Below are 71,761 nucleotides of genomic sequence, written 5' to 3'. Positions count from 1 at the left end.
GAGTGACGCTGCCTCCGTGGTCTTTAGCACCGGTATCCGTCATCGCATCTTGTACAGACGCTTCATTTGACGCCATGGTGCAACCCTTTGGCGATTCTTGTGCGAAGAAACACCTACTGGTACCTAATAGTATCGTATCTGTGAACTATGGTAGCATGTTTTTGTGGGCGTTAAATTGTTCTCCCGTCCTTGCGCGTGTTCCCGAACACATGAAGATTGTTGTCTTCGATGACGTCACGTGCAGTCCATCGATGGTCGTCAGGGACGAGGATTCCACTAAAGGACGAGCCGCCTGCCCTTACGAACAGAAAATTCTACGCATTGTCAGCAATTCTTTGTCTTCACGTGAGCGGGACGCCTTAGTGCAACTGCTATCCAACTATGCTTCTGTTTTCGACTTCTCTCAAGAGGAGCACCGCACAACTACCCCATACTCGTGTGCCCGTCATCCCATTGACACACGATCGGCACATCCTCTTAGGGGAGAAGCCTTACCGAGTGTCTTCATCAGAAAGCAAGATTATTGCGGACCAGGTACAAGTGATACTGAGGAAAAATGGCATTCAAGAATCATCAAGCCCGTGGGCCGCATTTGAGATCCTTGTGAAGAAAGAAGTTGGCTCATGGAGATTTTGTATTGATTATAGGCAACTAAATGCGATTGCCAAGAAAGGTGTGTACCCCCTGCTGCGAATTGACGACGTAATAGACTGCCTACAATCTGCCTCCTACTTTTTGTTCCTCGATCTACGTTCAGGCTATTGGAAGATACCTGTGGACCAAGTCGACAAAGAGAAGAGCGCCTTTGTAACACCGGACGGTTTATTCGAATTTAACGTTATGCGTTCGGGTTCTGTAATGCGCCCGCCACGTTCGAGAGATTCATTGGACACAATTCTCCGCGGATTAAAGTGGGAAATATGTCTTTGCTACCAGGATGATGATGTTATTTTCGTCCGCACTTTTGAAGAGCATAACGAACGCCTCAGCCTGGTTCTGAAATGCATGGAGGAAGCAGATCTGATTCTCAACTCTGGAAAGGGAAGGTTTGGGGAGTGACAGACATTGGTCCTCGGTCATCTAGTCGACTAAGATGGCGTCAGACCTGACCATCGCAAGATTGAAGTGGTCAGTGCCTTCAAGCCTCCGCAGTCAGCGCGGGAACTGCGCAGTTTCATGGAACTCTGTTCTTATTTCCGTCGTTTTGTCCCGAAATTCGCCGACGTTGCGCATCCGTTGACGCGTACGTCTGTTGCAAAATGATGTAGCGTTCAACTGGGCACCAGAATGTGAGTCACCGTTACATCAACTTAAGTTCTTACTTACGTCAGACCCAATCCTGCGTCACTTTGATCCGTGTTCTCCTACCGAAATTCCTACTGACGCCAGTGGAATAGGCATCGGAGCAGTGCTTGTTCAACGGCGAAACGACGGCGAACACGTTGTTGCCTATGCCAATCGTTGCTTAAGCAATGCTGAGCGAAACTACACAGTCACTGAGCATGAATGCCTTGCAGCTGTTTTTGCTATTCAGAAATTTCGCTGCTAAATCTACGGTCGCCCATTCAGCATAGTCACTGATCACCATTCATTATGCTGGCTGGTCAGCCTTCATGATCCGTCTGGTCGTCTAGCGCAGGGGGCCTTACGACTGCAAGAGTATGGCTTTGTAATGAAATACAGAAGCGGCTGCGGTCATGCTGACGCCGATTGTCTTTCGCGCTTACCACTGCCAACGGCAAATTCTGAAGAAGACACTTTCGATTAATGTCTGGCCGCTATTGCACCTGAATTTCCGGACGCGACCATCTTCCAGGAGGATCAACGCAACGACGTCAGTCTGGAACCTCTTTTCGTCATGGCCATGAATGCGAAAACCAGTGGTGGTTTTTCTATACGTGACAACTTTTTGTATAAAATCAAACACTCTGTCACTGGCGCCCGTTTTCTTCTTGTCGTCCAGGATCCAGGAGAGTCTCCGTGGTGCTGTGCTACATGCCATGCATGATGATCCAACATCAGGTCATCTTGGATTCGCCCGTACGCTACAGTGTGTGCAAGAGCGCTTTTACTGGCCTCGCATGCGTCAAACAACAAAGCAATATGTGGCTAGTTGTGACCAATGCCAACGGCGAAAACGACCTTCAACCGCCTAGTCTATGGATCATCTTTGTGTAGAACATGTTACACGCTACACAGAGACCGCAGCAGTACCGTCATCTACCGCTGTTTGCGTCGCAGCTTTCTTGTTGCATTATGTCGTCCTACGCCATGGCCCACCTCGCGTGATCATAAGTACTCGCTTTCATCAATTCGTGGCCGACGCTGTTGAAGAGCTGCTTCGGCTATATGGAACACAATTTCATCACTCAATACCGTACCGTCCGCAAACAAACGGTCTTGTTGAACGCACGAATCGAACCTTGTGAACATGCTATGCATGTATGGGTTTTATAACTACAAGAACTGGGACGATGTGTTGCCATTCATAAGATACGCCTTCAACACTGCCAAGCGTTAGACAACGAATTACAGCCCTCTCTATCTGCTTTATGCTCGATCGCCACGGAGCTTCCTCGACACGATTCTGCCGTTTTCTCTGGACGTTGAGGATTCCGTCGCCAAGGCACATTGCCTCGCCGAGGAAACCTGCCGAATAGCACGCGTCCGCACATTGGCATCGCAAAACCGCTCGAAGGATGGGTACGATAGTTCCTATCAAGCCCTTTATTTTGAAAAAGGTGACCTAGTGCTACTATGGACCTCACAACGCAAGCGCGGCTCTTTGCAGCAAGCTCTTGTCCCATGATGTGGGCCGGTTTGTTGTTTTAGATCGCCTGAGCGACCTAACTTACGTGGTTGTATGGGTTTTCTGTACAGATAGACGTTCCAAGAACACCCAGCTTGTTCATGTTGCACGCCTTAAGCGCTACTACCCCGCCACAGAACAGCGACTCTCCCAGTGGGCTTCGTCTGCGAAAGGTGGATTGCAACGTGGTGAAGAGGAGTGGATAGAGGAAGAGGAGAACGACGAGCTCAATAGCATGCAAGACAACATGTTGGTGGCGAAATCGTGGCGACGTCTCATTCATCCTAGCTGGTCTGCATGTGTAAATAAACATCGCTCATCCGTAACAATATATAATGCCATGAACCACTTTAAGAAGGAACAGAAGGTCTGTTTTATTTGCGTCTTGATTCAGGGCCAAGACCGCACCTTTGAGGAACTCTGCTAGTGACCACCTAGCTAACACAGCTCTGCCCTTTAATGCCAACGAAGCATGATCTATTGCATAATTAATTAGACGCCAGAGCAGTGATGGAAGAAGGTATGCCCATCTGCGTGAACATTGTAGTGAAGACCTCTTTGCAAACTACATCAAATAATAATATTAATAATAATAACAATATTTAATAATAATACTCGATTCGTCGTAGTGGGTGAGTGGCATGGATGAGGGCGCATGCAAGAAGCAGAAGAAGAGAAGCTGTGCCCACGAGCGGTCAGAGCAAAGCTCGCTTGCTGAGAACGTCGTCTGAAAATACCTTCACCGCCGTTACCTAAGCAAAATGAAAGAAGACGCTGCGGCAGCCGACGCCTCGAAGTCTGCCGATCCGCCTCAAAGGTCCAAGTCGCCGGCCAAGCAGCCGCGGAAACGACGCGACGGCGAAGAGCAATCTGATGTGCCAAAGGAAACGACCAAGAAGAAAATGAAGTCGGCCACACGGAAGCGCTCCCAAGCAGGCGGTGGTTTCTCCGTTACGAGCCCGCCAGCTGCCGAGGGGCCACCGCATAAAACGACCGAGAGCTCGGCGGCGAAAAACCAGGAAAAGTCCAGGCCCGTGGACGGCACCCGACAAGGGGACCAGACGCAAGAGCTGGCACAAGGCTCGGACAGACCCTCAGCCAGCCAGGATAGCGTCCGTCTGAGTAACAACGAGCGAGTCGTCCCTGCTGTCTGCCAGGAAGTCGAACCGCTGTCGTCAACTGCCGCGAACCAGGGAAGCGATCCCTCGGCAAGGCGCGCGCCGCATCCGGGCATCTCCAATGATCATCCCGCGACTAACGTTACACCGAGCGGGCGAATGCACGGACCCCCTGCGGTCAGCTCCGCCAGTCGCCACACTGGGCACGACGCTGCGCCCGCCAAACCACTTCCGGCCGCTGATGGCCGCAAGTCGAGTCTTGACGCCGTCGTCAGGGAGAGAGCTCTGTCGCAGTTGATGAGCGAAGAGGCGTTCTCGGGCAAGGCAGACACGATTGTGGTCTCGGTCGCGTCTCCAGACCCAGCGTACAGGACAGGACCGACACAAGCAGAAAACCGGCAGCTCGTGGCTCACAAGGACGCCAGCACGGCCCCTTTATCCAGAAACAAGTCGCGCATCTCGGAGCGCAACAGCGACGCCACAGTACGCAGCGCTTATCAACGGTCGATGCTCCAGAAGCAGCACGGAGCCGTCGCTGAGCGGGCGTGGATGGACAGGCGACCTTCAAACGTATTCCATGTACGTCAAATAGCAATGCAGTGCATTTGTGGGGCATGCTGAAAAGCACTCTGCGAAAAGATTAACCGACAGTTTACATACACGGGCCTTCGAATTGCTTAATCTAATGGCACGCTAGCATGCCTCTGAGAACGCCTGCTAGCGAAACCTCACCAGCAATTGTGCTATAATGAGAACAAAACTCACTTAAGTGCGATATGTGATCGAGTACCGCAAGAGTCAGATTGCCTAAAGATGACATTTCGAAATACCTTAAAAAGATAGCTAATAGCACATTTTCATGTGCTTTCGTTTATCCGTTGTGTTAAATATTGTGTGCCAAAGTGAAAACTACGAGGCTGGCAGGCTTAAGGGCACATTCACACCGGCGACTTGAGGAGGTCGCGCGACCATTTGCGACTCGCAATCAAAAAGCGACCGAAGGCGACTGATGCTCACACCGGCAAGCCCGGCTGAGCGCGACCCGCAAGTCGCAATCCCGGAGATTATCGTTCTCAGCGAGAACTCTCGGAATCTACGCGGAATTTGAACGCGACGCCGGAGGAGGCCGGATGTAGACACACGAAAGATCACTTCCGGTGCGCCGCTGATTGGTTTATCAGTTTTGCGACCACGGTCGCGCGACTGAAAAATCGCGCAGAGAGCGACTGGCCCAAAATGGTCGCTTTTCAAGAAAGGCGACCGTTTGCGACCATTTGCGACTGGTCGCTTTGCGACCAACTTGGTCGCGCGACCACTGTCAGTCGCCGGTGTGAATGTGCCCTAACTGTTATTGCGTTAGCAATTATGTGGACAGTGGAGAAGCATTCCCGACGTCACCGTCGTTGCTGTCTGGTGTCCTACAATCGACAGCGCGTATTCGGGATCAGACCTTGTGGGTACGTTCAGTAGAGATGCCCAGTGGTCTACGTCAACTGCGCGCCATATTTAGTATAGTGTGTGTCAATTCTGCCACATTTCTTGTTAACTTATTTCGTTTTGTATTCAATGCGCTGCAGTTGTAGTATACTCTATCATCACAGTGCTTATTGCTGACAATCGATGTATAAGAGTCATTCATTAAGACGCTGCAATGGTAGTATAATCTATTATCACAGCGTTAACTTTAGACAGTCGTATAAAAGATAGAAGACATTGGTCGCGGGCTGCGGCGAAGACGAAAATGAACATTAAAACGACAAAGGTCACGAAAACCTGAATCCGATTGGTTTTATAAAATTAGCCAGAATGGGACATGCTTCGGTCTGATGTTTCCGAAGAGAAATATTGATTACTGAAATAGTAAAGTTTCCGCAACGCGATTACATTAAAGAATGGCTTATTTTGACGTGATCTGTAAACATTTAAAGACAAATGTCCCGAGGAAGGCGGAAACGTGATCAGAACGGCATCCATTCAAAAATCGCTAATTAAAAAAATCCTGCAGAATACATCTTACAAAAAATGTCGTCGTTAATGCGATTATCATTGAGCCAGTGCAGCGGCACACCGTTTTGCCGCCGCGGAGACCCCTTATGCATGGGGTGTGCATGCTGCCATATTCCTCTCTCAAGCTTCCCTCCTATAGTTACTGTATATGCTACCACAGGTAACTGTATATGCTGTATATACTGTATATACTGCCTACGGTAGTATATACTACCTATATACTACCTTACTACCTATATACTACTATATACTACTACCTATATACTACTACCTTACTACCTATATACTACCTTACTACCTTACTGTATATACTACCTACGGTAGTATATACAGTAACTCTATTCCCTCCGAACAAGCTGCGCCATCTAGCGTCGGCGTCGCGAAGTTGGCGCCCGAATAAATCAACCCTTTTCGCGGAGTAGTTTGTTAATGACGCTTGCGGAAGCACGCCACACGTTTCTTCAAGCGTCGCCTCAAGCGATAGCACGCAAATGCGAAACCATTATACCGCTTCTACCTTGCTATATCCCGATCAGCTGTCGGAAAGGCACCTGGATGATCGTTAACGCACTGAGCTCCATTCATTCTGCAATATGTGGAAGAGTAGAGATAAGACGTGTGCTGTAGTTATTGACTGCAGAAAATGGTAACTGGCATATTAAGGAATGGAATGAATCTGTGTGGCCAAGTTGACGGACCGCTGCTATGCAAGAATTGTCTGTGTTGCCGGCCCTTCACGATGTACGGATCTTCTCGGGGATAAAAGAAATTCAGTCATCCTCCAGCGTTGTATCGCTAACCTCCGAACAATAGAATTCAACCCCGAAACACCAGGGAAGAGTATCTCTCGCTACAGTGTGACAAAGGTAGTAGCACCGCTTCCTGGCAGAGTTCCTCGCACATTGTCTACACACATCCACAAGAACTCACACTAAACTTATGCGCACTCTATCGCGAACTTACGAAGAATAAGTTCGTGGGCGCGCTCTTCTATCAATGGCGGAAGCGTGTGTGACAGACTACAACGACAGCACACGAACGTTCGAAGCTGAACGTTTCGTAACGGTCCATTGAGTAAGCGAGGGACTAGCGATAATACTATCTATTTGCTACAAGTTATCAAAAAGTACGGAACATGTACGTTCCAAGGCTTCTGCGCGCAAAGAACGAATATGCCGCAGCTGAGTTCACACGCGAGGGATTAGGCAAAAAATAAACAATCAGATAATGGCAGCACCGAGGAACGTTGTTGAGTCAGACACATGACAAGCCGCTGCTTCAAGTGAGTGGCCAATAAAGAATGAATCGCAAATTATTCAGATCTTGATTTAATGCAGAAGTGGAAAGTTTGGGCAGCAGGGAATACATTGCTAGCCCCGCTTCTTTTACACGCAGAGTATATCCGCTGCTTTCGCCGTCTAGACAAGGCGCAATGAGTTCAGAAAGCGCTTACGTGTCCTCTGAAGCTGTGGCCATAGTTCCGTGTTGTCCACCCAGTCACCGTTTACAATATTATCTGAAACAGAGGTTTGCTGTGCACACTGGTGCACAGCACACTGTGCACAGTGGTGTGCACACTGTGCACATCACTGTCATACACATCCTTTGTAAACACGGAGGCAACAGAGGCAGCTGCGGCAAACAATGGGCGCATCACATCATGATCAAACGTGATGCGCCCGCGGGATCACTGGGAAAAGGGCTTATATTCAGCCAAGGTTTTCTGAGTATACGTGATGCGGGTTCGATTTCGCTCAGCACCACCGAATAAATGTTTAATGGATAGATTTTTTTTTTTCATTGTATGGTCGCACATACCCAGTGACCCAAATCGGGCCGATCGTTGGTTTTGAACTCTGTTCCCTCAACACAACAGCCCGATGGCGTATCAATTAAACCAGGTGGCCAAATAGGAGGGAAAATGGTTAGATATAAAGTTATCTGATAGTGCATGAAGTTCCCTAAGAATGCTGATCGCATTACCTATGATAACAGAATTGATATACTCAGAGCACAGCTGAGTTGAAATCGTATGTAGACGCAAGTACTCCCAACATTTTATCTCAATATAAACCCTTTTCACGGCATCTATACTCTCCTCCACCATAAGAGTGCATGTCCAGGGTAGATTATGGGCCTCGATATAAATCGTTCTACACTGCCTTGCATCTGTTGGTTAACATTCAGCCGGGTGAAATATGCGGCGATTCTAGCAATTATCACTGATCGAACTGTCGTTTTTTTTTTACTTTTTACCTTGTTTTCTTAGTGCTTATTGTAGATTGATAACTCATACGTTGTACATTTATAATTTAGCTTGCAACTCCTGTCTTTATTTTTACAATGTCTAGATATCGTTTTGCACGCAACACTGCTTTATCCGTGAATTTTATTCGTTGCTATTATGGCAGCGTAAACCACTTCGTTTGTGTGGGTTCACATCAGTGTCAGCTTGATACATATAGACCTTTCGCTTGCTACCGTTTGCACCAGACTTCACCGCCGGTCTACAGCATATATGTAATATTGCTCGATTTGAACGAATTCATACCATTACTTTACAGAGACACCGATTGAGCATGTCCTGCATTGCCACATTCACCGTTGCCTCCGCATGTTTCCTGGTACTCCTGCTGCTCGCCTTTTACACCTACCGCAAGAGATACGCGAACCAGCCATGCATGACACCCGCCTGCGTCGAGTTCGCCAAGAGCTTACAGACGTCGATGAACGCCTCCGTGCAGCCGTGCGAGAACTTTGGTCGCTTTGTCTGCGATGGGTGGCGCACTAGGCACGCACTGACGGTACGCGAGATGGCCTTCATCGAAGCGCTAGAGGACATCGGCGAATCATTGCTGAGCTTTGCCGTATCAGAGAAGCGGGACCAGCAGGACGCGAGGCAGAAGGCGGCCATGTTGTACCGCAGCTGCCATCTCGTCAGGACCGGAGAGCGCAACGAGCTGCAGAATGTGCGGGATGCATTGCGCAAAGAAGGCATCGTTTGGCCTCGCAGGTCACCGACGCCCGACGTTGTGCGCACGGTACTGCGCTCGTCGCTCGTGCTTCGCTGGGGCGCCCCGTTCGACGTGATCGTGCGATCGGAGGGCAGAGACCTGGTGGTCCAGATGGAAGTAAACGCAATGTTCTCCTATCTCCACGACAAGTTCCTCGAGTTGTTCGGCGGGATTCAGGAGCGCGAGGCTTACTTTGAAACCCTCAAGTTCGAGTTTAAGGCGAGCGACGACGACGTCTTGGACTTCGATACAGTGAACGACCTCGACACTGCCGCATTCCTCAGGCTCCCGCGGAAAGTGCAGCGTTCACGGTACGCGGTGGCGCTCGACAAGGCGCTGATATTTAGTGACGTCACCAACGCAACGGAGCAGGATTGGTGGGAAGCACTGGGCCCTTCTCAGCGCCCGCACAAGACCAGCCATCTCGTCGTCTCGACCCGATCGGAGTCGTTCGTCCGGAAAGTTTGGAAACTCTGGGCGACCATCGGCCAAGATGACATGCACGCCTTCGTCTCCTGGTCCGTGGTGCAGATCGCCGCGTTGTACGCCAACCAGCAGCTGCAGCTCAACTTCTACGGGAGCGAAGAAGAGGCTCAATTAAGACAAGGTGCGTCGTGCCTTGCCAAGGCCTTTCTCATCGCCGGCAGTCAGATATTTTCCCCCTACACCGACGTCGTGTTGGCAGCTAAACCGTGGCTCCGTGCGCACAATCTGATCAGCGCTGTGCGTAAAGCATTCCTACTACGCCTTCAACAGTGGAAGCATTTCGACGCGAGTGTGGTGGTGACGACGGAGCCGGTCTCGGGAGAGATGCCGCTGCTCGTAATTCTCAACGACACCGTGAAGGAAGCTGGTGATCACGTGGCCGACATGTCTAACTCTCTCGTTCGCAATATCGTAAAAGTGCCTGTCCCAAATTCACAAAGCGTGTCCCTCCGGTCCAAAGCCTACTCCGCGATCGAATCTGCCCAGTTGCTGGTATTGCTGGAAAACGATTTCGCTCTCATGCCATATGCCTTCACGTTTCCGTATTTTTACGGAAGCGCTTCCACGGCGCTCAACTACGCAGGTACAGGGGGCTTCGCCGCGTATGCGCTTGCCCAGCTCTTCTTCAAGGCGTACGGGGCATCGGTGTCTGGTAACGAAAATCTAGAGGCCGGCCTGCGCTGCCTCAAGAACGGCTCGTTGTACGCTCTCAGCGGAGCCATCGAAGAAGAAGTAATAATGTGGCGGGTGCTGGCAACCAAGGCGTCGCTCGATGCCTACGAACACGACCGGTCATCGCGCGACGTGGCCGTCAGTGGTCTCGATGCTTACACGGGCCCGCAATTGTTCTTCTTGGCGTCATGCTACTCACTGTGTCCAGGCAGCGACGAAGAAGCCGACGATGGCGCGCAGTGCAACGCCCACTTGCAGCATGTGGACGAGTTCGCCCAAGCGTTTGAGTGCGCTCCTGGGACGCCGATGAACCCTCTGACAAAGTGCAACACCATGTGACTATTCCGTGCCCTGCAGTTCTTTTCGCGCGTGCTGTAAAAACTAGTGATGCATCAATACCTTCATTCTGAAGCTCTGTCTTCGAGTCTACCTCCTTGCTCAGGCAACGTGCGAAATCCCGGCTCCCCTGCTACGACTTTTGATTCAGTGCATTTGTGTAGTCTTTATAACTTTTTACGCTTTCCTTATTGACAGTCATTTGCTATTTACAACGTTTGTTGCTGGTGCTCTCACACTATGGGGCTTTCCTCGACATATTTATCTAACGGCATGTATGGGTATCGTTTAAAGCGCTCATGTTTTGTAGGATAGCAGTGTTGCTCATCGAAAGCCTAGTGTTACTTCCCAGTGCCGTTCTCGCGCAATTTCGGCACCTTTAGTGTCGCTGGCGTGTGGCTCGGACAAGCGTTTTCATTTTCGAACACAAAGCTTCTGTGCTGCACATTTCATGACCATGTAATGTTGCGCTTCCTGTGAGCACTTTATATATCTTGAGACGTGTTTGTTGAACATCCAATAGCTGATGCTGTGTGGGAGGATTGCTGGTGTTCTTTAACGTGAAATTACTGCCACTCTAGCGGAAAACCATTGGCGGAATATAACCATTTCCCCTCCGATTCGGGCCACTGAATACAGCGTAGGGCTGTAGGGCTGAGGGAACAGAGATAGTAACTAACGAACAGCCCAATTTGAGTCGCTGGGTATGTGCGACTATTCGATGGAAAGAAAGATATCCACTAAATATTCATTCGTGTCTGAATAAAAGTCGCATGCCTGCATGGCACAAGCATCACAGTCACAGCGTTGTGTAAGCTGGAGGAGCGCCTCAATAGGAGCTCCATTTTCAGCAGCACGCACTAGAGGGTCCTTGCGGCGAAGTTTCTGTGTGTCCTTTTCACGAGAACGATCTCTAAGGTACGCCCTGCGTCGACGGCGAGCTGCGGCTTGTGCTGTTCTCTGCACAGCGGTCTGCCGAGCCCGACGTTGCCTGGTTGCAGCCGCGCGCGTAGCTCCACGGTTCGCTTCTTCAGCAGCGGTTTGTACCTCGCGAGGAGGCGCCATAACGCGTACCGAAGGGTAAACACGGGTATCCAGACTATGTGGCGCACATGTCACATCCCTAAATGGACATGTGGCACCTCCCGATGCTGTTGGTGGTAATGATGGTTTATTGGCATCCCCTTCGAAACAGGGTGATGACAGTCAGCTAGCCTGCTCGAGTCAATCAGGTCACGCTACATGCAGCATGCAATTGCATATGCAACTGCTACGTGTTGGGAAACCTGGTGAAAAGATAACGCAACCGCAATGCAAAGTTTGCGCGTTTTGACGGTACGTGGCGCGCATGTCGCATCGCGCGATAAATGACACGATGCGATGCTAATGATGGTGATGATGATTTAACAGCATTCCTTCCGAAACGAGACGGTGACAAACAGCTACCTAGGCTGCTTGATTTAATCAGCTATGCTATACATGTATTTCATTATAGCATTTTTGTATACATCTCCTTAGTCTCTTTTACTTCTTCAAGACTTCTCTATTTACCTTGTACCGTGCATATTAAGCCCCACGGTGAACTAGGCCTGGAATTCTTTTTTTTTTTTTTTTTTACCGCTACCTGTCCAACTGCTACATGGCTTGTCACCTGGTGTAATATTTTGCAACTGCAATGAAAAGTGTGCATGTATCGACGCTGCTCGGCTCGCATCTTATACAACGTTTCTCCTCGCGCTCTCGGTCGCGAGGGCATCTTTCCGCCACAAGCTATAGTAAGCGCTGACGTGGCTGAGTGTTACAGTAACTGACTCTCGCGTAGCGAGACAGGGTTCGATCCCGGCATGAACTGGTAGCTGAGGCCAACGGAGTCCTGGACTAAGCGAAATGACCCTGCTGAGCCCAGCTGGGAACAGAAGCATCAAGACTGAAGATTCCGGCGGGCAGCCGTGGCATAGACATTTGCAAATGGAGCCCCCCCTCCCCCCCCCCCCCATATCGCCAACCGAAACGGTATTGCAACGAGCCTGTAACAGCTTACACTGTTAAACATTGCGGAAACAGGCTGTTGTTCTGAACGGTATAGCTTCACAATATGCACCGGTTACGTCGGGAGTTCCCCAAGGCTCAGCGTTGGGACCACTGTTGTTTTTGTTGTATATTAATGGTATTTAAATTGGTATACAGTCTTCATTCAGGGTGTTTGCCGACGATCGTGTTGCTCATAGAGGGTTAGATGCCATTTGTGAATTACAAATCCTGCAAGCTGATTTAAATACTATAGCAGACTGGTGCGTGCGTTCTGATATGTGATTAACTATAGATAAAGCTGTTCACGGCACCTTCACAAGAAACCGCGATAATCATCTATATAGGTATACAATTCATGATTTTACTCTGAACATAAGCAAGGAATTTAAATACCTATGCGTCTTTTTTACTTTTGACTTACGATGGAACAATCTTTGTTAAGTATATTGTAAATAAGGCAGCATCAGTTTTGGTATTCTTTTGGCGGAATTTTAGTAATGTACAGAGTAACATAGAAAGGCAGATGTACTTCAGTTATGTAGGCTCAATACTTGAATAAGGATGTGTTTGTTGGCGCCCACATACATCTGAGCTTGTAAATAAATTAGAAAAAATCCAGAATATGGTGGTTAGATTTGTTCTTGGTAACTACAGCCGGCAGCTTAGCACGACAGAAAGCAAACATAAACTTAAATGGCAAGAGCTGAAGGACCATAAAAGGCATGACTGATTAAAATTTCCCCACGATATTTATTATTCTAAAGCAGGCATAAACCGTAAACAATATGTGCAGGCTCCACACAATGTATAAAAGCGACTGGACCACTGTTTGAAGGTCAGGGAATTTTCTTGTAGGGGTGACGTCTTGCGTTATTCCTGTTTTGTTAGAACTGTTCGAGATTAGAAGTTTTATATCGAGCATTGCATGTATCACATCAAATGTTACTTTTTTTTTTCACGCACTGAAATAATTGTTCATGTACCTAGTTAATTCTATAACCTCCCTGCAGTACTGCCCTACGGGGCGATGCAGGTAAGCAATAAATAAAATAAATAAATAAATGCAGTATGCATTCAGCAACAGAAAGCTGGATCGCCAATTTTTCAGAATGGTCTACAATTTTTCTCATTCATACTGTTCCTTTGAATGTAATATTTAATGAAGTTCATAAATTAATAATACTTAGTTATCTAATAATGTGAAATAGAAAATATATTCTGATTTGCTCCAACTGACGGTGAACAACATTACACTGGTTCTGTCCCGTTACGTGGCACTCCAGTGTTATTAAATTTTTGGCACAAGTTACGTGGAACGCCCTGTATATGGATGTATATGGATAGCTTGGGTCTCTGGATATGTGCTGACTGCAGTGCGGCCTATAGTAAGCAACCTGGGTCACTGGCCACATATATGCCACTGGGTATGAGTCCGAACAGGCAACTTCGGCACTACGTATGTGCAACTGGGTGCGTTCAACTGTGTATGTTCCCATTCTCAACCGACCCTCTTAGAAAAGTTTACAACTTTTGGCGCTCATCTTCTCCCGCAGCAATAGTCATCTGCCTTGCTTGCGTTTCCTTCCTTGAAAACTCAGCGCTCGCAGCGTTCCTGTCGAGATTGCTCTGTCATGCTGACAATGCGCAAGCCGTTCGTGACTTGGAAGTACCTGGGCTCGCAGCGTTGAGGAAAGGAAATGCGGGCAAGGCAGACGACGATTATTGTTGTGGGGCAAGATACGACCCAAAGGGTGTAAACGTTTTTAACAATGAATGCCCCAGAAAGGACGTGGCACTGTGACACAGGAAGTACGAAGCCGAAAATGTATTTATTTATTTATTTATTTATTTATTTATTTATTTGTTTATTTATTTATTTATTTATTTACATGTACCTTACAGGCTTTCGAGAAGGCATAGTGTAAGGGGGGATACATAATGTGCCGCACTTCTCCGCGCATACGCCTCTCGCCAACATTGTTTCCTCGGCAAGCATCATGCGTGGCCTTCGTCTGAAGGAAAACAATATCCTCAGGCTCATCAATGCCTTCGTACTATGCCACTTCACGTACACAATTTTTATGCACAACTGGCTCAGAGCAGAGCGAGACGAGCTCAACGCTCTCATCCGCAAAGTAGTCAAGAGGGCTCTCGGGCTACTCATCAGGACCCATACCGAGGATCTTCTCAAGCTGGGGGTGCATAACACCGCCGAGGAGATTGCCGAAGCCCAGGAACGCGCGCAACTCACTCGCCTGAGCACCACAGCGGCAGGTAAACACATCCTCTAAGAGTTGGGTTACCACCCTGCAGAATTCCCGATGGTCAGTACCCTGATCCCTAGGTGCATTCGAGACAAGTTCGAAGTGGCCCCTGTGCCCCGAAACGTCCACCCGTCTACAACGAGGGCAGACGCAAGGCCAGAGCAGCAGTCATCCTCAAACAGATCAAGCAACGAGACATTAGAGCAAGCTTCGTCGACGCCGCGGAGTACAGCGATGGGAAGACGTTTGTCATCGTTGTGGTCGACTCCAGCGGCAAGATTTCTAATAGCGCCTCCATTCGCACTTCAGAACCCGGAGTCGCCGAGCAAGCCGCCATCGCCCTCGCCCTGCTAGACGGTCGTGGGTCCGAGACCTACAGCGATTCAAAAACGGCAGTTAGGGCTTTTCAAAAGGGTTGCATCGCCAAGCCAGCTGCTCGTCTTCTTAGCAGCTCGAGTCCATGTCGCGCGGCTTTCTGCTTATTGTGTACGCGCCGTGCGAAGTAAAGAGTACTTGATTTCAGATCGCTAAGTATTACGGGTGAAGTGCGCGTCGGCAAGTTATAAATGACTCGTACGTGGCACCGTACGTTCCAGCGTCATGTCTAGTGCTCGTGCATGTTCCAGAATGTACACCACTATACGCGTCGCGGATGCAAGTTTAATTCGAAAGTCTCCTTCCTCTCTATAATTGGCGACGGCAAGCGAGAAAGTTAGGATACGTGAAGGCGCGTCTTGCTCCGAGCAATAACCTTGTAGCACTTTTTTTATTTATTTACACGTAGAAGTGTGGGAAGTTGGGCTTGTTAGCTGGTGAGAAACGGTCGCTGGTAAAAGGTAAGCAATCTACGCGTGTCAATATTTGCAACCGGATGAGACTACTCAGCACATCGTAATGGAACACCGAGATATTCACCAAGCAAGACGCATATATAGGGAACATCCACTTTCCAGAAGCGCAGGGATTCAAAGTTTGATTGGAGTGTTGACTTGTCAGCAATCTAGATAAGTATGCATATGAGATGTTTAGAATATTCGGGAAAAGTAGGGAATAATATCGACGGAGTTGAAGTCATTGCAAGCATACGTAACGGTGCAATGCACAATGTTTGTTTATTTTTTTACTTCGAGCACTTTCTTCTTTAAAAGCCAGCAAAGGTTAGTCGGGTTACGTCACTACAGATTAATTATCTGCACATGTGGACATCATTTGCAAGAAAGTCCTAAGCAATACATTTACTTAATTACCTAATTGTGAGAGTTAACTTCTTAATTACCAGCTTTTAGGACACATGCGTATACTGAAAAGTTGAAGGGAATCGTCATAAAATGGACAGTTCCGTGTTAGTGCATTTCAAAACGGCTATGTGAACCGAAATAATTGACGTCAAATTATCATGCTTTCAATATGCCTGATTACGCACGTGGAACCGCGAAGCGCGACTTGCGGTGCTTGGGATCATGTCATCAGAGAAAAAATACCACAGGACTAAAGCAAAGCTGCCGACGTAATACGCTCGTACAAGACTGATGCCAGCCGAGAAGAGCACAGCGCCGTAACCCAATGTATTTCAGTTCTCCTGTGTTACTTTGCAATTTATAATGGTTAAAACGCGTGTACTTCCTCCATAAGCCATTTTATAACCATACCTTTACCTCACAGCACAATTACTCGGCGCCTTGACGTGCTTATTTCATCATAGATACATTAGAAATTCAACCATCAAATTTTTTGATGGGTTTGACTTTGACGTCTCTCTCTCCGCTATGACAATGGATGCACCACCGGGTGAGAGCAATGCGACTTCAAATAGATTTGCTGAAATTGAAGAACTCAAGGATCCTTCCCATTGGAGCCACTGCCTTCGTTAAGACAGCCCGGCATAGTGTTGTTTCAAGCTGTGTGCTAGCCATTTTGCCTATCGGAAATGACCTCTGGCAGCCAGGCCACACTTGGTTTTCCAGTCCCTAAATATAGCCTGAGAGCTTGAAAGCGGAGTCAAGGGACATTCTTGTGACAGACACAAATACGCGATGTTGCCCTGTTAGATACATACAATACATACAGTACAATACATACAATAGCGCTGTAGTGGCTCAAGAAGTACGAACTCAGCGAAACATTTATTTATTCCGTAAGCCGAGTAGGACTTAATAGCTTACTGGCTCCCGCAGTGGTCGCAAGCAGCACTATCATCGCTATTGATGCGGAAAGCAAAGCATTTTGCTTTCCGCACATACATACATACATACATACATACATACATACATACATACATACATACATACATACATACATACATACATACATACATACATACATACATACATACATACATACATACATACATAGTGTGGGGATGCGTGACTCTCGCGCGTCTCCTGCAGGGCGGCTTCGCCCGCCGCGTGGCCTGGCGCCCGCGGCGCTCGGAGTGGTTGAAGCGCAGTGCGAGAGATGGCGCTAGTGTTGCGCTGCTAACGCCGCCGACAGGCGAGGTTACTTGGGCGCCGAAAGGAAGGCGCTTGCGCTCTTTGGGTTCGGGAAGCGAGCGGGAGCGGACGTGCCGCCCGCGCGTGCGGCGACCATGCTTCTGCGAGACTGTCTCGCGTGGCCGCCTTCGAACGTGCCACCATTCGCGTGACTGTACACGCGAACGACCAGGCGTTGGGATCCAGCATGGGGCGAACATATTCGCTCGCAATGCGGTCGCGGTAAGTCGGACTTCTAGATTTGTCGCGCGCCCATCGGCATGTTTTGGGGATAGCAATCGGCTAGCAGGCATTGATCTATGAAAGGTGCAATAAATGCCCTTGTGATTGTTTGCACTACTGTGTTGTCGTTCCTTTGTCCCAAGAGTACGGAGGAGAACCCTCATATCTCCCACAATAGATAGATAGATAGATAGATAGATAGATAGATAGATAGATAGATAGATAGATAGATAGATAGATAGATAGATAGATAGATAGATAGATAGATAGATAGATAGATAGATAGATAGATAGTCTCTGGAAAGTGCGCGAAGTACCCTAAGAGTGATAGCAGCTAAAAAAAAAATTTAAAATTTGTTGCACGTAGATTGGCAGCTGCTGGCACTGACATGGTCGTTCGCCAATTCTTTCTCCACTACACTACACTCCATGATGATGATGATGATGATTTATTGGCATCCCCTTTGAAACGGGGAAGTGACAAATAGTCACCTAGCCTGCTTGAATTACTCAGGTATGCTATACATGCTTTTCATTCTAGCATTTTTGCATACATCTCTTTATTCTTTATTTATCTTCCTCAAAACCTCTCTATATCTAACTTGTACTGATACCTATGCCTGTAACAGATCCAGTCGTTTCAATCTCTTCTCTGCTTTTTTCCACTGATACTCAAAACGTCTCTTGCTTATCTCGACTGCTGACCGGTTGATGCTTCCGTCCACTTCATATCCAAGCGCTCCTGGAAGGAGTACGTTACCTGCGGGTCTCAGTGGGTGAATCCCTTCGCATTCCATTAGGACGTGCGGAGCTGGTCTCCGGGTTTTTGCAGTAGCAATACAGTGTGGCCTCACAGACCTCTCTAAAACGCACTTATTAGCAGATATATTTATTATATTTATTAGAATATATTTAGCAGATTTCTTTAACAGCGAAGCTGTATATGGCTAGGTTCTGGAAGAAATTTCGTGTGTCTATCGAGCGGTGTAGATAGAAAATTTCTCCCGAGTACATGGGCCGATCCCGAAGATTGCGCGATACCGGGCCGACCCATGGTGGAGGTGAAGCAGGCTTTAAGGAGTCCGCTAACTTGCAAAAATAAGTTTAACATCTTAGGTTCAAATACAACCCGTATCGGATATCAAGCTCATAAGAACTGAGTTACTACATATTGAGCCGCGTCGGCCATGTCTAAGTACGCAACGCCCTCCCTTTGTCAAATTAATTTTTGGTGAAATTTTGGCGAAACGATGGAACGTGGTTAATCTCCTTCATGTTGGAAAGGTTTGGAGTGAGGGGTTTCACTGAAGTGAACATTCGGCAAGAACGTGGCTAGTGTCCAAGTGCAACCGATTGCAGTATGTGGCAGTGACCAAAAAGTAATGGTCACCATGGTGACGAAGTCAGAGAAATAAAAAAACGAGAACAACAACGAAGTTATGTGTATATGCCTTTATTGAATCAATATAATTATCACACAGTAGAGCTTCGCTGGTTATCCTTCTTCACAGAGTGGAAAGGCACTGAATTTTCTTTTTTTACAGCGAAAGCTGTATATGACTAACCTTCCGTAGATTTTTCGGCGTCCGGCAACAGAAAGAATCATCATGTGGGCCGATACTGGTGATATTGCAGAAAGGGTCCAAGCTCAATGGCACATACGCAGGGGTCGGGTATGAGCCATTGATGAAGGGTGTGCAAGCCATTCAACAGCTGCGTTATCGATGGGGCGGACACGGATAGTTCGTATACGCGAAGAACATGCGTGCGAGTAGCGCCGGACGGAATCAACGAGAATGTAAACGGCGCCGGCGCGAAACGACCACCGGCGAGGAACGTTCCCGCGATATGAACGTAAAACGACAATCGCGAGCCCGGGCACCTCCGAACGAGCAACGACGCCAAACTCGCAACGCAATACGGCGGCAGAGGTACCGGATGGACCGAGTGAACGACTTCAAAGGTGCGTATGCCAAGTTCCGACGGGACTTTCTGGATAACATGTTGTGCTATACAGACGGAAGAAGGAATCGCGATCTCGATGATGTACATCTCGTCGGCTACTTCCAAGTCCGAAATCAAGGAGTTTATGACCACGTATTTCCAGTGGGTTAGAAAGGGTGATACCACACCTGTGATCATCAACGGAGACTTCAACGTGGACATTTATAAGCAAAAGAAGAAATGGTTCATGCAATACATGTTGGAAGAGTTTGGCCTGCAATGTTACTCTAACCTCATGATACCTACCGCGCATCACCAGACGTGCATTGATTTGATTCTAGCCAAGAACCTTTCTAGGTGCCAGTCAAACCACTTAGTTGCACGTATATCACAGTGATCATACATATATATCAATCGTGACTACCCTGACAATATAAAGAGTCTCAATCGAACATCAATTACTGTCTTTACTAAATCATCCATTCAAACATATCAACTCCCATCATCAGCCAATTCAAACAAATGACAACCATTCCACTCTGGGAAGATGGAATGGCAGCGAACGCTGGCGAGAGTCAAAGCTGTCGAGCGAAAAGCAAAGTGCTTTCGCTGGCATTCCATCTTCACAGAGTGGAATGGTTGTCATTTTTATTCGGCCCCTCAGTATATGACACTGGGTTCTTGGCCAAACCTAGAAGAAAAGGCATACCCCACAAAGTACGATTCCTACCTAAAACTTGAAGATGTGATGTCGGCTCAGAGATATATCTAAACGACACCGACCTGTTAATGGAATGGTTACTTATATTTTGCGAATTATTTGATTTAGTCATTAGGTATATACAACTGCGGCTGCGCTTGCTCTTGGCCGGTACTCCAGAATGAGTATGTCCCAGTGGGACACAAGAGGCACAGATTCTTATATGTTACTTGATACGTATCGCAATTTTCTGTGTGTGCACGTGTCACGACCAAATGGTTCGCATCGCCGTTAGCTGTAAAGCATTTATTTAACAGCTTTACTTGAACTTTGTTTCGCATAGATTCGAACATATGTGTTAGATCACCATATGTTATTTTTTTTCTTTTTACCCAGGAAGAGAGACAGAGAGACAACTTTCTTGAAACTCTTTGCTGGGGTCAAGGGAGGCGGGGGACTGGAAAACTTTTGGCAGCGTCGTCCGTCAGCCGGACTACTCAGGTAGCTATTTTTTATATTTGCGTTTTCATTGTCTGTGACAAGATAAGCTATAGCTAGTAGTCAGGACATTCAGGGTGTAGTATATTGGAAATGCGTAGTTAACACCAACGCTCCTTTTGCTTAAGCTTTGCCTGCGCGACAGACTTAGATTTCAGCGATGCGATTCTGGGTGCCAAATTAAAAAAAAAAAAATCCGAGGACACCTAAGCACTTGTTATGAGTTGTGAATGCGAAAACATTACAGTCCAGTTGAAGGGGGCTGAGTGGTCCTTAGAGTTATAAACTCCTCGCCGGCAAGCGAGCGCGTTGAGACGTTTGGCGCGTTTAGATTTGGCCTCATCGAAGCGCAGTTAGAACAAAGACGAATGCTTGCGCGGCCAAGTAACGTTCGGATAACACAGGCTTCCGACAGCAACGGTGACGTGGCGTCGCGGCGATGCCCTCTCCCCTCACGCAATACGGCGGCAGCAGGTGTTCTATACTAGAAGTATGAGCGCCTCACGAGCGCGCGAGAGGCGCTCGTGACGCGGCGTCGCAGCCAATAGGAGATTTGGCTGCTACAGACGCCGCCGGCTTTTAGAGCGCAGCTTTAAGGCCGACCAACATTCAGCGTTTTTACCGGCGTTTTGTGGCGTTGCGTCTCTTAGCACCGTCGCCTGAACGGCGCCAAAGAGAGCGTCCAGCCACACGAGCAGCACGCGAACCAGCGCTGATTGGCCTGCGCTCATCGAGCCGCTTCCGGCAGCGGCGGCGGCGGAGATATCTGTGAACCGATGGCGAGCGATGCTGTGTAACGAAACGCCAGAAAACGCCGAGAAAACGCTGAATGTGGGGCGAACGCGGAGCTGGGAGATGAAAGCTGCAAACATCGGAGACCAGTGAGAGCGGCCCCTTCAGTGACGTTCGCGCTGGAGACTGGTGTCATGCGAATCCGCCCGACCGCTCGATGCGTACTCGTATCTGGTCTCAGCTGCACCATTCGTTTCGTACTATCATCTGCTCGCGTCAGCTCTTGCTCGCGCTTGTTTGGTTTACTTGGTTTGCTCTCGTTCGCGCTTGTTTTGATTGTCATGGTCGGCGATTGTTTTAGAGCGCAGCACTTAGGCGCCCGTTCCTGCGGCTAGCGTCGGCGTCGTCGTCGTTGGCGGCGGCGGCGTAACCGAACGAACGAACGAGCGGAGAGGAAGGTGCGGCGACGATGGCTACGAGATGGCGCCAGAGTAGTACGCGTGTTCTGGTACACCTGTCGAAGGTGTCTGCTATGAATCGCGCCCACGCGTCACCCACGCGCTCGCTCTCGCGATCTCCAGATCAGCGAGGCAGTCGCGGCACACTTCGGTCAGTTTGCAACGTGCCGCACGAGAGAGATTGTCCTCGCCAGCCAATATCGCGAAATGAAAACACGTTTATAGCTGCGCGAAAATTTCGCATTAGGGAGTATCGCAATCACCGGGAAATTTTTTTCGCTCAATGGGCCAAATTTGGTATAGTGTATTGTTATCCCGCGATAAGGAGAAAAATGCAATGTCATCGGAATAAAGATAAATTGGTACATCCTGATGAACTGAAGATAACAAAATATTAAACACAAGCGGATAAATAATTGATTCCTAGTGGTACGCCTCCAAACAAAATAATTGTCTACCAGAAAAGAACTAACGTATACAGGTCACTACTATATAGTCTGTAACGGCACAGCTGGCTAATCTAGAAATGAAAATTCCATGTTCAACAGCGTAATAAGTTGTGGAAATATATAAAGTTACTGACGCTGAGACACCTGATGGTCCTGGAAGTCGAATGTGGCTTTCTGAATCAACACGAGCCGACCATATTGAACATTGAGGCCTAAATCCTATTTATCTCGGTAGCAGAATGCCCTGAGAAGAAGCAAATTCACTGAGCCGAACATGAATTACTTTTAAAATATTTTGACTAGACTAGGTGCAAGGGAAACTGGCTGAATATTATCCAAATCATATCCGAGGTGTTGATTTTACAGCCAAAGATATGGCTAGGGTTCCATGCATTTTTGTTCTCCGTGAACAAAAACTATTATCATCAATGAATGGCTCATACCCCCGTAAGAATTCATGCTTCCGTAAGAAAGCAACAAATGCAATGGCTCATAGCCTCGTAAGGCAGAGGCTACAAGCACTGAGCAAAGTGAAGCGAACTGTGCTCAAAATACTTCTAATCACGCATACAACATACAGAGCAGCTTGCCGAAAACTGTCATCATCAGTGGCTCATACCTCCGTAAGCAAGAAAAAAATGCAATGACTCATAGCCCCGTAAGGTTCATGGCTACTCACTTTGCGTGAATTAGCTGCGATGACACTGCCGCTGTTATCGTTGTCGGTGATTTCAATGTGGACGTATCGGTACCGAAAAGGGAGCGGTTTACGCGTTCCGTGTTGCAGACATATACCTTGCGATGCCACACCGAGCCGGCCCAACCGACCACCCAGCGGCGTACGTGCATCGATTTGACATTATCAAAAAATGTTATTGCAGTTGCGGGTGAAATAATCACCACCGATCAAGACAATAAATGCAATAAATGAGTGTGCATACCTTTCATCACGATGACCACCCATCAAGACAATGAGTTCGTACCTTTGTTCAGAAAATTGTGTGACCTCCGTGTCGTGTGCTAAGCAGCTTCGCTGGTCAATTACCTTCACAGGGTGGAATAGCTCATGATTTGCTTAAGTAAAATCACAACTTTTTACATTTTTTAGGAGTTCGCAATTGCTGTATATTGTAGTGTACAGTTTACCGAATACAGGAGATCATTGGGGAATGCGAACAGTTTATTCATAGCAATTGCAATAAGGTCTGGTTCTCGAGGCACTTGATGTGCAGTTAGGATGATATCGGATAACATCGACATGCTAACTTCTGCACATTCTAATATCGAACTTTTAAACCCCCTAGGTCTAGGACACTCGGAAGAAAAGCGTGCTTCTTTCGCTATGACATCTAGCGAATCAGCTGTTTCGTTGAGGGAGAGAACAGCAGAATGTGACCAAACGGACTGCCGAAATACATTTCTTGCTCCGGAAAAAAATCTTATTTTACTAATGTGGGCGATGTTTCATACATTCGTTTTCTTCGACAGCTTTCGCGTAGCCATCCTGCAAAGCCACAGCAAATCTGCGCCACATCTGCGCAGTAGCGCCCTTCTGAACACATTATGTATACATTCCGCGAGAAGTACCACCGTCATGTCGTTATGACGACGAATACCTTGTTCGAACCAATGTTCGATGAAAAGAACGCACAGCCCCCGCTGTCAAGCCTGGGAACTTGCATCTGAAGTTAGACGCCCAAGTGAAATGCCTCAAGGCATATTTTATACATGCAAAATATAATACCGTATACATGGGCACTGCTTTTCATACGCTTTCTCACAAAGAACTATTCAATCCAAAAGCAAAGGTAATAATTCAGTCGACAGGACAGGAAACAAGACTGAGGCATGGAGCCAACACGTGCACGTGACCTCTACAGCGCCGTACATCCCCACAGAACTATATGGCCACGCAAGCGTGAAATGTGCGTTTAAGAAGCTGACGCCGGGCACCATTCTTAATGCGCACAATAGCTTGGACACTAATCGACTATGAGCTATATTTTAGCTGCATGTCCCAAGCCGCTGATCAAAATGACCAATCAAGCGCCGGTCAGTGTGTCCGTGCAAGTGTTGGCGCGTTCTGCTACAAGCGACTTTCCGCCTGTACTTTACCGCTCGCGTAGCCATAATTCGACATTCAAGAACACTAGCGATTCTCCCACACAGTGCCTGCTGCTGGGTGTTCAACAAACGCGTCTCAAGGGATATAAAACGCTCACAGGCAGCGCAGCTTACTCTGCTACATCACATGGCCATGAAATGTGCAGCTACAGACGTCTTTGTGTTCGCAGATCAAACGCTTCGCCGAGCTACAAAAAAAACGCCTCTAAAGGTGCCCAAATTGTACGTGAAAGTCCCTGGACAACACCACTAGGCTTTGGATAAGCAGCACTGCTATCCTATATAAAACAGGAGCGCTTTTGAAAATAAAGTATACCGGCTGCTAGGTAAGAATGGCGAGGACAAGCCCACATATAGTGAGAGCACCAGCAAACTGCGTGGAAAGTGGCAAATGACTGTCAATAAGGAAAGCGCAAAAAGTTATGAGGACTACACAAATGCAGCGAATCAAAAGTCGTAGACCGGGAGCCGTGATTTCGCACATTGCCTGAGCAAGGACGTAGACTCCAAAACACAGCTTCAGAATGGAGTCAGAGATGCATCATTGGTTTTTACGGCACCCGCGAAAAGAACGGCAGGATACAGAGAAGTCACATGGTGCTGCACTTTGTCAGAGGGTTCATCGGCGTCCCAGGAGCACACTCAAACGCTTGGGCGAACTCGTCCACATGCTTCAAGTGGGCGTTGCACTGCGCGCCATCGTCGGCATCTTCGTCGCTGCCTGGACACAGTGAGTAGCATGACGCCATGAAGAACAATTGCGGGCCCGTGTAAGCATCGAGACCACTGACGGCCGCGTCGCGCGATGGCCGATCCTGTTCGTGGGCATCGAGCGACGCCTTGGTTGCCAGCACCCGCCACGTCACTACTTTGTCTTCGATGACTCCGTTGAGAGTGTGCACCGAGGCGTTCTTCATGCAGCGCAGGCCGGCCTGTAGCGCTACGTTACCCGATACCGATGCCCCGTACGCCTTGAAGAAGAGCTGGGCAAGCGCATACGCGGCGATGCCCCCTGCACCTGCGTAGTTGAGCGCCGTGGAAGCGCTTCCGTAAAAGTAGGGAAACGTGAAGGCATATGGCGTGAGAGCGAAATCGTTTTCCAGCAATACCAGCAACTGGGCAGATTCGATCGCCGAGTATGCTTTGGACCGCAGCGACACACTTTCTGCATTTGGGAGAGGCACTTTTTCGATATTGCGAACGAGAGAGTCAGACATGTCGGCCACGTGCTCACCAGCTTCATTCACGGTGTCGTTGAGAATTACGAGCAGCGGCATCTCTCCCGTCACCGACTGCGTCATCACCACCACACTCGCGTCGAAATGCTTCCACTGTTGAAGGCGTAGTAGGAATGCTTTGCACACAGCGCTGATCAGATTGTGCGCACGGAGCCACGGTTTAGCTGCCAACACGACGTCGTTGTAGCGGGAAAATATCTGACTGCCGACGATGAGAAAGGCCTTGGCAAGGCACGACGCACCTTGTCTTAGTTGAGCCTCCTCTTCGCTCCCGTAGAAGTTGAGCTGCAGCTGCTGGTTGGCGTACAACGCGGCGATCTGCACCACGGACCAGGAGACGAAGGCGTACATGTAATCTTGGACGATAGACGCCCAGAGTTTCCAAACGTTTCGGACGAACGACTCCGATCGGGTCGAGAGGACGAGATGGCTGGTCTTGTTCGGGCGCCAAAAAGGGTCAAGTGCTTCCCGCCAAGCCTGCTCCGTTGCGTTGGTGACGTTGCTAAATATCAGCTCCTTGTCGAGCGCCACCGCGTACCGTGAACGCTGCACTTTCCGCGGGAGCCTGAGGAATGCGGCAGTGTCGAAGTCGTTCACCGTATCGAAGTCCAAGACGTCGTCGTCGCTCGCCTTAAACTCGGACTTGAGGGTTTCGAAGTAAGCCTCGCGCTCCTGAATCCCGCCGAACAACTCGAGGAACTTGTCGTGGAGATGGGAGAACATTGCGTTTACTTCCATCTGGACCACCAGGTCTCTGCCCTCCGATCTCACGATGACGTCGCACGGGGCGCCCCAGCGAAGCACGAGCGACAAGCGCAGTACCGTGCGCACAACGTCGGGCGTCGGTGACCTGCGAGGCCAAGCGATGCCTTCTTTGCGCAGTGCATCCCGCACATTCTGCAGCTCGTTGCGCTCTCCGGTCCTGACGAGATGGCAGCTGCGGTACAACATGGCCGCCTTCTGCCTCGCGTCCTGCTGGTCCCGCTTCTCTGATACGACAAAGCTCAGCAATGATTCGCCGATGTCCTCTAGCGCCTCGACGAAGGCCATCTCGCGTACCGTCAGTGCGTGCCTGCTGCGCCACCCATCGCAGACAAAGCGACCAAAGTTCTCGCACGGCTGCACGGAGGCGTTCATCGACGCCTGTAAGCTCTTGGCGAACTCGACGCAGGTGGGCGTCATGCATGGCTGGTTCGCGTATCTCTTGCTGGAGGCGTAGAAGGTGAGTAGCAGGGGTATCAGGATACATGTTGAGGCAGCGGTGAATGTGACAATGCAGGACATGCTCAATCGGTGTCTCTGTAAAATAATGGTATGAACTCGTTAAAATGGAGCAGTATTACATTATACTGTACTCCAGCAATGAAATCTGGGGAAAACGGCGGCAAGCAACATGTCTATACATGTCAAGTTAACAGCGATGTCAACCTACACAATATTAGTAGTTTACGCAGCCATTACAGCAATAAATAAAGTTCACAAATAAAGCAATCTTACGAGCAAAACGATATCTAGACATTGCAAAAAGAAAACGAAACGTTGCAAACTAAAAAGTCAATGCACAACGTACAAATTATCAATCTACAGAAGCACTAAAAATAAACAGGGTAAAAAAAAAGAAAGAGAAGGACAGTTTGATCAGCGATAATTGCTAGGATGGCTGTATATTTAACCCTGCAGAATGTTAACCAACAGATGAAAGTTGGTGTAGAACGATTCATGTCAGGACCCATAATCTAACATGAACGCCTGCACTTTGATGACGGCGTCCACAATAGTGAAAAGGGTTTACATTGAGATACAATTTTGTGAGTACTTGCGTCTACATGCAAGTTCCGCTGATCTGTGCTCTGAGTATCAATTCTGTCATCATGCTTAATGCGATCAGCATTCTTTGGGAACTACATGCACTGTAAGATAACTTTCCATCTTCCCTCGAATGTGGTCGCCTGGTCTAATGGATACCGGGCTGTTGTGTTGACGGAACAGGGTTCAAAACCAACGATAGGCCCAATTTGGGTCCCTGTGTATCCCTGGGGATCCCGTGGGCGCATCATGTTTGATCGCGTGTTTGCCTCAGCTGCCTCCTTTGCCTCCGCGTTTACAGTGGATGTGCACGAAGGTGGTTGGGCTCAGCAAACATGTTTCGGAGGAAATCGTAGACGGTGACAGGGTGGACAACACGAAACTTTGGCCAGAGCTTCAGAGGACACGTTAGCGCTTTCGGAGCTCATTACGCCTTGTCTAGACGGCGAGAGCAGCAGCTATACACTGCGTGTAAAAGAAGCGGGGCTAGTAATGTATTCCCTGCTGCCCAAACTTTCTGCTTCTGAATTAAACAGGGATCTGTATCATTTGCGCTTCGTTCCTTATTGGCCACTCACTTGTTTGTCTCAGTAAAGTTCCACGATGTGGTCGTTATCTGATTGTTTATTTTCTACCTAATCCCTCGTGGGTGTTCCGAGTTGTGGTATATCTATAATTGCCGCACACAATGCTTGGAACGTAGATCTTCTGTAATTTGTAATAGTTTCTAGCAAGTAGTTATTAACGCTAGTCACTCGCTTACTCTATGGACCGTTACGAAATGTTCAGCTTCGACCATTCATGTGCTGTCGTTGTGGTCTGTGACCCTCGCTTTAGCCCGTTGATAGAAGAGTGTGCCCACGAACTTATTCTTGATATGGGGACGATACAGTGGGCGTAAGTTTAGTGAAAGTTTTTGTGTATGTGTGTAGATAATGTGCTATGCCATGAAACTTACTTTGCCATGAAGCGGCGCTGCTGCTTTCCTGCTTTTGTCACTACATAGCGAGCGGCATAGGCGGAAAGCTTTCATTCTTCAGGGGGTGGGGGCGACCTGCTTCCCGAACTCATATATATATATATATATATATATATATATATATATATATATAGCTATATATATATAGCTTTATTACCACTCGCACTTGAAGACACTTCGCGTGACCTCGAAGAATTGTTCACTGAAGTGACGGCCTTATATGAGTATTTAGAAGACAGTTCAATTTCACAGCTTCTCGCACCACCAAGCATCTGGCATCTCTCGGTGGTGTAATCTTCCGTCGTTGAATTGTGTACTTCGATATCACTAATACTGTTTCGCCTTTCCGGAGAAACTGCAGCCGCTCTCTCTCTCTCTCGTTGCTTTACTGTGAGCCGAGTATAAGCCCTGCTGCTCATGACTGCTGTTGATTTTGATTTCGAGTGAATCTGGCTTGGCATCATTTCGGTTATTGACTGGATTGTACAGGTTGTCCTAACTATCATGCACCAAACCTTTAAAAAAGAGCAATTGCGTTATTCGAAGAAAACCTAGCGCATATGGTTTCCAGTACTGTGGAGTAGCCGCCAATAATTTTTTCGTTACTGAGATTTCATTAGGTAATTCTAATTATTTATCTAACTTGAGAAGTACTGTCCTAATTCTGAGGCATCTGCAGGCACAGCCAAGGGACGTCTGACTGCGATATTTTCAGCGACGTACTCATTGCATACTCATTTTTTTTCCCGACTGGTAAAGAAACACCACGAAATATGAAAAATACCACATGACTGCGCTCCCACCCGCATCATAAAGCAGCGCCCTCAAATAAGCTGATTGAAAGCTCAAACCCGAAGAAAGAGACAGCGCATCACCTTGATAATGGTACGAAAGGAGCACCAACAGCAGGTTTCGCGGCTTCGCAGCTATTCCTTCCTCTCATTTCTACATCACACTCATTATCCGTCTCTCAAGACCGACTGATCATATTCATAACAAAATCACATTGATAACGCAGCCGAAGCGCCGCTCTGACCACTCACGAAACGTGAAAAGCAATGTAATAGGCATAGAGTGTTTCAAAATCCCGGCCATGCTCGCGCCGCTTCGACAGAGTGCGCGCGCAGCTATTTTTCGCGCCAGAAACTTGCTTCGGACCAAAGCCAAATTAAAGTGACGGTTTTATTTTACTTGACAGTGTGTACATGCTGCAAAAACATGTTCGTGGCAAAAAATAAAAGCGAAACAAACAGACCGGGAAGGGACACACGTGTGGAGAAAAGGCAAAAGCGATATGTTCATGAAAGTAAATATACCACTTCTAAATGAGGCCAACTGGCAATGGACGTCTGCACAAAAAACAAAACAAAAAGAACATCAGATTTCAGTGTGCCCTTATTATCTATGAATTCGAAAGCGCCGTCGAACACCAGCCTAGAGGACGTGTTCGAGTAGGTCTCCTTCGACAGGTGCGCAGTTCTGAGTACGCTTTAGCACATCTTCAGTGGCTTTCTTGATGACCGACGCCGGAATTCTACGGCAGACATCCGTCATCCTTGCCTTGAACTAATCTGACGTCCGTCGCGCTAATGTAAGCACGATCTTTAATCCCAAGGAAAGAAATCGAGTGGAAAGAGGTCAGGTGAGCAAGCCGGCCAATTTACAGGCCCGTGCCTTCCAATCTATTGCGCATGAAAAATCGCATACAGCCAGTTTCGTGCTCGGCTGCTGCTGTGTGCGGGCGCTCCATCTTGCTGATACCACAGAAGCGGAAGACGGCACTTCGCAGAGAAATTCGTCAAACACTGCTTCAAGGATTGAGTCCACGTAACGCTTTCCAGTCAGTATGTGATTGAAGAAAATGGGACTGATTGTAACACCGGTGTAAATTCCGCACCACACAATGAACGACCACTGCTAGTGGTGCCAATTGCGCTTTACCCAGTGTGCATTGTAGTCACTCCAATAGTGTGCATTATGCAAATTTACCTGGGCATTTCTGCGAAAATTGGCTTCATCTGTGCAAATGACGTTGTCAATTCGCTTTTCGGGTGATAGGTGTTGTGGCGAAAAAAAAAATACCATCCGTGCACTTCATCTACGCTAAGATAACAGCTATCACAGCTTGTTTTAACTGACGCCAAACGCGACGTCTTACTTCAACTGGGGCGCGGCAGATAAGGAACTAGCTCGATCGGGATGTTTTTCTTTATTTCCTTTCTTTCGTTCTGGCTAACTCGGAGGGAGCCTGTTCGAGGGCACTGCTTTATTAGCAATCAGCATTGCTTACTGAGAAGACAAGCAATCCTAAGACACATATCATTCCCGTGAATTTCACACGTTGTTGATAAAAGTGTCTGCCGAAGGGGTCACTGAAGCCTACAAGTTTTTTCCAGGGTCAAAAAAGTACGTAAATCAAATTGAAGCGAGGTCAACATACAGCAGCAACATTCAGCAACATTCTCTAGGCATAGGCTATCCGTACCTTTAAATATAATTGTTAATTGGCTACCTCCTCCTCTTTCAAAAATACAATAAACTTTATCTTGTGCACATATCTAAATATATTGTGTATGTGCATGGTGTTTACAATGGAAATTTAAAACAATGTTGAAGTGAGAAAATACAGATCAGGCAGCCGCCGGTGATGCTTCTAATGCGCTTGTCCTCCCATTGTCAAGGTTTGAAGAAATAATGCGTAAGTATGAATTAAAAGCGGAGCCCGTCCTCGCGAACAATGAAGCAGTAAGCTATTAGCCACAATAAAACTAAGTTAAAAGCTCGAGGCAACTCAAAATAACCTCAGATTATGGTGGTGACGAAACTCTGGCAATGATAGTTTCGGTGGGGAAGGGGGGGGTAGGCTTCGGCAACGGGGGGGGGGGGGGGGGGGGAGGCTCTGCCTCCTCCGAAGAACTTCGGAGGGGGCTCGGGCCCCGGAGCTCCCTCGTAGTCGACGCCTATGGCGAGCGGCACTCACTCTTCCCGGCGCTTCGGGATTGAACTCCTTTGTTTGGAGGTTAGTGATACAACGCTGGAGGATGAGTGAATTTTTTTTTTTTTATCCTCAAGAAAAGTGGTACATCGTGAAGGGCCGGCAGCACAGACAGTCCTTGCGTAGCGGCGTTCCGTCAACTTGGCCACACAGATTCATTCAATTCCTTAATATGCCAGTTACTATTCCTTGCAGTCAATAACTGCTGCACACGTCTTCCCTCTACTCTTCCACATACTGCAGCATGAATGGAGCTCATTGCGTTAACGATCACCCAGTTGCCTTTCCCACAGCTGATCGGGATATAGCAAGGTAGAAGCGGTATAATGGTTTCGCATCTGCGCGCTGTCGCTTGAGGCGATGCTTGAAGAAACGTGTGGCGTGCCTCTGGCAGCGTCATTAACGAACTACTCGGCGACAAGAGTTGATTTATTCGGGCGCCAAGTTCGCGACGGCGACGCTAGATGGCGCAGATTGTTCGACGGGAAGCTCGAGAGAGGAATCCAGCAGCATCCATGTACGCACAATGCCTAAGGGGTTCTACTCTGGCTAATTTTAGCAATCAAATTTGATTGAGCTTTTCGTGACCTTTGTTGTTTTGAAGTTTTTCTCAGTCTACGCCGCCGCCCGCGAACAATGGGTTTTATTTTTTTTGCTTTTATACATGACTGTCTAAAAATAACGCTGTGATAATAGACTATGCTAGTAATGCAGTGTCTTTTGACTTTTTATGCGTCTATTGTCAGCAATTAGCACTATGACTATAGATCATACTGCTGTTATTGCAGTGTTCACTGAATGCAGAATGGAATATATTACTTAAAAATAGGTGGTAGAATTGACGTATACACTGGATTGAATGTGGCGCACAGTTGACGGAGACGATTGGACACGTCTACTGAACGTACCCACAAGTTTTGATCTGGAGTAGGCGCTGTCGATTGTGGGAGACCACACAGCAACAACGGTGACGGCGGGAATGCTTCTCCAGCGTCCACATAATTGCTAACGCAATGACAGCTAAGCCTGCCAGCCTCGTAGTCGTCACTTTGGCGCACATATATATTTAAAACGACGGATAAAAGAAAGCACGTCAAAATGCGCTATAGGCTATGTTTTAAGTATTTCGAAATATCTCTTTAGACAATCTGACCCTTGATGTACTCGATCATATATCGCCCTTCAGTGGGTTTTATTCGCATTCTAGCATAATTGCTGATGAGGTTTCGCTAGCAGGCGTTCTCAGAGGCAAGCTGGCATGCCATTAGATTAAGCAATTCGAAGGCCCGTGTATGCGAATTGTCGGTTAATCCTTTCGCAGAGTACTTTTCAACATGCCCCACAAGGGCACTGCGTTGATATTTGACGTACATGTAATGCGTTTGCAGGTCGCCTGTCCATCCACGCCCGCTCCTCGACGGCCCCGTGCTGCTTCTGGAGCATCGACCGTTGATAAGCGCTGCGTACTGTGGCGTCGCTGTTGCGCTCCGAGATGCGCGACTTGTTTCCGGCGAAAGGGGCCGTGCTGGCGTCCTTGTGAGCAGAGATCTCCCGGCTCTCGGCTGGTGTCGGTCCTGTCCCGTACGCTGGGTCTGGAGACGCGACCGAGACCACGATCGTGTCTGCCTTGCCCGAGAACGCCTCTTCGCTCATCAACTGCGACAGAGCTCTCTCCCTGACGACGGCGTCAAGACTCGACTTGCGGCCATCAGCGGCCGGAAGTGGTTTGGCGGGCGCAGCGTCGTGCCCAGTGTGGTTACAGGCGGAGTTGACGGCAGGTGGTTCGTGCATTCGCCCGCTGGGTGTAACGTCAGTCGCGGGATGATCATCGGAGATGCCCGGATGCGACGCGCGCCTTGCCAAGGGATCGCTTCTCTGGTTCGCGGCAGTTGACGACAGCAGTTCGACTTCCTGGCAGACAGCAGGGACGACTCGCTCGTTGCTACTCAGACGAACGCCATCCTGGCTGGCTGAGGGTCTGTCCGAGCCTCGTGCCAGTTCTTGCGTCTGGTCCCTTTGTCTGGTGCCGTTACGGGCCTGGACTCTATCTGGTTTTCCGTCGCCGAGCACTCGGTCGTTTTATGCCGTGGCCCTTCGGTAGCTGGCGGGCTCGTAACGGAGGAACCACCGCCAGCTTCAGAACGCTTCCGCGTGGCCGACTTCAATTTCTTCTTGGCCGTTTCTTTTGACACAGCCGATTGCTCTTCGCCGTCGCGTCGTTTCCGCGGCTGCTTGGCCGCCGACTTGGACTTCTGAGGCGGATTCGTCGACTTCGAGGCGTCGGCTGCCGTAGTGTCTTCTTTCATTTCGCTTAAGTAACGTCGGCGAAAGTATTTTCAGACGACGTTCTCGGCAGGCGAGCTTTACTCTGACCACTCGTGGGCACCAGCTTCTCTTCTACTTCTTGCGTGCGCCTTCATCTATGCCGCTCACCCACTACCACAAATCGGGCATTATTATTATTATTATTATTATTATTATTATTATTATTATTATTGTTGTTGTTGTTGTTGTTGTTCTTGTTGTTGTTGTTGTTGTTGTTGTTGTTGTTGTTGTTGTTGTTGTTGTTGTTGTTTTCAATGAGCTTTTCATTACAAAACTCACGCAAATGGACATACCTTCTTCCGTCTAATTACCTAAGCAATATGTCGTGCTTTCCTGGCATTAATGTACAGAGCTCTATTAGCAATGAGTTCACTAGCGCAGTTCCTCAAGAATCCGTTCTTGGTCCTGAATCAAGGCGGAAATAAAACAGGCCATCCGTTCCTCTTTAAGGTGCTCCATATTATACATTGGCCGAAGGTTCTTGGTCGTGCGCAATTTTTCCCCGCATAAATGTATACCGGGCCGTATTCCGCGTATTGCCCAGAAAGGATGTGGCACTCTGACACAGGAGGTACGAAGCCTACAATGTACTTACATATGTGCCGCATTTCTCTGAGCACACACCTCTAACCAACATTCTTCTAGCTCTCGATAAGCATCATCCGTCGCCTTCGTCCACGTGGCCCACTCACACAGTTAACAGATACAGGCGACGAGGATGGACTCGTGTCGTCTGCTGCTGCTGCTACCTCGCGCACTCTAGCATGTGCACTCTAACAGGGTTCACGTCATTTAAATTTTACCATTGCGTGACTTTTGCGTGTTTTGTTGTTGATTTTCTGCCGTTTCTTGTCATTTGTCCCTTCTGCGCTTCTGCATAGCCCGTAAGCGTAGCGTGAAGGTTCCTAGTTCCATTCCCTCGTCGAGAGGAAGTTCTCATCAGACGTGCCCAAACCCACTCCCTGGTATCACCTCACGTGCTCCATCTATGTAGTTTGCAGGACAGGGCATCCCACTTGCGCTCTGACTGCGCCGGCTGTCCTGACAATTCTCACTTCTTGTGGGACTGTCAGAGAAGGCGCATACGAGACCATGCAGTGTGGTCTTCCTCGAATTACTACATACCTATCAGAGACCCACGATACTAGGGGAGTGGTTGTGCAGACTCCTACACCCCCGGACGCCATGCAGGCACTTCAGGCCCGCACTCATCGCCTAGCCTGGATATCATCTAAATATCTGCTGTCCCTTCTCCCCTTTGCTGCCCGAGAAGGATCGTTTGCTCAGGGAGCTGGCAAAATTGTTCTCTTCTCAGTCTTCCTTTTCTCTGCATTATGTTTTTTCGCATATAGCTTGCCTCAAGAACGTAATAGCAACTCCCTCAGCAGACGATCCTTCTTACGTATATTGCTGGTTCTCTGGGCACTTTCCCGCGTCGTATTCCAGCACTGTGTCCGCCTTGCTTTCCTTGGTATTGAACTTTCTCTCCTCTACCTGCCGACCCGGACTTGGGTCTTTAAGGCCGATAAAGTTTCTCTTCGCAAGTTCTCTTTACAAAGCTCGTGGCTCCTCCCTTCCATACTTGACAACGGCATAAGAAGGAGCGAAGCACCTCGGATAACCATTGGCGGTACATTTTATTTTTTTTTTTTTTTTTTTGCGTGACGAAAGCGCAGCACAATATGTACATCTGTCATCCAGCAGAAGCAGGTGTTCGCCCGAAGCATGCCGCTTGCATTTAGTTCGCCGGTCCTCACAATCATCGATCGCGTGGGCAATGCCGGTACGACAAGCAGGCACGTGCTGCGGCTGGCAGAAAATATTTTTTTTATAGAGAACATCATTCCGCAGACAAAACAACGGCAGTCCCCTGGCATAGAGTCGCGGAACCTCTTTACTTCGACCTTATAAGAAACTAATGAGTGGGATAGCAGCTCTGGGTCGTGGCGCTATTCCTGTGAAATTATTACCGCGTCGACGACACCCAAAAGTGCAGCCTCCACGTGCAAGTCATCGGTATCCGCGGACTCGATGGGTGACCGCGAGAGGCAGTCGGCGTCGGTGTGCCTTTTCTCTGATTTGTTAACTATGGTCATGTCGAACTCCTGAAGCCTAAGATTCCAGCGCGCCAGGCGGCGATGGCTCTTTCAATTTAGTCAGCCAAGAAAGAGAATGATGATCGCTGACAACCTTGCATAAACGGCCGCACAAATATCACGGGGGAAACTTGAGAACCACCCACACTACGGCGAGGCTTTCCTTCTCGGTAGTCGAGCAGTTTTCCTCCGTACGAGAGAGAGCTCTGCTAGCGTAGGCGATTATTTTTTCGGAGACGTCTTGCCACTGCACCAGTATATACGGCACCCATACCAACATTGCTCGCATCGAAGTGCTTTAGGGGCAGCCTGGTCGAAGTGCGCAAGAACAGGGGGCATTTACACACGTTGACGTAGTTCGCTAAATGCTACTTGCTCATTTTCACACCATAGAAAGGGAACGTCGTCTCGTGTCAGGCGTGTTAACGGCGCCGCAATACATGATAATTTCGCAATAAACAATAGGTAATAGGCGCACAGCCCCAAGAAGCGCCTAGCTGACTGCCTTCTTGTCGGACGCTGTGGGGAACTTTGCCACGGAGTCTATTTTGTCTGGATCAGGTCGTACGTGCACGCTCGTGACTGACGACGTAGCCGAGGACGCACAGTTAACTGAAACTAAAATGACATTTTTCGGGCTTTCTGTTCTCTTAGATAACAGTGAGTAACCGGCTTAGGTACTCCTTAAATGTAGCTGGGAACACTATAACGTCGTCTAGATAGATCAAGTATGTTAGCCACTTCAGGCCTCATAGTAATGTGCCCATTAGACGCTGAAAAGGGGCAGGCGCTGAGTACAAACCTAAAGGGAGGACCTTAAATTCGTAAAGACTGTCAGGGGTCACGAAGGCAGTTTTCTCACGATCTCTCTCGTCGACCTCGATCTCTCTCATCGATCTCTCTCATCGACAAAAATTTGGAGGACGTTTATGTTTCGCCTTTAAGACTGGAACGCGATAACATTCAAAGATACCTGACTGCTTCTCACGCTTCCTGGAAACTGGAGCGTATGTAACCGTAATGTTTACCGGGAAACGCTCGCGGCGAACGCTATGCACGAAGGCGGGCTTTCTGGTAGAAACGCGGCCTCTTGCGTGGGCCATGATGCGGGGGAGGCGAGCGCCATCTAGATGTTGTTGCAAGGAAACGGGCGCGCCACTATGTGGCCTCCAAGATAATCGCGCGCCGGCGCGCGCAAGTGATGGACGCCGTGGCCGGTATATGAATGGTAGAAACGCTGGAGAAGGAGTTTGAGTTTTCGCGTAACGGAATTATGTTTTCTCGTATATTCAAATTACAATCGGACGCTAGTATGAATGCAGGTTGTGTGTAAGTCGTACTTTGCGATTTTTCTACGTATTCTAGCTTGAGAAATTCAATTAGTTCAGTAACTTCCTTGCGCCACATGGGGTGCGTGGGTATGGGTGGTACGAAAATCTTTTTTCTTTTTTTCTGTGACACGAGGCCCTAAACGCTGTCGCGTTAAAATTAAATATGATATCGCATACATTGCTGTTGCAGTGTCCTAGTGATGACGCCCCACGAGAGAGGTTATTCGTATTGTCGTCGTCTGTCGTTGTTGTTGCTGCTGTTGTTTTTGAGTGTGTGGCTCATACCCACAGTGGAGGATTGGCCATGACTAGGGTGGTTAGAGAGACAAACAGGCAATGACAAGTGAACTAACAATTTGGAAACCGCCAGATATACAGAAAGAAATTGTAGTGCGCAGGAAATTGGGGAGGTACAAAAAGGAAGATCATCACAAAACGCTAAATTAGAAAATCAGTCTTACGGCGAAATCGATTGGATTTGGTAATTTAGTTTGAGACTGTCAAGCAAACATTTGTTGTTGAACCCAAAAATACAGGCTCCAAGAGACAGAATTACACGCACAGATAAATCAAGAACAATGCTGTAGAGCGAGGTTTGAAATGATATATTTTTTTTCTTATTTCAGAGAAACTTCTATATACGACAAAGAAAAATAAACAAAATTTCATCCTTCTTCTTTTTCTTTTCTTGTTCCTGCTTTTTTCTTATTTGAAGTGTGTATGCCAAGGTCGTTTCCCCTTTTTATTTCTTCTGAGCTCGCCTTTCTTCTTTTTGTTTATAGTTGTGATCATTGTATATCACTTGCGACGCTGCTTCTTTATTAATTTATTTAGAGTACCTCACAGGCCCTAGATAAGACATTGCGTAAGAGGGGGTTATATTCGTGAAAACAATATACGTACATGTAGTAGGACAGCTTCAGAACTGCCGGTAATTAAAGTAAATATGGCGAGAACATATGGGAATGGGCACCATTATACATTTTACAGAGAAGCTGTTTATGCGGACCCTGTGCCATCGTTGTTGGAGTTCGCTAAAACTATTATCATCAGCAATGGCTCGAGCGTTGTCTTTTTGCACAGATGGCTAGTTGACGGCCCTCGGCGCTATACCACGCGAATGCGCTCGTTTGTCTTGTCTTGTCTTGTGTCCCAGACAATGGCGCATACCCACTATGGGGGATTGGCCAAGAAGCAGGCGGTTTTTCGTATGCTTAGTAGTAAAGCCAAACTAGATTTAAATTGTGGAGCATGAGACTAGAACTGTAATTTAGACGTATGATGAAAATATTGTGAATTTTGATAAAGTAAGTTAACGTAAATAAATGAAATAATAGAAAATATTGATAATTTTAGAAAGTCAGCAAGGTACTCTTTTTGTATCTCTAATAAAATTGTAAATTGCAAGAAAAGCATCCCTGTGGCTTGATCCCAGTGAGGTCGCACCAAAAGAAAGAATGGTTGGTGAGGTTAGCGATAGCCCAAGTTTGGTGAATGAGTGTACTAATAATTTTCTTTGTCTTATAAAGCGGCGGCAGGAGAGAAAATAATGTTCGATCGTTTCAGGTGCACTGCAAAAAGAACATAGAGGGGACATAGCGAGACCAGACCTGTGTAAGTAAAAATTTAGAGGAGGTATACGGCACCTCAATTTTGTAAAAGAAACTTCCAATTGTCTTGAAGGACACCAATTATTATTCCATGGGAAGCCAAGATGGTGGAAATCAGAAGACGGTGTTAGTATGGATGTTGTAGAGTTTTGGGATATAGCGAAATTTCTATACCTAGCCGCGGTGACATAAGCTGATGTCGGCAAAACAGATATGATAGGGCCGTTGAGGGATGCTCGTGCAAGTGAATCGGCCATTTCATTCAAGTGTAAGCCATGATGTCCCGGTACCCAAAGCAAACATACTTTCCGTAAGTACGGAGGTACCATCGAACGAAATGTTCTTTGAATTCTTGTATCTAAAGATGCAGTCAGTGCTGCACATACAGAGAGCGAGTCGGTCACAATAACAGCTAATGGGTCGTTTTGGGGAAGTTTTCGTAACGCTAATATAATTGCTAATAATTCTGCTTGAAATATAGGTGTGAAATCGGGAAGACGAAGCGAGTAAGACCATTGGAGAGATTCAGAGAAGATCCCCACTCCCGCCTTCTCATTGCACACAGAAGCGTCAGTGGCTATTACATTTTCAGTGGTTAGTTGGTGTAGGTGGTCATGTAAGATGTTAATTAAATCTCGCCTTGGTAACAGTTTAGCATGATTCGGAAATATGTCCTCGAACTCAATTTTGAGGTCTGTTAAGTCATTATTTGAATGACAAACTTGGCGTATGGACACGTCCAATTGTTGTAACTGTGCTTGCACAAATAGTATCTGAGGGCTGTGGAATCTTGACCACGATACCTGAAAAAACTCAGATGGTTTAGTGATAAAAGCATATTGCGTACGCATTTTTGAAAACTCATAAATTTTTAAATATGTCTGAACCGTAAGCATGCGGAATCTGCAATCTAGGGTGGGTATATGGGCTTCCTGATATAAAACAGCGTTGGCAACAAATCTAGGAAGCCCGAGGCATGACCGTAGAGCTTCTCTTTCTAAAAGTATGAGAGGTTTAATTTTGTAGGCGGGGCCACCGGAAAGTATCACGCAGCCGAATTCTAATATGGGCCGAACATACATTTTATAGATCATCAGTAGGGTATCCCTGCGTAGTCCAGAGCGACGGTGGCTGAGCCGGCGGAGCATAGCTACGGCTCGTTCTGCCTTTGTTTTAATATGTTCAATGTGACTGCGCCAGGTGAGTTTGCCATCGTAAATAACACCAAGGTACTTGACTTCGTCAACTTGAGGAATGATTTCCTGTCGATATTGCAAAGATATATGCACTTGTGCAGTTAATGGGAAGACTAAGAGCGAACTTTTACTAATATTTAATGACATACTTAATCTCTCTAGCCATGTCTCCAGCATTCCTAAGTAATTTTGCAACGACTGTTGTAGGGAATGTATATTGCTTGCGGAGGCAAAAAATGCGATATCGTCCGCATAAACATAAACATGTACTTCCGGAGACAAAGGAATGGTGCTTAGCAAAATATTAAATAATACAGGGGAAAGAACGGAACCCTGTGGTACACCTCTTGTCTGCTTATGTTTAGACGTCGAAATACCGTGTTGGTAACAATAAAATTCTCTATCCCTTATAAATTCGCAGATCCAAGCGGTTATATATTTTGGGAAATTCGTAGAGTGAAGCTTATCGAATAGAATGCAAAGTTCTACAGAGTCGTATGCTTTTGCTAAATCTAGTGTCACCAAAGCTGCGTACTCTCGTTTGCGGTGAGCAAGTTTAATGCGGCTCTCTAAATCTACATGAGCGCACCATATGGAGTGGCCCGGACGAAATCCAATCTGACAAGGACTGAGAAGGTTATCATCCTGCATAAAATTTTTTATACGGCCGTGAAGAACCCTTTCTATTAATTTTACCACATTTGAGGTAAGAGAAATCGGTCTTATGTTTTCTAAGTCAAGTCCTGATGATTTTTTCTTCAATAGTGGGATAATTTTAGCTACTCTCCACTCTCTTGGAACCCATGAATTCTTGAGAGAGAAATTTATTATGTTTAGTAGGTCCTGAGGCGCATAATCAAATAAAACTTTTAGCATTCCTGTTGTAATTTCATCTGGACCGGGGGCTGACGCCGGCAAAGAATTAATAATGCCTTCAAGCTCTGTCGCTGTTACTGCTATAAAGTCGTCTACCAAGGGAGGTTTCTTTAGTCCTATCGGCAATTGATTTGTGAAACGTCGCGCAAGTCCTTGAGCAATTTTCTCAAGTGATTCTGATAATTCTTTTGTTGATAGAACAACAGATTCGACGTTCACGGGGGCCGGTATAGCTTTGCGAGATCGAAGAAATTTAAACAGGGCTTTTTTATTGCTAGACTTCGAAAGGTATGTGTAGTGCCTGGAATCGTAATCCTCCTTAGCTTTTGAGACTGTTCGTTTAAATGTGGTAGCTATATATGTATAATCAGCCCAATTAACAGGACACTGGTTGTATAAAAGCTTTTTCCATGCAGCTTTTCTACGTCTAAAATCTCGTTCGCACTCAGAATTCCACCAGGGACAATATGATCCACCCTTATAAGATTTTACAGCAAATTTAGCTTTTTTTGATGATTGTTTTAGTATTGAACATAGGCTCATTGCTTTTATATCCATCTCCATGCCCTCCTGGGCTTGTAAAGCTGATTTTAAAGCATTTTTAAATTTTTCGTAGTTAACAAAAGTACGCATATTATTATTTAAACTAGTTAACGGAGTAAGCAGTTCAAAAATTATAGGAAGGTGATCACTGTTAGTTCCGGAATCTAGAGTCTTCCAGGAGGTGACTGTCATGCTCGGGGTAGCAAACGTAAGATCTAGGGCAGATCGCGACTGACCACGCACGAAGGTATGTGCTCTCGAATTTAAGCAGGAGAAATGATTCATTAAGACCCAATCCCACAGGCGTTTGCCACAAGTGTCCGTTCGGAAACCCCACGATACATGATGAGAATTAAAATCTCCCACTAGTATGATGTTCTTCTGACTGCGAGCAATAGAGGTATCTAGATAACGGGTATCGTGTACTCCAATGGGGAAGTACGTGTTTATTATAGAAAAAGGTGTGCAACCAGGTAGTATTATATCCAGTGCTAGGATTTCACAGTCTGGGGAAATTATCTGGTATGCTATAGTAGCTCTATGGCAGATTTTTGATGACACAAACAACACTAAACCACCGCCTCGGGATGGGCGATCCAATCGAAAACATCTGAAATTCTTTAGATGAAAAGGTTGACCAGCAGCAAGCCAAGTTTCCTGTAAAATAATAATATCTGGAGAGTATGTAGAAATAAGATATAATAAATCTGTTGCGGCCGAAAGTATGGAACGACAGTTCCACTGAATTACTGTTAAAGTTCCTATGGTGAATAAATCCGAGCAGCAGAGACTGCTTGGTCTAAAACGTTCTCTTTTAAGAAGTCCTTCTTAGTCGGAGTCTCTCTAACGTACTTTTTTGCTTTGGAGTTGATGGGAGAGCTAGATTTTTTCTCTGTCGGTGACCTTGTTCGTTTAAGAGATCGGGGGTCCATGTCTACATCTTGATTTTCCAGCCCATCTGTGTCGGAGAGACAGATTTGGTCGACTTTCTCAGGAGTTGATGGCTTTGGTGAATCGTTATTTGTGAATGGCTGCGCGGTCGATATTTCAACAGGTGGACTCCGCGGTAGACCCGACACCGGATCAACAATATTGGGTTTATTAGTTAGTTGAAGCCACGGAGTTAGTTGTGAGGACAGCACCTGAACGAGGGAGTCGGTGAGATTTGCCATCAAGCGCTCCATTGCTTTCTCCAATGCCTTTTCTACGGAAGCTGCCACAGCCTCAGAGGTTGAGTTCTCCATAGACAATGTTTGACGGGCCGTTATACCAGCATACCCTTGAGATCTGCTCTGAATTTCTCCAATGGCCTCACGACGAGAGCATCGACGTCTGTCAATTATTTCGAGGATTTGCATTTCTTTTGCCCTTGCAGGGCAATTAGGTTCATTTGCAGGGTGGGGACCACTGCAAAGGCAGCAGGACTCATTTCGGGAAGAACAGTCATTTGAATGATGGCCTTCTCCACAAATTCGGCATCGTGTGTTTGACCTGCAGGCTTTTATCGAGTGCCCAAACCGCCAGCACTTTAGGCACTGAAGGACGCGAGGTGATAGAGGCTCAACTCGGTATATAAGTGGCCATGCCTTGATTTCCGATGGGCGGTTCATTCCAGCGAAAGTAGCTATGACTGTTTCAGTGGGCATGCGCTTATTATCAGCGACACGGCTGCAACGATACACAGAAATCACGCCTGCCGCTGAAAACATTTCCAAGATTTCTGCCGGACATAGACTTATGTCGACACCGCGGACTAGGCCTTTGGTACATGCAAGGTGATGAGGAATGAAACTGCTCACCGAGTGTGTCGCAAAAACATCGCACTTCAGCAAATCTTGAACACAAGCCTGGTCTGACGAGCAGCAAAGAATGCCCCCTCGGCCAAACTGTCGAACCTCGGTGATTTGTTGAAAATTGGCCGAGGCCATCCGGAGTTCGGTTTGAATTGCTTTGGGATTCTTCATGCGAATCACCCCGCCATCACTCGGAACCAAAGCCACAGGTACGCTGCCCGTCCCACTGCGTAAGAAAAGCTCCACCGGCAGATCAGAGTTAGGAACAGAAGCCGACCAGGAGGAAACCTCCTGGCCTGGCGATGAGAGAGACATTGCCAAGAAATAGGAAATTACTCTGGAAGCTTATCAGATATTAAACAAAAGCTCAAAACCAATTACGTAAAGCACACAGATTAAAAGAAACCGCCAGCTACTTGACCAGAACCAGTGATCGGGAGCTTCGCAGGAACGATGCCTGGCAGCGGTCAGCGAACAGCAGCAGCGTCGTCTTTCGTCGGCTTTCGTCTTCGTCGTAGTCTTCTTACACAGACGACCACGTTGCCGCTCGTCGTTCTAGCGTAGAATTTCACTCCTCTTCTGTCGTAATGGGGAGATCGCGTTTACGGGGGTACGAGCCATTGCTTAAGGGGTATGAGCCATTCGTTGTCTTACGTGGCGGACAGATTTATAATAAAGTTATTTGAATGAATGAATGAATTTAATTTTGAATAATCGCAAGCGACACTGCCGGGCGGATACTGCTAATCACGCCACCGAGCATACTCGAGACATCGAACGCAAGCGACAACGGCAGACTGCGGGCATACCGTCACAGGCGTCGCTCTCTCCATCGCAGCTGAACGTGTGTGTAACCTCATTAAGAAACACAGACGTAACCAATAATTGAGAAAGACTTCAATGAACTGTCGGGATTTACCTGGCGATAAACACCGGGGCCGTACGCTTCAGCTTCGTTGGTTAACCATCTGTACGGAGTGCTTGGGCTGAGAGTTTTAGAATAAAAATATGTAACATGTCGAAAAAGGCTGTAAGTGATAAATAAATAAATGATGATGAAGACGATGATGATGATGATGGTAGTAGTGATTATTATTATTATTATTATTATTATTATTATTATTATTACGACGACGACGATCTGCAACGCGACAGCTCTTGGAACTTCGGAGATTGACAGTTCACTTCGTCCCATGACGCGAAATATACAAAGGAAAACTATACCACCACCTGTCTTCAACGAAAAAAAGAAGACACCGAAATTGGACCTTTAGGCGGACATCTATTCAATGCTATTCCCATAGATATTAGGAAATTTATGCTCTATATAATTTTGGAATAATCCACCCATTTCTTGGCCAATCCCCCATCGTGGGTAGGAGCCACACGTGCCACAGGCTACAACAACAACAACAACATCTAGGTGGGTCGGTAATTCGGCCACGCCTTGCTCTGTGTACAGACGAAATGAGAATTTGCCAATCTTTATTATCGTGAAGCGTGAGTGCGACGGAGCGCTCTTCCTGATCCGTCTTCTTTGCAAACTGAAAAGAGCAAATCAGATTAAGCGGGTAGGGTTTCAGAGAGTTCGCTCTTTCCATAGTCGCAACATATAATGCGGCAAAATAAACGTGTCTTCGTTGCGCTGTATTTGGTGCATGTGTTCAAAAATAATTGCAGTTGTGCATAAACAAGGCAGAAGTATACCAGGCCAACTGCAATGAAGTTTTGGACCTCTTAAAAAGCGGTGCTCTTAAAAAAATTCAGATAAGATAAAAAGCAGTCTCTGTGCACAATTTGACGCTTGAAATACGAATGTGCCACAAACCCAAATAAAAGAACGCAAAAAAATACTTTCTTGCTACCGGAACTGTAAAAATTTCGACAAAAATCGTCTCACGATGACTGTCAGTGTTAATGCGATTCGAATTGAAGCAATGCAGCGAGACACCGCCTTGCCACCGCTGGAAGGCGTCATGCATGAGGCGTGCGCTGCAGCCGGACTCCTGGCTGTCTCGCGCTTCCATTCACTGAACAGCGGTACGCGCCCAGTGACCTAAGTTGGTGTCGAAGGAGGTTTATTGATGAGCGAATCACACCACGGTGACACATAATCAGTGGCACGTACGCAGTGACCTAAGTCGGCGAGAAAGGAAAACAGTTAAATCCGGGCACAGATAGATATACCGGCCAGTGCGTGAAGTACCCTGCAGAACGCTAATCGCATTAAAATCGCAGATTCTACGTATCGTAAATCGATGATTTTTCTACGTATTTTACCTTGAGAAATTCAATTATTTCAGTAACTTCCTTGCGCCACATGGAGGGCCTGCGTGGTTGAGTAAACGTGGTCCGAAATTCTTTTTGCCGAAGCGCCGTCCGACGCTCGACACCAACTTCGGATTTTCTGCGACACTGGGGAACCTTAACGACATCGCGTTAAAATGGCAATTCACTAAGAACACATTAACAATGGAGGGCAAGGCACCAGTCCTCTAGGCGTTTTCGACTGTTACTAGTGAGGGGACCGTCGCTATTTCTGAACACCCGTTATTTGTATATATATATATATATATATGGTTCATATCTCACGAAGTCTTTTTACGTATACTGCAGAGAGGGGTCTGCCACGACAAGTACCCAGGAGTAACGTTTGTCGCTATTTCTTTCCCGTCTATCACTCGAGCACATTTTATTTGCGCTACATCCATCTTTACGAATGCTGTAGTGAACCCGACAGAAGGCGGGTCGAGTTGGCTCGACGGGCTGAAAACCGGTCGTCGGGCTCACGCATACGGCTAGGCCTGTTCGACCTGGCGAGCGTCTAAGCGAATTCGGTCAACGCGCCTGCAAGAGCGCTGGACCAGCCCTGCCCGCCCTCCGTGGTTGTTATTCGCCTGCCGAGAAAGCTCGCGCTTTGTGAAAACTCAATTGGTCGATCTCGCCGACGGCGACAGTCCACTTGCCTTGGATACGTGGGGGGGCCGTGTCAATGCCAGATCTCGTAGCTTCCCGTTCGGGTGAGGCTGAAAAAGAACCAGACCTGTTCGCTAACGGTTAGGGTGCCTGCAGAGGGCCGAGGGGCCCGGGGAGCGCAGTCGCAGATCGCACGACCGAGTCGCAGTCGATACCCGTCGCGAGCAGCGTGGCGTCATGTGCGTGAAACTTGTGACGTCTTCGCCTTGGTTAAATAAAGTTGTTTCCATCCATCCATTCGCCTTGGTTTCCCTAAGTATACTGTGGTGTGCGGTGGCGTTATACAAAGCCACGTAACAAAGTATTCAACGTATTTTGCGATAATAACAAACGTGTTAGTGGCGATAATAAGGGTTCGCGGTCAGCCGAATAAAAATAAAAATGAAAAGGTCAAGTGTCTTTGTAGTAACCTTTATGGCTTCAAAGTGCAGTGTATGTACAATGTTGCACGTCCAGCGCATTGCCTGCTGTAATTCCGAGGTAAGACGCGCGCATCAGCTCTTATGTGTACTGGCGTAACAGACAACGTCGAACGCTTGCGGTATGCGGGTTTCGCGGATAAGCCAAATTTCAGCCCAATTTTAGCTTGCAGGCAGGAAAATGTATACAGCACCCATGTTGGTGGTGCCCTACTGGCACAGGCAGCAAATCTGAAGCCCAGTCTGCGTGCGCAGGATCGGGAAATATGTCTTTTTTTCTGGGCCCTCAGTCCGTAAACGCTTGACGGAGAGTGTGCTTAGTGAACGCAAGCAATAAAGTGAAGTTTGATCAAGTTCTATGGAGGAAGATGGTTGTGGTTGTTTTCGTTGTTTTGTCGACGTTTTTTATTTATTTATATTGTCTTTGCGCAAGAGCAAGTAAGGCTATAGCCTTGCGCCAAATGCAAGATGTCGCGGTTAAAATCAAGTTCAGAGGTCGTTTGAAAATATTGTTTGAATTGTTCGCAGGAAATTGTGTTGTTGGACGGCGGACTCGGGACGCCGACGCAGGATTTTCTAAGACACGGGGCCCTTAACGCTGTCCCGTTAATATAGGTCTCACAAATATTGGGTCCAAATCATTGGACGGCATTTGTTCTGCGTGCAAGAGTGTTCTGGTTCTGTGCATAATATTCTATTTCGGGCAACCTATAAGAATCCCTTAAGTGCGGGCAGACTTTTGCGTAGCGCTGTTTCTAGAACATTATGCATATAACTATGAATGTACCTCGATTTGTTTTGATTTCTTCGAGTTGCATCAGCCAAAAGACTGAGAAGCTGCAGTTGGTACTTCACGATTCGTTTTTTTTTCTTTTTTTTTTTATGCCACTGCTCAGAGTAACGTGCTGATAGGGGAAGGCCTCTATGGTTGGAGCTACATGAACTGTTAACTGCGAGATGCGTAGAAATATAGTGCAGTGTCCCGAATCTAATTGTACTGTACCAGGCGGTGTGTAGCATTCGGCATCTGTACCAAAAGGTTTATTTGTTTGTTTGTTTGTTTGTTTTTGTTTGTTTGTTTGTTTGTTTGTTTGTTTGTTTGTTTGTTTGTTTGTTTGTTTGTTTGTTTGTTTGTTTGTTTGTTTGTTTGTTTGTTTGTTTGCTTGCTTGTTTGCTTGCTTGGCTTTTTGTTTGTTTGTTCGTTTGTTTTAACTGCACAAAACTTTAAACTGCCTGTGGCAGATAGAACAATTTTAATCCTTGAGCTAAATTACCCGATGAGGCGGCCATTACTGCTTTGAGAAATCAAAATGTGGGTAATTTCAATACTCTATCGAGCAACACTTTTTTTTTAATGTACGTATAGATAATTTATGAAAGTGCCTATTCCTTGCTCTGCTGTTTGTTGTTCTGAAATGCGAAAACGCCCGTGTACTTATATTTAGGTGCACATTAACGAACGCCAGGTGGTCTAAGTTTCCGGAGTCCCTTACCACGGCGTGCCTCATAATCACAGTGGTTTTGCCACGCGAAACCCCGTAATTAATGTTTTTGTTTAACGCCCGACACTTCGAGGGGCGAATCCTGGCCGCCTAACGAAGGTGCGACTGCGCTCCCGCAGGGCCCCGGATGTAGAGGAGCGCGCGGCTGCACCCGAGGACGACCCGCCGCACTCACTATGCTTTCGGCTCCTGCAGGCGAAACACAACGTCGAGCATTTCACGCAGGGCGTAGTCTATCTGAAAAAGAAAAGAAAAAAAAAAGAAAATGCGCGGGAGCGTCACATATATGGACGGGAAGCGGGGCACATATGTATAATTGACGACGCACGGACACGGGTCTTTTAAGGGATTGCGAACGGAGTATTCAAAGATTAGCGTAATACATTGCGCCGATAACAGCAAATCACGCAACAGCGAAATGCCAAGCGGAGCTAGGTGCACCCGCATTCCCTTCTCCCCCGCACTGTATATACGTCTTCCTCGCGAGCCCGTAGACTGAAGGTCTCAAAGTTTGGTCAATGGAGAAGTGATGGCTGCTCACTTTATACATACGGAAATATAGCGAATTCGTCCTGTTATTAGCCTCTGCAGACTCTTCACGAGCAAAAACAGACCCGAGCATGCATAGCACCGTGAAATTCGTGCCGTCGTATATATATATATATATATATATATATATATATATATATATACATATATCTCTGTGTGTGTGTGTGTGTGTGTGTATATATATTACTCGTGCTTAATAAATGAAATTGAAATGAAAACAATAAATGAAAAAAGAAACGATAAATTAATGTAAATGAAAGCGGATGAAAGAACAACTTGCCGCAGGTGTGGAACGAGATCCCACAAGCTTCGCATTTCGCGTGCGATGCTCTACCAATTGAGCTAACGCGGCGCCGTTTCCCCATTTATGTTTCCTGGTAGAACCCTGGGAGTGTTGTTGGCTTCATATGATAAGACTAATAAAAATCTCGACCCTCGGTTAACCCACCCTTCTTCTCGTTCACACACATATCTATTTGCTACACAGTTCGCATCCTTCAATATTGGTACAGATGCCTTCGCAGTACATTCACCGCAAGCGGAAAGTGTGTTCCGAAGCGTCGGGCTCCTCACTATGGGTTGATGGCGCTGGCAGCGGAAGCCCCGAGCTCGATGCATACAATGTCAATTTGACGTAATAGTTCTGCAGAAACCCGCAAGGTGAGGAGAAGTTATTAATAAAGGGAAAACCAGACATCCACCCGTTCGTAGCAAATGCTACAAAGGAAACCTATACGGGTTCCTCGAAAGAAAAGCCTCAGAGTTGAAGAATAATTTGTCCTGGTCCGGGACTCGAACCCGGGACCACCGCCTTTCCGGGGCAGCCGCTCTACCATCTGAGCTAACCAGGCAGCTAGCAAATGGCAGGGCGAAGTCGAATTTGTCAACAACTCGAAGCAAAGGCAACAGTTTGACGTAATTTCGTTATGAGGGAGTTGTTTTGCACTGGTACCTAGTAAATTTTTCGTGTTCGATATATAAATTCGCCTAATCAATCCGGATTCTTTACACCCGGTCTCGACTGCGCATATTCTCCGAACGGGAGCGCTCACCCTGGTCTTGTAGTATCCCCTAGTTGTTTCTAGGAAGGTGCAGAAACTCCGGAGCGACGACATCGCGTGGTTTAGCTTGCTGATGAGAGCCTCGGCGTGTTTGTCAGGATGCTGGAAGAAGAAAGAAATGGCATCGGATGCTTCATGGTGAACATGCATGGGCTGTCGTCTGGGTATAGCCAATTGGCGTACGCGGGCAATATTTGTTAGGGGTTACAATTTACACGACTCCTCAATCTGTTGCCCATTGTTTCATCCCCTGTATGCGTGCATAGCAGTCGCGAAAGCTTCTACAGGCCAGCGTCGATAATTAGTGATCCCGCCTTGCATTCCGTCTTGGTCGTGAGTTTGGACTAATAGGAACCTGGACAAATCAAACCAAATCTAGCATGTTTTCAGCTTTCCTTGTGCGATGCGTCGCATTTCGACTGAGTGAATGCATCATTGCGGGGCATAACAAGCAAGGTGAGAAAAAGGAAAGCGAGAATTAACGTTCATACAAATCCTAAAGTACTAAAGCCAACCCCCCCCCCCCCCCCCCCTCCAAAAAAAATTTTTTTTTTTGCGATTGGTAAGCTACGCATGTGCTTTGATCTCCGTACACTCACTATAAAACTATACAGGCAAAACGGCCGATAATGTGAATGTGAATGTGAAGATGGCGACTACTTTCGGAACGAAGAAAAAGAAAGAAAAGACGGCACCCATGTGCAACCTTGCAGACTGGCAGCCCAGTTTACAGACAAGCTGCTTATTTCGGGCAGTTGCATCCAGAATTTCAGTTGCCTGCAATTAGACCACACGCTTTAAAACGTTGCCCGCGTATGACTCACACGTTTGCGACGTAATTGCTCGCATATAATGCTTTCGACCTCATCCTTAGGGAACATGTAGCTAAGGCCGTATACTTCATTCACACACGTTTGACTTCGCAATCCGTTCCTCTTTTTCCAATTTTATATGAAAAATTTCGCACCGTACCATTCGTATGGTGGCAGATTAGCCACCGAAGCTGCTTCTGCCACTTGGACGCAGACTCGAACGACCTAGCCTGACGCTTACTAGCGGCCTCCAGTGCGCGACCTACATCGGTAGCGTGCGCTCGACGCTGACGATTAAGACTCTCGCATCGGCTCTTGCTGACCTTCTTCGTAGGCAAAGTCACTGGCCGCATTTCCCGCTTTCGCAGGGGCACGTTGTCGTTGGCTATAGTGGCGTCTGTGCTGTCGACGCCTCTCTTCGTACTCGGCTTGTTGTTCGGCCGTGCGCACAAGTCTTCCTATTTTTCTCATTTTTGCTGGAGTGGCAACTGCTGCACTGGTCTACCTCTGCAATGCACAATCCGGTTCTTACACACCGCGGCGGCTACCGCTGCGCACATCCCCGTGTTTTTCCGCCACAACTGTCGCGCTTTTGTATTGAAGGCATACGACAGCAGACGCAGCCGGCAGCAACGGCGGCTAGCGCGGGTGCACTTCCCCACTGGGCAGGTGCGGCGCGCGGTGAAATCACGTGTCCTTGCTTACTTTCGCGCCGTTCGTTATCTATTTTATTCACTTTACGGAGGTTAGCCAGCCCAAATACCGCCCCTACGAGACCACGCAGCTCCACCATCTTTTTTGTTCACTTTACGGAGGTTAGCCGGCCCAGATACGTCCCCTACGAGGCCACGCAGCGCCGCCATCTTTTTTGTTCACGTTACGGACGTTAGCCGGCCCAGATACCTCCCCTACGAGACCACGCAGCGCCGCCATATTTTTTGTTCCCTTTACGGACGTTAGCCAGCCCAGATACCTCCCCTACTAGACCCCGCAGGGCCGCCATCTTTTTTGTTCCCTTTACGGACGTTAGCCGGCCCAGATACCTCACCCACGAGACCACGCAGCGCCGCCAGCTTTTCTGTTCATTTTACGGACGTTAGCCAGCCCAGATACCATCCCCTACGAGACCACGCAGCGCCGCCATCTTTTTTGTTCCCTTTACGGACGTTAGCCAGCCCAGATACCTCCCCTACGAAACCACGCAGCGCCGCCATATTTTTGTTCACTTTACGGACGTTAGCCAGCCCAATACACCCCCCCCCCCCCCCCTACGAGACCACGCATACGGCTCATTCATACAGGTAATTCATCTTCGCTGTAAAAAGAGGCACGAATTGCATCAGCGACACGTCAATCTAAATTTGGAAGCGCGTTAGGGTTTTTCGATCCTCTTTATTTGCCGTGATGAACCTGTACGCATGCGCAATATTATGTGCACCTTTCCTCCTCGGCTGGGGAAACACAATAAATCAGTCGTGAATCTAAATGGCCGTGGTGTCCGCGCCTTATAGTTCATGGTGTTTGTCTCAATTGCCGCTACAAGAGCTATAACAAATATTGACGAATGCGCCCAAGAACAAGTTCTACATCAGAGATAACCTCTGCTCCATTTCCAAGAAATATAAGCACTGTAACTCGTTTAGTTGAACGAGGACACAGCGGGCGCCTCGTATGGTGCACGAAAATAGGGAGAAAACGACAGCCCTGTGTTCCTAAGGCGCTAGGTGGCGCATGGGAAGTGTGGATGTTCAGAAAAAAAATAATAACAAGAACGTTCATGGATATGTGCAAATTCGAGCAATTCATACATCGAAGACAGTAAAGCCGCGTGAGGGAGTTCTCACATTCTTCGGAGGTCTGATTTGCTACTGCTTGTAATGTACTCTAAGTTAAATGCTTCGCTGTATCCGAGTTTAGTGCTGCAATACTCTCCGCTATATCCGACGCATGTTACGCTATACGCTGCACCGGCTCAGCTCGTAAATTGCATTGCGCCAGTGCGAATACGTGACAACAATTATGCTATGCCATAATTTGCCGCCGCACAAAACTCGTTGGGGAACCCCACTATACCGGGCTTCGTCGTAAGATGAATGCATACAATGGCTGTCACCGGCAAACGCTCCTGTGCAACCGTACACTGTTTACAGAGACTGCAGGACTCAGCCAGCTCACGAGCTACGCTTCCAGCGTGGACTTTGATAGGTTACGTGCAAAGTAATATATTAGTACTGCATACGTAGCACAAAATGTATGTGTCCACAGCCTACGACAATTACAATAAAATGAAAGCAAAGTACCCTTTCTGGCATGGTATCCTTGACGGAGATGTAAATGGCGTGATGGGCATACCATGTAGCATGTATATGTTTACAGGGGTCCACTGTTAAAGGGGACACGTGAGTGCAGAGCTTGTGCGAATTTCCCCTCTCTCGCAAGAGTAAAATCGCCTAGATTCGCAGCAGTTAACTTGTGGGTGATAGCTCTGACTCCCTTCGACAGACCTGTGCAGTGCACTGACATTGTAGCTATGGCGCCAGCAAAGTGAGAGACGCACATTCGAGTGTTCCCTTTAAGAGCCTACCGCGCTGTATACATCTCAGCACACCTATAGCGATGTGCCGACGCGAAGCTTGTGTGCACGATTGCCGCCCTCACCTCTTCGTTGAAAAGAAGGTCGCGTCGGCGGTGCCTCTCCAGGGGTGACATGCTGATCTCCTCGTCCTCACTATGCCGGTTTGAACAATCCCTCGTCTGCGGACACGAATATGAGGTACATTACTCACAGTTTATGGCGATAGATATGACGTGCAAGAAGACAGCTGACTTTCTGACGGCTTAAAGAAGCGCTTACACATATTTCCAAAGTTTAGTGTTTCGAAGAATTCGTGAAGAAACCATCGACGATCCTCGAATGTAGCCGGGCCTGTCAAGCGAATATAGCCGGGCCTGTCAGTACGTGCTGATGATGATGTTAGTTTTGATTTTGCCATCGCCATCTCTCGGTCGCATACTTTAGTTTACAACGCTAGAAAGGTTGGATCCTATCGAGCATACTTCTAGGCTTATGAATAAAACTAGGAAAGTTTGCCCTCTCACATACTAAATGCCTTTCAGTACCACATGTCCTTCATTTTCAGTATACAATACAGACGAAATCACGAATGTCACATGCTAGCCTTGCTTTTATCTGGCGTCTTTAACAAAACGCTCGTCCTACACTGCTTGTGCTTTGTGCACGCGACTTTATCGTCACTGAAAAACAGCGCCGCGCTCTGAAACGAGAAGTGCAAAACTGAGAAAGGAAGCGGCTCACGTTTATCGCCGGTGTGGCACTGTTCTCAAGGTAGCGTCTCAGTTGCATCAAAACGTAAAGACACCTCGTCTGCAAAGAAGAAGCAATTAAGCAGCAGTGAAATACTAAGCACCAGTTCATCGTCGTCATCAGCAGCCATTTTATGTCCACTGCAGCACCAGTTCATAATGATATAAATGCCAGTGCGCTTCAAGAAAAGCATATTATTTTGGTACTGTGGCTGAAAAATCAGACCGACGATCGAAAGGCCGCAGCGTAACCACTTCTGCCAAAGTAAATGCTTGGACGAGTTGATTATGGTTACTCATTATATCGTTGCATTCCGCGCAAAGCTGAAAAATTAAAAGACGTGAAGAGACTCGCGTCTTGCGTCTGCTCTTCCCCACCCTTTGTTCAGCTTTTTGTGTAATACCACTATTACTGTCTGGCGAGCACTACGACAAGGCTAAATAAAGAGGGCCGTATATCAAAGCGGATTGTGACCTCCCCTCTCTTCTTATAGCGAAGGCTGTACATTATTTTTACTTAAACATAATAAATTACTCACTCTCATTCGTTATACGACGACCTGGTACCTTCTGCTCTTTTAAAGCGACCCAAGCTGCAGAAGACGATCTGCGCGATGATCAGTCCCTCCTGTTATGCTATACAGCGATTTTTTTAAAGGTACACTAAAGGTTACTATGAAGTCCAGTTAAAGTGATAAAGCAATGCTCTAGAACGTCTAAGGCGTCAATATAATCTCGAACAGAGCTTTAGTAACCGAGTAATTGAGGTAAATGCATGACACGATTTGAGACACCCCAGCGACATTCCGGTACTAACCCGATGACGAAGGGACTCCGCATCATAATTTATGTCACTAGTACTCAACTACTCGTATTAAAAAGACCATTTCATTTGGTTATAAGACGGAAGAAAATGCTACTTGTCTACTTCACGAAGAAAAAGCTACAAATGTGCGAATATGTACAGCCATGACATACAGTTGCCGTCGTAGTAGTACGCAACGACGCCGGCAGCGCGAGCCCTCAGCAGCAAGTCACGTTCATCAGTGCTTAAATCGCTGAAGTCGAGCCCAGCATCGCGAGCCAATGTCGTTGTCAGGGTCCTCCATTGCAACGATCGTCAAAGTTGGCGTCATAAAATAAAGAACCAACTTATCGTCGTGCGCTTTCCCTTCCGCTAGCCACCATAGTTCCGCTTTCGCACTGCTGTCGGCTCTGTTTCTGGCCGCGCGTTTGCGTTTTGCGCAGAAAAGCCGCAGCGCCGTCTGCGGGCGCCGTTTTACTCACCGACGGCCATGACGTCCATGACGTCACCACTCCTCGATCGGAGGGCGGGCGATTTGAACTGCGCTAGAGGTATACGCGGACGCTTCAGAACGCATTTTCTCTTAAAATAAGTATCTTCTTCGCATTAAACAAGCGTTTCGAGGTTTCTGGGATGGTATTTCCACAGTCCACGTTGACTTAATATTAACCTTTAGTGTCCCTTTAAGATGCATCAAAAATGGTCTGATTGACCAGCGCGCTGGGACAACCGCTTTAGCTTCAGTCGGCTGGCGCTACCGTTTTTAACCACATGGCCTTCAGGTATGAAGGCCAGCTTTATAAGGCTACATGGAAGGAGAGGGGGAGGGCAATTAGTAAATTATCTGGACGCAAATAAAGCCACTCGGAATCCGACGACAGTTGATTACGTTCAATACAAGTTATCCTTGCGAGCAACCAAAAGCGAAAGGAAAATCCCGCAGGCGTCAGAGAGTAGTTGACCAAAGAGGAAGAAAAAACTATAGAAAGATCGAACGAACTAAGTCTTCCTGGCGGCTCTAGCATTCTGACCTGCGATAAATGAGTTGTAACTCGCGAGCTATGCGGCTAGAGTGTGCATTCGACGATTTGATCAAGTTGGAGGCGCTGAGACGCAACCCTATAGAAAGCACCACCTAGCACTCGCAGAGAAATAAGATGTCTTATTCCAATGATACGACTACTTCCTGCTAAGGAACCTATAATTGCGAACTCGACTGCAGCGCGTACAAAGACAAAACAGATACAGACGTTAACAAAGAACTCGCTTTCTTGAGATCGCACATGCGCTCTCGTTCGTCTTAAGGTAGGTGGTTATGGTTCGTTTGCATTTCGAATGCGTACTCAGGCTGGCATCGTGCTTTGGAGGGGTCGCTTTTGTCTTGGTGTCTTGGTTATATATGCTCGTTATTCAAAATAAAAATTCATTTGGAAGTCTGCGCTTGTCGTCGTCGTTCTTTCGGTCCTTTTGTCTTCGAACGCGCTGTAGTAAAGTTCGCAATGGAATACCAACTAGCCCGTACCCAAATCCTGCTTAAGAAACGCTAACTCTGTGCAATGCAGTCGAGGCTGTACGGCTCCTGTCGCCCTATCAGCAACGAGAGCCGGCTGCGTGCTCCAGAGAAAGGACGAGCGCTCGGCCATTGCACGCTGCTACGTAGTCCTTCCGTGAAGCTTCCCATTCGATCGGCGCCGAGCGGAGGGACGCGCAGTGGGAGAGACCCTCCCTCCCTCCTCTCTCTCTCTCTCTCTCTTATTTCTTTAATAATTATTATGTGAAGCGCCCCCATAGGCTTCGCAGCTTTGCACGGAGTTGTAACTAACAGTATAAAACTGTTATATAGATATATATATACACACAAAATTCAAGGAAAAGCTCTGTAGGTCCGGTGGATGGGTAGTTGAACGTTTTAGCTGAAGGTAGTTGCATAGGTAGCTTGGCTTATTCTGACGAAGGCCGTGCCACGACCGAAACGTTAAAAACATTAACCTGCAATTTTCGTAAGTGTGCCCCTTCGTTCCCCAACTATATATATATATATATATATATATACTTGCTCCACATGTGTCCCATCCCCTCACTGCTGACCGCCGTTCAGGTGCCATCAGCCAAAGCTGGAAATTACAGCGCAGTAATTTCCCTTCCTTCATTATTTTTCCTTTATTTGCTTTAATAAGCAACTGAATAACTACACGGAGTTGGTGAGACCGAGTATATACTTCGGCGAAGCTGATATAGTGACTGCCTAACCTAACAGCCGGCTACGAGCCGCAGGTAGGCTCCAAGCATGCAAACAAGCAAACAAACAAGCAAGCGACCGAGCCAGCATGTCAGCGCGATCGTCGCGCGGTGGTGCGCGAGAGCGAGGCGTACCACCATGGCGAGGAGGATGATGAGCGGAGTGCAGAGCACGATCCGGTACACGTAGTGCTTGCGGAGCACGCTCAGCAGCAGGGCCGTAGCGCACAGGGCGCGCGAGTGGTGCAGGACCGAGTAAAGAGCGTACAGCACGGCGGGGGTGCGCGCCTTCCAGGCCTCCCGAGCCAGGGAGCAGGTCGAGTTGGCGTCGTAGTCGCACTCGCACGAGTGGCACAGCGCCGTGCACACGTCGCCCTGCGGCCAGAACTGCGCTGGGCGGCGCAGCGGGTAGAGGCGGTAGCCCGCCGACCGCTGCGCGTGGGAAAGAAAGGAAGAAGTGGTCGTCCGCCTATATAGTGAAGCATACACGATGCCGCAATATATAATGAACAGAAAGGGAGCGCTGGACAGGGTAGAATCTTGCTATTTCCGCGTGATTCCTATTATACCAATTGTTTTCTTTGAACTACGCAGGGGGTGGAGGGGGGGGGGGGGGCGATGTGGCAGATAGCCCAATTGTAATCCTTGAACTGGATTGCTCGAATATGCGGACATTACGCGCACGAGAAATCGAAATCGATAAATGACTAAGTCACTAAATATCGCTAATGAAGTTTCTAAGCGATTACTTCTTCTTTATTCGAAAGTTTGCCGTGCGGCATAAAACGTACGGCGCACGAAAATTACGTGTGCATGTATGATTGGTATTACTTTACGATAAGTATGGCAACTGACGAATTTGTAGCCGGTTGATTTGGATGACATATCCGGTTGGAACGAATTCTGAGAATGGCACCAGTTTAAGAGATATGCGCCGCCAAACTTGCGGTTCCGCATTGCTGCATTGGGGTTCCGCTTGCCTGTGGTGGATTTTGTTTTTTGAGTGCTGAGAAAAGCCTGCGTGGTGTCAAGTGACGACTTTACAGTGCGCGCCGTAGAGCCGCGGTACACATGCGAATAACGCATTCGGAGAACGTGGTCTTGTAAACACCGAGTTCGGATGCCGCCCACGGTCATAATTTTTCCGCGCGGACAAACCTTGTGTGGTACTGCGGTACGCGGTGCTGTGGCACTGGATCCCGAGTCCTTTGCTGGCTAGAGACGACGCCGAGGTTTGAGATGGCGTAGCAACAAATTGTGCTTACCAGGCGTGTTTCGCTGAGGCCGTCGCTGACTACGTGAACACAGGAGAGGGAAACGGAGTTGTCGGAAGAAAGAAAACGGTTTTGCTTTCAACTACGTTTACCTTTAAAAGTAAGCCCATCCTTTGGGTTGTGGCTTAACAAACGTTTAACATTCAATCGCAATTGCATCTGTGGGACGGGCAAACGGCCCCACCGCCTTTTTTCCTTGTCTGTTTGAGCTACAATAATCCAGACAATAACTTTGGGCTGCAATCAGATTTGCTCATAGATCAGTGAGTCACTGTGCAGTCGTATGGACTCCAACAATCATTGAAACAGCCGAAGAGTGAGACACTGCTTGCTCTATTGTTCAGGTTGCAATTCATTTGTTTTATCTGCCATGTATCAGCATCAAACGTTTACCTATAAACGTATTCTTATCGACCTGGTCTGTCTCGTTTCCTGTCTGCGTTTGGTCGTCGCTGCCGATCATCACACGAGAGACTTCACGTTCCAGCAAAGAAGGGAGAAGCAAGAAGAACTGACGTCAAAACATTATAAAAGTGCAGTGGCCAATGCAAACAGAATGGCACATTACAGCCACTAAATACGTTTTTCTTTCTTCCTGCGGCGTTGTCAGCGAGGCCATTTGTACTGATGTGACATGACTCAACTTCCTCGGTGGCAGCATGTTGTAGTGCCTTCGTCGCGAACGAACCAGAGCCATGTTTTAACCTGACACTTATATTATCACGCGTACATCGTTATCTATTTGATGATGATTATTTTTCACCAGCTTGTCACCGTTATCGATTTCCCTCTCGGTGCGATACCCTCCTATAGACGGTATCCAAAAATTATCGAATGTTGTCGCGGATTCCGTATAGCAGAATAGTCTTGTCTAATCAGGTTACACGCGTGACGCGAGTGCTAGCTGTTGTATAAGTTATTGAATATAAGCGAACACGAGCAATTATTCTGGAACGTACTGTCAAACGTGTATAAATAATGTACAGACTACTATCTATCTATCTATCTATCTATCTATCTATCTATCTATCTATCTATCTATCTATCTATCTATCTATCTATCTATCTATCTATCTATCTATCTATCTATCTATCTATCTATCTATCTATCTATCCATCTATCTATCTATCTATCTATCTATTTTGTCTGTTTGACCCATGAGCCCATGAGTTGAGATTTCGACCGTCCGTGCTCCGTGGTCCGTTAGCCATATCGTTGTGCTTTGAGTGTTGCTCGTCTTGTTGGGCGCAATATCCCTCAATAAGGACTTAAATTTTACCTCACGAGTTTTTTTTGTTTTTTTTTGCACTTGTATTCTTCACCGTCAATATAATGGGATATAATATTTACGCGACGTCCCCTATGCGGATGCGTAAACAAACAGAGTGCCCACCAGGAGACAGGCAAGTCTGGCGAGTACGGCCTTGGGTTTCCTGTGGCCCACCTCCCTCCAGGCGCGCCAGTCGGCCAGGCGACCTCCCTTCTGAGTGCACGACAACGCCTTCGTGTCGCCGGCTCCTTTGTCCTCTCCTCCTGGCGGTTAAAAGTGTCCAGTCGTTAGAACCAACGTTTTAACCCTTTCTGGTCGAATAGTTTATGTAGAACTCATAACGCGCTTTGCAACAAATATACGACATGGAGAAAAACAAAATGCTAAAGCTAATCTTACAAAAATTGGCTGCACATCCATCCTTTGGAGATGATTGCGCGACGTTAATGCGATTAGCAATCTATCCTATAGTAGGTGCGTACACTTGGCGATGTTACGTTTTATCCGTTATGACGGTTATTACGAACAGGGCCACATACCCAGTGGCACGTGCCCAGTGACACACATGATATCCAAATGTACCCGCCGTGGTTGCTCAGTGGCTATGGTGTTGGACTGCTGAGCACGAGGTCGCGGGATCGAATCCTGGCCAAGGCGGCCGCATTTCGATGGGGGCGAATGCGAAAACACTCGCGTACTTAGATTTAGGTGCACGGTAAAGAACCCCCAGGTGGTCCAAATTTCCGGAGTCCTGCACTACGGCGTGCCTCATAATCAGAAGGTGGTTTTGGCACGTAAAACCCCAGAATTTAATAATATCCAAGTGCACATACCTAGGGGCACGTACGCAGTGACACAAGCCCAGCGACACACACACCCGGAGACCCAAGTCGGTGTGAAAGGAAAACGGTTAGATCCCGGCACAGATGCCGCAAACTGCGTGAAATATGCTGAGAATTCTAACTAAAAAGTCTGAGCGTCTACAACTTTAATGACATAATTTGTCGACTTGGGGACGCAGGTAAACGTGGCTCGACCTCCCTGATATTTCGCACATGTCCATGGGTCGCCTGACGCTGAAGCGAGGCCGCTGTGAGGTTTCATTGGAGAATTCTGCATTATCCACATCACTTTCCTCGGGCGCATGGCGCTGAGTGGCGGCTGTGTTGCGGTCGCCACTTGAGCCTTTGCTTTCTCCACGCGATAAAAGTGGCTTGAGAAAGGCAAGAGCAAAGGAGGGGGGAGGGGTGACAGGCCGAGCAGTCGCACCAAGTGTCTGGAGGCGGAGTAAAACCACCGTGTATGTACGCGAAGATGTAACACCTGAGGAGGGTTTGCCAGCGCCACTCGTGGCATTGGCGGTGGATGTGGAACATCCTTTGGACCGATGGTGTCGCGTAGTACGTCAACTTTACGTGCACGTATATGCTACGTGAACGTTCTACTGTATCTTGAAAGCCAGCTGCGACGAGGACGCAGTGCACCACGGGTTGTTTCCGCGGCTTATAGTTCGCGTTGATGCGAGACCCAGCACGAAGGCCAATTCGCTCGCTGCTGCTGCCACGCTTCCTCGCTCCAGCGTTTTCACAGCGAGTTTCCGCGGTCATTGAGTGAGATGTGTTCAGGTTTGCTTGTGCGCGCGTGACACCATGCTTGTTGATTTAGTTAGTATCTCTATGTTTACAAGTTTATACAGCCGATAAAACTACTATCCTTGCTTCGTATAGCTGTCCACTAATTTACTATATGGCAATCGATGCTACGGCGACTGCGACTTCTACAACCAAGCTGTTATGGCTAGCCGATCGTCCGTCCGTCTGTCGCCTGTACGCCGAATACTCCTCCGGCACAACCCCACGCGCATGCGCGAAAAAAACAAGAGGAGAGGCACGCGATTGGCTGCTCCAGTAGAGACGTCGTCGCTCTCCGTCGCAGCCGAGAGCGCGTGCAGCGGTTTCTCTCCTGCTGCGAAATGAGTAGGCCACGCGTCATACGTACTCCAAAGGAGCATGCAGCTTTCGATCAGCAACGCCACGAGCAGAACGTGGAACGAGCTCGTCTACGCCGTACCGATGATGCAGCCCGAGCACAAGGACAGGCTCGCGCCGCCGAGCACAAGCAGCAACTGCGCACCGAGGATCCGGCAGCCTACCAAGCCGTCGTTTAAAGAACCGTCGGGATTAACCCAGTAATAAACCGGAGCCGCACGTTTCAGCTTCGCTGGTTAACCATTTGTACGGGATGCTTGGGTGGTGATCTTTTTATTACTTTATTAGCGCTGAAAAAGCAGCGTAGTCAACTTCCCCTAGAATTAAACACATTTTTAAGGGTGTTTTTTAAGCAACTACAGTATTCTTATTGTGTTTCGGGTACCTACTTAATGTGCTGATTCAACCGAGCACTTGGAAAGAATTCGCATTTTGCAAACCCTTTCTTTAAAAATAACTCGGGAGGTAAAGGGTTAAAGACATGTGAACTCAAAGCAAGTAAGTCTAGCTGCAACATAGAACATTAGCTGCTTCATAGACAAACTCAAGCAGTACAACAATATATTTTGTGACCTCACACCTACTTACATACAAAAGTGAACAAAATGCTTGTGTGATTGGTGTACAGCACTCATAATGCACAACTAAACGAATTAAAATTAATCGGTAACCTAAAACCAAGGTGAACATAGACTAATTCCCGAGCAGGTAGCTTCACGCTCAAGTATGAAACAGCGTGCTGTGTCAAAAATATTAGTCGAACTAGGGTGGTGACTGTCATGTGAAGCGCCTCGGGGAAACGCATGCAGCTGTACAACAATACCTGCTCTCCTGGTTTTGCTCATGCCACATCAACCGATTAATCTCAATTATATCATTAATAAAAAAAAATTGGAAAGTTAGATTTGCCCCGCACAAGGCACGAAGGTAATAAAATCAACTCCGACGCTTGTTGAATGGGTACAGCAATGCTACAGTTGACCATCCGAAGGGGGACCGAGCCTTTCCCTTAAATAATGGAGGGGGGCTGCACTCCGCCCCCCCCCCCGACTTTAAACACTGATGGACGCTGTGGTCACTAGGACAGCGGTCCACTGCTCTGCTAGTATGTCCACATACCCCCGACATTCTTTACGCTGTGCAACAAACTTCATCGCCCAGCTTTGAGCAATACAGTAACGAATACCTTTGCCCGGTGCTGGTGGTGAGGTCTGTGCGTGGACCGCTCGTTGCGGATTCGAGGGTTCCGCTGGGATGGCCGCCGACGCCTGGCAGAAATCGTAGGTGATTATGGAGTACATGGAGCTCAGGGCGTTCTTCACCAACGCCGACAGGCTTCCTTCGCCCTCCTCGCGTCTCGAATCCCTGCCGTCGAGAACGTCCCTGAGGTGCTGGAGGTCCTCCAAGGCGGACGGGTCCGCGGAGTCCTCCAGCAGCAGCTGCTCTTCCTCTCCGACTCCACTGCCCGAGGCGCCGCCTTCTCTGGCGTCGTCTTCCATCGACGCCGCCATCGGCTGCTGCCCGCGACGCTGGTCATCCGCCGAACCACCGTCTGTGTCGTGGCTATCGCTTGTACCTCGTGGATTCCCTTCTGCCTCTGGACGTTTAACGAAGACAGATTAACTAAACGATGCACTAGCATTACAAATTTGCAGCAGGGGATTCCAGCTAGAGAAGGAACCGAGAATAAGCTTGAGCGTCATCTTTTCTCTCTTTTTTTTTTCGGCTAGGACAGGGGGAACGAAATAGAGCCGTCAGAATTTAACTGTAGTGCGTGCAGACTGTACTGGCCACTATGTGTACATAACTCACGCCGCGTTGTCCGCTTTCCACACCAGACGATAGCATACGTATGCGTCAGAAGCAGGCACTATAGGCAAGCGTACGTACTCACGTCGTGACAATAATCACACTACTACAAGCAAGCATCGCAGGATGTGATTACAAGCGGGTGGCGACGGATTTATACCGGTGGACGCGAACGACGATCATACCGGGTGAAACACTTTCAAAAATTGTTCAAGGTTGCCTGTGGCAAATATCACAATTCTAGTTCATGAGGTGGTGCACTCGAAGCGGCGAACACTGCTTGCAAAAAAAATTGATGTCCATGCATAATCGAATAATTAATAAACATCACTAATTAACGTTTTAACTGATCACCTTATGACCCGTATTGCAATTTACAAATTCTATAGCCGGGTAGTTCGCAAGACGGATCCACTTGGAACGAATTCTCAGGATGACACCAGTTTCGAAACATTAATTCCCGAGCTTTGGGGAGAAGTGCATTGGCGTTCCAGTTACATAATTAACAAAACGCCATTTTTTGCACTCAAGCACAAAAGTAGCTGGAACGTCCCAGCATTTCTCCGCAAAATTCGGGAGTATCTCGAAGCTCGCGTCATCCAGAGAATTCGTTCCATGTGGATCCGCCCTGCGAGTGCTATAGCTAGAATTTGTCAATTGCAATATGGGTGATACTAAAGTAATAAGTTAAAACGTTAATTGGCGAATTTCTGTTACAAAATTGATCATGCATTCTCATTTTCTTGTGCAAGTAGTGTCCACCGCTTCGAGTAGACCACCTCATGAACAAGAATTGTGCTATATCTGCCAAAGAACTTTTTCAAAGTGTTCGCTGAAACACCTGCAATATAACTCTGAGTGGGTATTGTGCGGCGGCATGTAACGAGCCGTTATATACGGGCAATTATGTCGGCATAGGGGTATACGCACACCCTCGCTCGCGCTTATCACCGGGTCGCGACTCATGACTATCAATCTGTTTTTGCGAGCGTGATCATCATCATCATCAGCCTAGTTACGCCCACTGCAGGGCAAAGGCCTCTCCCATACTTCTCCAACTACCCCGGTCATGTACTAATTGTGGCCATGTTGTCCCTGCAAACGTCCTAATGTCATCCGCCCACCTAACTTTCTTCCGCCCCCTACTACGCTTCCCTTCCCTTGGAATCCAGTCCGTAACCCTTAATGACCATCGGTTATCTTCCCTCCTCATTACATGTCCGGCCCATGCCCATTTCTTTTTCTTGATTTCAACTAAGATGTCATTTACCCGCGTTTGTTCCCTCACCCAATCTGCTCTTTTCTTATCCCTTAACGTTACACTTATCATTCTTCTTTCCATAGCTCGTTGAGTCGTCCTCAATTTCAGCAGAACCCTTTTCGTAAGCCTCCAGGTTTCTGCCCCGTAGGTGAGTACTGGTAAGAAACAGCTGTTATACACTTTCCTCTTGAGGGATAGTGGCAACCTGCTGTTCATGATTTGAGAATGCCTGCCAAACGCACCCCAGCCCATTCTTATTGTGAGTTAACTCAAATATGAACAGGATTGACAGACTGCCGTTGAACGTGCAGCACGCACGAGTGTGAGTGTGTATAAACCGAATAAAAGATATTCGTGAGATGTGAGCGGCCGTTTAATTTTGCACAACTATATCACCATGCATGCATCGACATACGAAAATGGGCGCTTTCCTAAGCGCTTACCTGCGTGCGCCTTCTACGTGGCTTACCTTTCGGAGCTTCGGAGGGCTCGATGCGTTCCGCCTTGTTCTTAGCATCCTGGACTGTGGAGTCCTTGAACTTCACCGGAGGCGTTGTTTTTGCCGCCTGAACACTATCACCCTGTTTTGTCAGTGGCACGGGGGGAGCTTCGAGCTGGCTTGAATTCTTCGTCGCGGTCTCTTTAACCTGCTCTGTTTGCTTCTCGGCCCGCTGATCTGGATATACACAGCATTGTGAAGCGACCATTTAATTTTTTTTTTCAGGAAGCGGGCTCATCTGCATGCATAGTATAGGTCAGGGCAAAAACATTGCCATTAGTATCCCTAACAGCTCGGCGTCGCATGGGACGTTTCCAGTCAACGTCGCCCAGTTTCGTGTCGTCGAGACATGCGATGTATTATCACCTCATCGCGGGCAGGTAACTCTTAGTTTCTAATCTCGGTGACATGAGCCTTACTTCTTCGCGAAAGTTGACAATATTGCACAGGCTTAGGAGCCTTTCAGTGTGTACTTGCGGTATACCCTCTGCCGGCAATGCATTTTCCTGAACCGATGTCATGCAGCTGCTGACAAATAATTCACTCCTTTCAGAACACTCCGACTCGCTGCACAAACGGGGCGTTTCAAAATGGCATTAGGAAAAGTATATCGCTGATCTCGTCCACAAAGTATACCTGCTCGTCAATACTCCCGACCCCTTCATGTGCGGGTGGCTCGCAACGCTACCTGGAGAAACTTTTCCCGCTGTCGAGTTACTCTCCCAGCAGGGCGAGGGGCTTCGGGCGAAGGAAGCATCCGAAGAACGTGATGGCGGGGACGAAATGATGGGGGGGGGGGGGGGGGACTAAGAATGACGTAAAACGGGTGTCGCACGGCGCACTTTCGATCGCGATCAAACCCGATCCAGATCAAATTTCTCGGTCGCGACTGGTTCCTTTGCGCAAGCTGCGCGAGGGAGCCAATCATGGTCGAGAATTTCGATCCGGATCGGGCTTCATCGAGATCAAGAGTGGTCGTGTGACACCGGTATAATTTGGTGGCGCATGCATACACGTTCCCTCTGGTATACACTTGGTGCTGTGTTCTTGGTCTGCCACAGATTACGTAATCAGAATTTCCCCCCCTCTCTCTCTTCTCTCTAATTCGATGATAATGGGAGCGGCGCACGTACCACCTGTTCCCGGCGGACCAGCTTGCGCGGTTTGTTGCTGGGCCTCCTCGGCGCGAGCGAGAGGCGTCAAGACGAGGAAAGCCGCGAGGAGGACGCAGCTGACGCGCAGACGCCAAGGCGCCATTGCACCCCAGCTGTGCGAGCAGCGCCCTCGTCCTCCTCGTCTTCGCCGGTGTTGCTGCTGTCGTAGCCGCCTCGAGATACTGGCGCAAACCCACTGTGGAGGATGCAGAACTAGAGAGAGAGAGAGAGAGAGAGAGAGAGAGAGAAACTGGATGGGAAAGGCAGTGAGCTTAACCGGAAAAGATTCTGGTTTGCTATACTGCACTGGGGGAAGGGTAAGGCGGGAAGGAACGACGGAAAGTGGAGGATGTAAGCCAAGAATTGAACGACGTAGGAAGGATCGAGGATATAAAAACTATTTTCTGCGATTTAATGTGAATCGAAGTAAATCACGGGAAAAGATTATATTACGAGTTGTGGGGCCGATACATATATGCAGCGAGTAATAACTGAATAAATATTACTGTAAATAAAAATGAAAATAGCACAAGGGCTCTGTAAAAGTGTGCTTTGAGTAGAAGGAAGGAATGCGGGGAGGGGTGCAGGGGCCGGGCCTTACTTTTCCCTCGTATACATATTTTTGTTATTGTGAAACCCATGGAAGCTTCATTTTACCAGAGTAGAGGGTGGTCGGCACCACTTGGTTCCATTGCAAAGAGGGGGGAGAGGGGGGCACTGCACTTTCCTTGCAATGGGACCTGTCGGGGTGCGCCCTACTGACGATTATCTTCGATGGCTTCTGCGACATTGTTTTAGCACACTGTGTATTTTTCTCTTATACTGCTAAAAATGGTGTCGAAAGTTGTATTTTGCACGCATTTTACTTTATTCAAAGCGTTTTCCTTATGCATTGTGTCTCGTCAAGCTGTTTGCAACAGCTTTTAGCGGACGGTTCTCGCAAAAACGACTTTGTCGTCTTTGGAAATAATGTTCAGTTCAATCCTCTGAACCGAAGTGCTCAATTGTGCCGTTCTTTATTTAATTATTATACAGGCATGGGGGCATGTCGGCGAGCCACAGAAAACGAAGAGGAGGAGGTATTCTTTAAGATTATAGGAATCTCTCTCATAATCCCTGTTCCAACTTTTCCGATTGTGCTGTGATCTCTCTTCTTCAAGAGTGCTGCTTCTTAGGCGAGGTGGAATTGCATACTTTGGCGAGGTGCGCTTTGAGTATACTGTAGGGGGTACTGCCTATTGGGTACTGCATTGCATACTGTAAGGAGTGGTCTACTCTCTACCATGACCATGGTTTAGCCACGCCATGGATGTGGTCTCGCTACCCTTACGTTTTCGATCAGAACAAATTTTTACCGTGAAAGAAAGAAAAAATATGTGTCTTCCCTAGATGTAAGTATAACGAGGATGTGTTACGCGCGTTAAATGCAAACGTCGCAGAAAGCGGCGTGATAGTATACTTACATAAAAAACAATTAGGACAGGAGCATATATAGTATATATATGCCCCTGTGCTAATTCTGCTGTGCATATAGGGATGTACTACATGTAGCGATAGGACGTGTCTATAGCGATACATATACCTAAATTGGTCATTTGTTGGTATTTCTGTTTACGATCCACCACTGCTGTATCACTTCGCTCGCTGCGCACTTTATGCAGCAAAGGACCACGGCCTTTGCGTAGGCAGACACTCGACCACAGCGTACAATTCCAATTCTCCCCAGAAACAGCACAAATGCAACGAACGACGTCTCTACTCACCATCTTTCAGTTTTACTTAAGCCCGGCCCCCCTAGCTAAAGAGTGTACTCTGTAGCCACACATTTTGACTTCATGCAAAGCCTCTAATCATGGAGCAGCTAATGGACGAAGGTGCGTATATTCCTTCCTTTACGAAAGCGCGCATGTGACTGGTGGCGTCGTCGGCGAAGCTTGGCCTCCGAGATCGGGCAGTGGGTGCATCGAAGGTCATGAGCAAAGTGACGCTTGCACCTATCAATTACCTTACTCCTTTAAGGAGTAACTTAAATCCTTCTCTTTAGAATGTATAGCTTAATGCATATTTAAATTTGAGTACAACCTTGATGATGATGATGATGATGATGAGGCATCACCAGCGAAACGGGCCGGCGGCTGTCACCTAGTTAGCCACCATAATTTAGCCTGCTTGAGATAATCAGGAATTAGACACGCGCACACCAGTATAGCATTTCGCCTGTCTCTCCTGGATTGTTTCCTTCTGCATTAAAACATATCTATCTCAAGTTGAGTAACTTGACTCGTTGTTATAAATTGGAGTGCAACCCTTCCGGCAATTGCCCAGCGCGTCGTCAAAACACCTTCAGGGCAACTAAGAGCGGCTACGCGGAAGAATTTTGTAGGAAACTCTATGGAAGAAACCGCAGAAACGAGTAGTAGCGAGCGGCTTGCTCAGACTTCCGTTCGGAGCAGCGCACATCATGCACACGTGTTTCTTCTGAGGAAGCTTGTGTGAAACCGTAGTGTTGGTACGAAATGCTCCAAGGTACGAATACCAAGATGCTGTTTTTGTCATAGTTTTTGCCGTTCAAACTTTACGTGGTATTCTGCGGAGCACGTGGCCAAGCAGCAGGTCGCAGAAGTGGCTAGAATAGGCAGGTTTGTTCTGCCATCTCGCGTGACGCGGTGTAAGTACAAATTCCAACGAATATTTTTTTGCTTTTATTGTGTGTGTGAACTATCTAACTTCTTCTAGTTTCCAACTACTTCCTACAAATTGTTTACTTTCCTTGTCTAGTTATCTGCTCGTATATCCTCTAAGTCGCTGTTTGCATCTGCATGGCCCGTGGTTTTCTTTCTTATATACCATTTACCTTCCTCCATGGTGTGGCCAATACATCTATCTATATAATAAGTAGCTTTTGATGGCGGGTTCAGTATGTTGACGTGACTGACGTTACTTACGAAACAACTGTTTTACAATTTTGCAATTATCGAAGCATCCAACGGCCGGAACCCACCTGTGCTCCGCATTTGCTACTGCCTGACCACTTACTGTGTTGCAAATTCTATGGCGAAGACGGATATGACTGCAAGGGAAGTTTCAATCGCGCGCTGCCTTCCTTCGCCTACTTTCTTCAGCATAAGCAGTTTTCTGTTATGAAGTTTGAGGTTTGACGCAGGCCCGTCTGGTCGGGACGGTATATAGTCGGCGTAGTGCCGCGGGTTTTGTCTACTTTTCACCAGTTTCCAGTTTTTGTTGTCATTCGTATGGGTCGTTCCAGCAAAGAGAAATCGTGACGAAGAAAACGCAGGGCGTCGGACTAGTTGGCTTTGCACGTTCTGAATATCACACTGCCCTTATAGCGCTCACTTAGAAGGATCAAGCTGCTTGATATCTTTCTAAGCTCTCCAATATTTGACTAATATCACGGGAGCGTCGGCCGGCACGACGACCAGCGCCTTGTCACAGAGCGCACCTGCGAAAGTTACGAAGGTAGGCGTATGCGCACAGAGCGTTCTGGTGTCCTAGCATCGTCCGCTACGATGTTCCAATGAACCCTACGCAGCCCCAACGGTTTATCGGGGCATCTGTCGTATGCTACCGCTTATTATAACCGTTGCGTGATGAACACGTGTTTCGCATCTGTTTATTCGTTTGTAGCAAAGAGCAGCTGAGGCTATGTGAAGCTTAACAGAATAGCCTAGCATACGATGCTCAAGAAAGAAAATGTTCTGTGCGCATGCGGCTATTGTAGCTGCTTTCGAAGCTTGTAGCTACTTTCGAAGCTGTGCTCCGCGACATGGCGCTGATCGTCGTATCGGCCGCCGCCCCTATGAGATTAACTCCTTGCACAGCTACATGTGCATGTTCTAAGAAGTGCCAAATTTTCTGAACAAGCTAATTTGTCTTAATTGCATGGAGACCGTTGCGTGGATAGCTGGCCGTATAGTCACACAAAGGAACAAGTGGTGGAGCCAACACATTTCCTGATGTTTCTAAATATTTATTCTGTTAGCTGTTGACTTAACGTAGATGATGATAACTTGGTTTAGGTATTTCACTCTAATGTGCAGATATAAAGCAAATCAGTGTTTCTTGTGGTTACTGTGCTGCTTTTGCAGTTGCAGCAGTTCACCGTACTTAGCCTGTGCTTCTAGGTTCTCAAGCCAAACGTAACCCATATTACGATGAATGTCGACACTAATGCAATTAACATTGATGATATGTAGCGGCATACCACATTGGCAGTGCGAAACCATTTATGCAGCCACGCTCCTCTTTCGCGTTTCTTTCTGAGCATGCTGCGCCATTTGTCGGCATCGCCGTACGAACCATGTGCGGCACGAATTCAATTCTGCCGAGCGTTAGAGAAATTTAAAGGACCATTTTTGTCATTGGAGAGCATGTGGCGCGTACCCAGTGCTCCAAGTTGGCGTCAAAGGGGTTCATTGAAGAGCGGTGCATATCCAGTGCCGCATCCCCGGTGACCCATGTAAGCGCCAAAGAGATGCATTGAAGTGTGGCACATAGGTACAGAGGGCCACATACTTATGCAGGTTGGTCTGATGGTTCGTTTCGAACAGTGTTTCCTCATCGACCCATTCGGTCATGGACTACCCATGACCCAGGTTGGCAGGAAAATGGTTAGAGACATAGACGGTAGACATTCAGCCCCTGAGAAGTGCGTAAACTATCAAAAAATTGCTAATCACAAGAATATGTTCATTTACTGACTTCTAATGTATCAGGTGCAACACATAGCAGTCGTGAAGCTCTTGTATGCGAGAAGACAACAAGGACTTCCTGTAGTCAGTTACAAGTAAAAGATGCATGAGAGGCACCTCCCCCCAGAAATGTGATGTGCCTTCCATTTGGTCCCCTGTGCTTCTAGAAATAATTCCCCTACAAATGTCACCAACACAAACAGTTGAATATTGAGTGTGTCGCAGTCATGCACCACACACAAGCAGCGAAAATCACTGGCTATGAGGACAAGGAAAAGAGCTCAAGGCACTAAGAGGTAATTTCAGAAAAGATAAGTAGAGGTATTTCTTTGACCCCTTTGGCAAACTCTCATCCCACTGCATGTGGGGGTGCACACAACTGCAACAAAGATGCACCAGAAAAGGCCAAGTGGCTTGTCTGATTTCTTCGTAGATGTGGGTACTGCTCGCACATGAAAAACAAAAGGCTGCCCCAGGAGCTTGAAGCGCCTCATGACAAGCAAACTTAGGAAAGCAGAGATGCTTGCATGTCATAGATACAAAAGATTAGAAATTAGAAGGTGACTAAGATTAGGTAATTCACTGACATATGTTTACATGTTCCCTCTGCTGCATTCTTAATCTGTCACTGACTTTGGGCAGTACCAATGAACTTGCTATGATCCTAAATGTCACATTCTTGACTAAACAGAGTTTGGAAAGCAAGGAGGTTAGCCTGAGGTGTCAGGCTTATTCTGCATGAAGGTACAGAAACAAAGCGAGAGAAGGGTGTTTCTTATAGAGGCAGAAAAGATAGGCCAGGTACGTATGCTGGATGTAAAGGTGGTCAGTCTCGCATTTGGATAATTATGTAAAAAGCACATAGTGGCCGCCAAAGTATGACAAGCATGTTGCAGGGTCAGCCATTATCCCATAACGGCAGCTCGTGACTGTGGCCAGTGGTCATAGTGCACAAATAATCTCAACTAC

At 47.5% G+C, this 71,761-nt stretch overlaps 2 protein-coding genes, 1 non-coding gene and 1 pseudogene across 8 annotated transcripts; all 4 read right to left on the bottom strand.

Moving 5' to 3' along the window:
• Positions 1–18,455: 18,455 nt before the first annotated feature.
• Positions 18,456–18,637, bottom strand: LOC126537637 (U2 spliceosomal RNA; annotated as a pseudogene).
• Positions 18,638–24,943: 6,306 nt separating this feature from the next.
• On the bottom strand, positions 24,944–33,162 carry LOC126537436 (neprilysin-1-like). The gene is made up of 2 exons (XM_050184447.1): positions 32,743–33,162; positions 24,944–26,890 (listed from the first exon to the last, which is right to left on the bottom strand). Exons 1-2 carry the CDS (start codon positions 33,160–33,162, stop codon positions 24,944–24,946), a joined length of 2,367 nt encoding a protein of 788 aa, XP_050040404.1.
• A 12,840-nt stretch (positions 33,163–46,002) lies between these two features.
• On the bottom strand, positions 46,003–67,978 carry LOC126537435 (uncharacterized). Of its 6 annotated transcripts, none has more exons than XM_055074371.2 (11): positions 67,847–67,978; positions 66,063–66,296; positions 64,900–65,106; positions 62,547–62,957; positions 59,496–59,635; positions 56,963–57,259; positions 53,777–53,845; positions 53,119–53,214; positions 49,640–49,750; positions 48,214–48,271; positions 46,003–46,167 (listed from the first exon to the last, which is right to left on the bottom strand). In XM_055074371.2, exons 2-11 carry the CDS (start codon positions 66,184–66,186, stop codon positions 46,031–46,033), a joined length of 1,650 nt encoding a protein of 549 aa, XP_054930346.1. In that variant the 5' UTR covers positions 66,187–66,296; positions 67,847–67,978; the 3' UTR covers positions 46,003–46,030. The 6 variants fall into 6 exon arrangements, with proteins under 6 accessions (XP_054930346.1, XP_054930347.1, XP_054930351.1 ...); XM_055074372.2 differs by having other exon boundaries at positions 59,496–59,632; XM_055074373.2 differs by having other exon boundaries at positions 46,004–46,184.
• TRNAS-GGA (transfer RNA serine (anticodon GGA)) lies at positions 49,364–49,438 on the bottom strand. The gene has a single exon. It is a non-coding gene; the product is annotated as a tRNA-Ser (tRNA).
• Positions 67,979–71,761: the final 3,783 nt, after the last annotated feature.

This window comes from Dermacentor andersoni, chromosome 4, assembly GCF_023375885.2.
Source record: "Dermacentor andersoni chromosome 4, qqDerAnde1_hic_scaffold, whole genome shotgun sequence".
NCBI classification, from domain to species: Eukaryota; Metazoa; Arthropoda; class Arachnida; order Ixodida; family Ixodidae; genus Dermacentor; species Dermacentor andersoni.
The sequence above is the reverse complement of the archived record's forward strand: the minus strand, read 5'-3'. Positions and strand labels throughout refer to the sequence as shown.

What these genes read in the sequence shown, in the direction of transcription:
- LOC126537436 (XM_050184447.1), bottom strand. Translation starts at nt 33,162, where the DNA reads ATGCACGAACCACCTGCCGTCAACTCCGCCTGTAACCACACTGGGCAC. An exon ending in GACCTGCAAACGCATTACAT is followed by an intron (nt 26,891 to 32,742) that starts GTACGTCAAATA and finishes ATTATTTTACAG; the next exon opens with AGACACCGATTGAGCATGTC.
- LOC126537435 (XM_055074371.2), bottom strand. Translation starts at nt 66,186, where the DNA reads ATGGCGCCTTGGCGTCTGCGCGTCAGCTGCGTCCTCCTCGCGGCTTTC. An exon ending in CCAGACTTGCCTGTCTCCTG is followed by an intron (nt 57,260 to 59,495) that starts GTGGGCACTCTG and finishes TCCCACGCGCAG; the next exon opens with CGGTCGGCGGGCTACCGCCT. An exon ending in TCATCCTCCTCGCCATGGTG is followed by an intron (nt 53,846 to 56,962) that starts GTACGCCTCGCT and finishes TCTTCTTTGCAG; the next exon opens with ACGAGGTGTCTTTACGTTTT.